The 72,089-nt window shown below is 38.3% G+C and overlaps 2 long non-coding RNA genes across 2 annotated transcripts; one reads left to right on the plus strand and one right to left on the minus strand.

The window, feature by feature from the left end:
* The first annotated feature begins 5,594 nt into the window (after nucleotides 1–5,594).
* On the plus strand, nucleotides 5,595–59,549 carry LOC134205581 (uncharacterized). The gene is made up of 3 exons (XR_009978155.1): nucleotides 5,595–5,937; nucleotides 6,009–6,242; nucleotides 59,271–59,549. It is a non-coding gene; the product is annotated as an uncharacterized LOC134205581 (long non-coding RNA).
* LOC134208901 (uncharacterized) lies at nucleotides 16,015–16,740 on the minus strand. The gene is made up of 3 exons (XR_009978708.1): nucleotides 16,657–16,740; nucleotides 16,425–16,595; nucleotides 16,015–16,344 (listed from the first exon to the last, which is right to left on the minus strand). It is a non-coding gene; the product is annotated as an uncharacterized LOC134208901 (long non-coding RNA).
* Nucleotides 59,550–72,089: the final 12,540 nt, after the last annotated feature.

Genomic DNA, 72,089 nt, shown 5'->3' on the forward strand with positions numbered 1-72,089 from the left:
GCACTATACAACTTTAGTTAAGCGTGTACATTCCACAGAGAAGGAATAGAAAGCGCATAATTATAAATACTATTTATACTTATAGATCAGCGGAACAATTTCTTGACTCTCCGTTAATGTTTTCGTAATAAAACCAAATTGTGTATTGTTCATCAGGAGAAAGCATTTCGCGTTGCGCTATGGAGCCGCTCACAAATTACGTAACATAAAGTTGGGCGAATGCAGACCCTCCTTTTTGGCACATTGTGTATGGACAATTTAAATCCTTTGTCTGGATCATAACGCTTGAGGCTATCCCCTTCATCCCCCTATAGCGCCACGTAAATCATGAACACCCCTCATGAATGCACCGCATGACCGCATTGTAATGTCAAAAACCGGCATCGTGTTGGAAAATACCATTTATAACATATTACGTAATAGCCTTCACAGACTACCAGCTCTATGACTTATTAAAAAGTATAGGTTGATATCAAAGATCACACGCCTCATTTTCTTTTACAATGATATCAAATGACTATATTCGTAATCTGTACAGGCTACAAACAAGGAAGGGATCGTACACTAATTACGTAAGCACTGCCATTTTCTTACGCTCCACATAAGTATAAAAATATTTGTATGGGAAAAATCTTACATGGGGGAGGGGGTATTCAAAAACCCGAAAAATTTGCTTACGTAATTAGTGTACGGCCCCGAATGCAACAAAATAGGACAACATGATTATTTTCCGCGCATCTAGTGAAGTGACCGGCTTCTGACGGTGTTTTCGGTCAAGAATTTATTGGTTTTCAATATGGTGACATAAAAATAGCCATATGTTTTGCTTTTGAAATATACAAATATTCGCAGTTTGATGGGTCGCAATAAATACCGTGTTTAGGGAGGGGGAATATTCAAGGCATGAATTTACTCAAAGCGGAGAAATCATAACATTTGAAAATATAAACCTAATTTTTGCATGAACACTTCACTGAGCGTTCTAAAGTACCAAACCTCATGAAAATATTGAGAACCCAAATTTTCTCATATCCGCACATCTATGATTTTGTTTACTGTCTACATTTGTTTTGTTCGAGAAGCTTCTGGAATTATATTCAGCGGCAAAATTTTACAGCCAGATTATACATGGTACTGTACAGATGAACAGTACATATGTACAAAATGAAACTCGAACGCAAGTTCGGGTACAAGTATACTTTTCGTGCGTATGCGTACAAACACGAAGCAAGGGTACAGATGGAGTATACGAACAGCTGTACTCAGCGTGTTCGATGTTCGTTTGGTAAGACTTCTTATCTTCTAACACTTCTTACATTCTAAACACGGATACGCGACGAGTAGCACGATTGTCGGTGTATTTGCTGCCTGGATTTACTGTGTGCGGGTAGAAGCCAATAAGCGAATCATCGTCGGGGGCGGCATGCACATTAATGGGAGAGGTTCCTTCATCAGTGCTGCCACCTGGTAAAGTTTAGAGAAAAAGTTGAACCATGGAAATTTGACATGGCATGATATAGAAAATGAGAATTAAAATGTCTCTAGAACGTTATGGAAAATTTTTCGTCAAACAATTTTAGTTTGTAGGGTTAGAAATTCAACAATCTTAAGCAATAACAGCTTATTAAAAAAAAAATCGAGATATCATGTCTATTTTGTGTGCTTTTTGAATTCTAACCCCGTAAACCAAGATTTTTTTGAGAAACGTCCTTAATTTTTGATTTATAACAAAAATATGCTTCATTTCCTATACTAGTCTAAGCTAAGCTAAGCTAAGCTAAAAATATACTTCATTTCCTATACCACACCGTGTGAAATTTCAATGATTCCACTTTTTCTCTCGATGACAGCTGGTGGTCTTCTCCTCCTCTATTGCACCTCATCCTGTCATGTCGCAATCTTATCTCGTCTGCTCGGTTTATGACTGCCATCCGGTGTTGAGAGATGTTGGTCCGTACGTTGCTGGTTCATGGTTGTCGATCCGTCCGTTGGTAACTCCTCCCTTCTTAAGCTGCTTTGTCCTCGAAGCATTCGTACTTATCGTCTATCGTTCTGGGAGAAGTTTACGTTGACTCCAGCTGCAGTTTCCTGAGAAATAAGATAAGAAATTTTCCGGCAATGGATAGAGCAATTACCATGGAAACGCTTATTGGTCCGATGATTCCGATCCCCCCGCTTCTGGATGTTAAGTTCACTGTCTCCAATTTTTCGCGTTGCTCCAGCTTGATGTTTTGTAGATATTCCAAAGGCATGTTGTCTATCAGATTCATTTCGTTCACTAGGATTCCTGTTGTTGGAACATATGCATGTTCTTGCATGGTAGTCTCACCGTTTATATAGAGTTGTCCATTAATACTCAGAGTGCAACTCTCGAAATTGATTAGATACGATCCATTAAGAGTGTGTACATGATCGCTGCAATTTGATTGTAGTTTTGCAATTGCGTTGTTAATAAGTATGGTACCTTCGTTTACTATCTTTATTAAACCTTGCGTAGAGTAGATTCTTTGGAATGTACAATTTTAGGTCTTGCCGTTCAATAAGTTATGGATACACTCGGTGGTTTGACTAAGTTGCGTGTCTTAACATGCAAAATGGTTATTTCTGGTCTTACATGGTCGATTTAGTTCGTATGTGTTGATTTGATCGTACAAGAAAAAAATGTGTTGGGTGACAACTCTCTTACCGAATCTGATCAAAGGTTCGACGTAATTATAATCATATTGATGCCTTGTGATCTGAGCTACCTTCAGAATACATACTGCATGAGTCGAATTCATCATCGCTTGGGCTGCTGATTGTGCCATTAGTTCGTCGATAGATGGCAAACTGATGTCTTGGGAGTCCAGATAATTCAAAATACCTGTTAAGTCACTGGTTGTGAATAGCTTGCTATTCGGAATCCCGTGTTTAGCTGTCGTGATGGCTTCTTCGATGATGTCTAATTCCTTTTGCAAAGTATGTATATTGAAGATTGTAGTCAAAAGGTTGATAAAAACTGTGTTTTAGTGGTTGCGTTCTCTTTCCAGTTTCGTGATGGTGTTGATAATTCCGGTGATGTTGTTTAGGCGTTGCTCGATGACGTTGTTGATCAGGATCTGTTTATTATTCTCTTTTGTTAAGTGGTTCAAAGATCGTTCGATGATACGAAAATCTTCAGCGTCTGGACTGCCTCCTATCAGCTTCCTGGCGGTACCGATCATGTCAAACCGTTTAGAGCGACTTAGTTTTATGGATTTAAGTTTCGAGAGTGAGTTATACAGTTGATGTTTTTTTTATTTCTATGAGCTTGTGTTAGGGTAAAAAAGTCTCATTTTTTACAATAATTTCTTGTATGTTTGCAATGGTATTTTCGATTTCTGATAGATCTATTGGGTACACGACTCTTACATATACTAATGGATTTTTAGAGTCCCTTTTAGAAAAGCTATTTACTTTTTCCAATGCATATGTGTTTGGTTTGTAATTTAAGTATATGGGATCCTTTACATTATTGTTCTTGTTTTTGAAAATTTCAATTATTCTATCCAGATTATCTTGTTTTTGTTTTGCAAAATCGGGCTGTGGGAGGTTATCGATATTCACACCGGTATACACATTTTTGGGTGTGTCTTTTATAAAAGAATAGATAGTATTGTTATACTTATGGACAGCTATTTGTACTATGTCGTTTAAACCTAAATTCGGGCTTGTATTCCGGCTACATCTAATGATTTCCCTTAGTGTCGAATGTACTCTTTCTATTTTTCCGTTTGTTTCAGAATGGTGAATGGGGGTTTTGAAAATTTTAATTCCTAGTTTTTTTATTTGTTGTTCTACTACTTCAGAGCAAAAACTTCTCTCGTTATCGATTATTATACTGGCTGGAATATCCCAATCATAAAGAAGTTCTAAAATAGGTCCTTGTATGTGAGCAATAGACTTAAGCAATAGATTTAATTGGTTTTAATTTAAACTTTCCAACTTCTCCGTCTAATCCTCGCACAAACGCGTCTATCGCTTTCTTACTGTGAAGCGCTAGAATTGATTTAGCTGCTTCAGGATGGGAAAATTGTGGATCTGTAGATACGCAATTTGAGATAAGAGACTGTATGTTGTTGATTTCATTATAGAAATCATCCAAGTTACGCCCTTTTTGGCAGCTACTGGACAGTTGGTAGTCCAAAGTTGGTAAATCTCTTTTTTCACCATAGTAGGTGATTAAAGTGCGTTTAATTAAGTTCCAGTTCATATTCACATTTGATGCTACTAAAGCATCATTTGCTTCTCCTTTGATTTTGCCGCGGATGGTTTTGCACACAGTATGAAATTTATTGCGTTGCGCAACGGAAGCATTGTTTCTTGGTGTATACCATTCGATCAGATCTCCAGCATCTTTTAACCAAGCATGCAAATTTTTAGGCTCTCCACTGAATGGTGGTAAGTCCTTGACGAGATCAGGTATCTTTTCGATAGAGTCAGGATCAACTGGTGATCCATTTGCATCAAGAGATTATAAAATTGGATCAGAGTAATCGATTGGCTCTGGTCTTTGGCAAGCAGCTTCGAGAGCAGCGAGCCTCCCACTGAGCTCTTTAATTTGTTGTTCCATTTGCGAGTTTAATTTAAGTTTATCAAATTGCGCTATTAAAGTATCAATTTTGGAACTTTGATACTTTTCGGTTAATCTCACTCGGTCTAATATCGATCACACTGATAGTTCAATCACACTACACTATTTCAACCAATTAAAATAATTGAAAAAACTAAGCTCCTTTATTATATCGTTAATTAACACACTTCGTCACTTTGTTTCTTTTTTGTTTTTTTTTAATATTTGATCGTTTACTTACAATATAAGTCTGAGCATCTCCTGGGGACTCCAAAAGATTGCGGGATTAAAGCCTGTCGTTCCTCGTGGTTCTATCGCGGAAGATGTCGATGGCTGCGGGACGCGTGTCCAGATGTCGAATCCCATTATTTTCTATTACCCAACTCCGCCGGGTATGGTAGAGACTCGTTGGGTTGGGACCAGAAGCGTGTATTCTTCCTTCTCGGTACGGTAGCGTGATCCTTTTCAGCCGGGGCGAGTGGTTAGCCGTCCTGGTCTACTGGTGGCGCTGGTTCGTACGGCTGCGTGATGCGATCCGGATAAGATTCGGAGTGAAGTCAGCAGTTGTGATATCCTCTAACAGATCACTTGTTCCTGGTGATATGATGTTTCTTTCGACTTAGTGTCCACGCAACTCTAAACGTTATGGATCAACTAAGTTTGTCTCTAGATCACTTGAACTTCACTTTTTACTTGCACTACTCCTGGTCCTTATTCGGGCGCCAGTTGAACTTTTATTCCTCGTTCTTTAAGATACAGAGTTGGAATGAATCTTTTTAGTCTACACAGCAAAAAAAATATTAATATGCCGTGACGTAATTTTGTTGAACGTACTTGAAAAGTCTATGTAAAAGTCAATTTGATGTATTTTTAAATCATTTCGATGTTTTATTACACAAATTGAACGTAATATGTGACGGACAAAATATTTTACTTGTTACGCTTAAAGTACGTAATGTTACCTTCGTAAATCGTTATTTTATTACACATAAAATGATGCACATCGTGCCGGTTGTAAATGAAACACCATATTACATATTCATGGGGTATATTACGTAAAAACGATGTAAAATTACTTAACGATACTGCGATTGCGCTCAAGCCCAGTCTGAAACAAACTGACAGCCAGCCATGTTGAATTTTTGCTTGTTCGGTGCAAACATTTTTAACACCCTGTTTATTAACATTTTACCATGGTAATTCAGTGATAAAATAGTGCGCTGTTTGAGAATTAAAATAAACATAATTATGGTGAACTGGTATGACCATCCGTAGTCGCAGATACAGTTTTTCAAACGAAAATCGAGGAGCGGGAACAGCAATGTTTTGATTCGATTGAATCGAAGGTAAGTTTTCAATTGTCGATCATTTTCTTTTAATATCGGTTTGTGCTTACAATCCTACAATCTCATTGCAGGAATTGTACCACGAACGAAATCTGCTGAGCGTCATAAAAAACAACCCAGGAAAAGGTTTCCTGGTTGTTGGTTGATTTTGTAGCGGACCAAAACGATGGGGAAATGGTGCCAACTCCGATTGCTTACAGAAAGTCCTACAAGTCCTGCCGTTTCCGGAAAGTGATAATCCATCGCGAGTCTTGATCTAGCAGTTAAAGATTGGGCCAAACAGAATCGATTGTGATTTGGTCGAGGTAAATATGTAAATGTTTATCCAGGGCTGTATGCCTACACTATTAAATCAAATTGTATTGCAGGGCTGTTCGCAAAAATTTCAAAATTTCAAAATTTTAAAATTTCAAGATTTCTTAATTTCAAAATTTCTTAATTTCAAAATTTTAAAATTTCATTTTTTTTTTAAATTTTGAAATATTTCAATTTAAAATTCCAAAAAAGTTGAATCCATAAATTTCAACATTTCAATTAATAAATTTTAAAATATGAAAATTTTCAAATTCTTCCAGGGATTTCTCCAGACATTCTTACAGAAATTTCCTCTGGATATTTCTCCAGAGTTTTTCCGAATTTACACCCAGCAATTCTTGCGAATATACCGGAAGTGACTAAAGGAATTCTTCCGGAAGTTTATCCGGGAATACCTACTGAAGTTCCTCCGGGAATACGTCAGGAAATTTATACGAAAGTTCCTCCGGAAATACCTCCGGAAATTCCTCCGGCAGTTCCTTCGTAAATTACTTTGGAAATTCCTCCGGCAGTTCCTCCAGCAATTCCTTCGGGACCGGGAGTTCTTCAGGGAATTCTTCCGGAAGTTCCTCCAGGAATTCTTCTGCAAGCTCCTCCGAGAAATCCTCTTGAAGTTCCTCCAGGAATTCCTCCGAAAGTTTCTTCGGGAATTCCTCGGAAAGTTCCTCCGGAAGTTCCTCTGGGGATTTCTCCAGGAAGTCCTCCAGAAGTTCCTCCAGAAGTTCTTCCAGAAGGTCCTCCAGGAATTCCACCGGAAGTTTCTCCAGGAATGCCTCCGGAAAATCCACCAGGATTTCCTCCGGAAGTTTAACCAGGAATTGCTTCAGAAGTTGCTCCAGAAATTTCTACAGAAGTTCCTCAAAAAGACCCTCCAGCAATTTCTACGGATATTACTACACTAGTTTCTACAGAAGATCTTCCACAAATTCCTCCGGAGTTTTATTTAGGAATTCCTCCAGGATTTCTTCCGAAAGTTTCTTTACGAATTCCTCCGGAAGTTCCTTTAGGAATTCCTCCGGAAATCCATCTACGGATTCTTTTTGAAGAACCTGCACGAATTCCTTCAGAAGAACCTGCACGAATTCCTTCAAATGGTCCTCCGGAACGTCTTCCAGGAAATCCTCAAGAAGTTGCTCCGGAAGTTTCTCCAGGAATTCCTTCGGAAGTTCTTCCAGGTGTTCTTCCGGGAGTTTCTCCAGGAATTCCTCCGGATGTTCCTCCAGAAATTCCTCCGGAAGTTTTCCAGGAATTCCTCCGGAAGTTCCTCCAAGAATTTCTCCGGAAGTTCCTCCTGGAATTTCTCCGGAAGTTTTTTCCAGGAATTCCTCCGGAAGTTATACCAGAAATTCCTCCGGAAATTCCTGAGGAAATTCCCGGGGAAGTTCCTTCGGGAATTTCTTCGGATGTTCCGGAGGGAATTTCTCCAGAAGTTCATCCAGTAGCTTTTTCGGAAGATATTCCAGAAATTCCTCCGAAGATTACTCCAGGAATTATTGGCAAAGTTCCTCCTAGATCTTCTTTCAATGATCCTCCAGGATTTCCTCCTGAAGTTCCGCCAGGGATTCCTCCGGAAGGTTATTTAGGAATTCCTCATGAAGTTCCTCCAGGAAATCTTCCGGAAGTTCATTTGGGAATTCCTCCGAAAGTTCCTTTAGGAAATGCTCCGGAAGTTCCTTTAATAATTTTTCCGGAAGTTCTTTTAGTTATTCTTCCGGAAGTTCCTTTAGGAATTCTTGCGGAAGTTCGTTTAGGAATATCTCCGAAAGTCCATCCGCGAATTCCTTTCGAAGTACCTATACCAATTCCTTCAGAAGATCCTCCGGAAGTGCCTCCTGGAACTCCTCCAGAAGTTGCTCCGGAAGTTCTTCCAGGAATTCCTTCGGAAGTTCCTTTAGAAATTCGTCGTGAAGTTCCTCCGGAAGTTGCTCCAGAAATGTCTCTGGAAGCTCATCCAAGAGTTCCTTCGGAAGTTCCCCCAGGAATTCCTCAGGAATTTCCTCCAGGATTTCCTAAGGAATTTCCTCCTGGAGTTCCTTAGGAATTTTTTCCAGGAGTTCCTTAAGAATTTCCTCCAGGAATTCCTCAGCAAGCTCCTTCAGGAATTCCTTCAGAAATTTTTACAAGAATTTCTTTGGAAGTTTCTCCAGGAATTTCTCCGGAAGTTGATCCAGAAATTCTTTCGAAAGTTCTTCAGGAAATTCCTCCGAAAATTGTTCCATGAATTCCTCACGGAGTTCTCCCATGTATTTATCCTACTGTTTCCTCAAGAATTTCTCCGGATGTTCCTCGGGGATTTACTTCCGAAGTTTCCTGAAATTCCCGGGAATTTTTGCGGAAGTTTTTCCATGAATTCATAGATAAACTTTCATACGAATTCCTTGAGAAATATTGGGAGGAGCTCCTAAAGGAATATCCGTACGATGCTCTGAAGGAATATCCGATGTAATGTTTGAAGGAATTTCTGGTGGAATATTCGGAAGAACTCCTGGAGGAATGTCCAGAGGAATTCGTGAAGAAATATTCGAAAGAATTCCCGGAGGGATGTTCGGAAAAAATGCTGGAGGAATATGCGGAGGAGCTGCTGGAGGAATATCCGGACGATTTCCAGAAGGAATATCCGAAATAATGTTTTGAGAAATTCCTGAGGAAATATTCAGAGAAATTCCTGGAATAGTATCTGGCGGAGTTCCTGTAGGAATATTTGGTGAAATTCCTAGAGGAATATCCAGAGGAATGCCTGGAGGAATATCCGGAGGAATTCCCAGCAGAACTTCTGGAGGAACTCCCGGAGGAACTTCCGGAGGAATTCCCGGAGGAACTTCCGGAAGAATTCCCGGAGGAACTTCCGAAGGAATTCCCGGAGGAACTTCCGGAGGAATTCCCGGAGGAACTTCCGGAGGAATTCCCGGAGGAACTTCCGGAGGAATTCCCGGAGGAACTTCCGGAGGAATTCCCGGAGGAACTTCCGGAGGAATTCCCGGAGGAACTTCTGGAGGAATTCCCGGAGGAACTTCCGGAGGAATTCCCGGAGAAACTTCCGGAGGAATTCCCGGAGGAACTTCCGGAGGAATTCCCGGAGGAACTTCCGGAGGAATTCCTGAGGAACTTCCGGAGGAACTTCCGGAGGAATTCCTGAGGAACTTCCGAGGAATTCCGGAGGAACTTCCGGAGGAATTCCTGAGGAACTTCCGGAGGAATTCCTGTAGGAACTTCCGGAGGAATTCCCGGAGGAACTTCCGGAGGAATTCCTGGAGGAACTTCCGGAGGAATTCCCGAGGAACTTCCGGAGGAATTCCCGGAGGAACTTCCGGAGGAATTCCCGGAGGAACTTCCGGAGGAATTTCCGGAGGAACTTCCGGAGGAATTCCCGGAGGAACTTCCGGAGGAATTCCCGGAGGAATTCCCGGAGGAACTCCCGGAGGAATTCCCGGAGGAACTCCCGGAGGAATTCCCGGAGGAACTTCGGAGGAATTCGGAGGAAGTTCCGAGGAATTCCCAGGGGAACTTCCGGAGGAATTCCCGGAGGAACTTCCGGAGGAATTCCCGGAGGAACTTCCGGAGGAATTCCCGGGGGAACTTCCGGAGGAATTCCCGGGGGAACTTCCGGAGGAATTCCCGGGGGAACTTCCGGAGGAATTCCCGGGGGAACTTCCGGAGGAATTCCCGGAGGAACTTCCGGAGGAATTCCCGGAGGAACTTCCGGAGGAATTCCCGGAGGAACTTCCGGAGGAATTCCCTGAGGAACTTCCGGAGGAATTCCCGGAGGAAGTCCCAGAAGATCTTTCGGAGGAACTTCCAGAGGAATTTCCGGTGGAACTTCTGGAGGAATTGCTGGAGGAGCTTCTGCAGGAATTGCTGGAGGAGCTTCTTGAGGAATTGCTGGAAAAACTTCCGGAGAAATTGCATGAAGGAACTTCCGGAGGAAGTCCCAGAAGATCTTTCGGAGGAACTTCCGAAGGAATTCCCAAAGAAGCTTCTGGAGGAATTGCTGGAGGAGCTTCTTGAGGAATTGCTGGAAAAACTTCCGGAGGAATTGCTGGGGGAACTTTCGGAGGAACCTCCGGAGGAATTGCAGGAGGAAGTTTCGGAAAAAATGCTAGAAGAACTTCCGGAGGAATTCCTGGAGAAACCCGTGGAGGAACTTTGGGGGAATTCTTAGAGGGACGGTTTTGCTAACAAAAATATAAAGAACGACTAAAATTCTCAAAATTTTTTTGGGTGACAATATCGGGTCGAAAAAATGATTAAAACGAAAAAATGATTAAACAAGTTTCTTACATCAAGTTTCGATCACTTCGTCAGTAGATGGGACAGGTGATCGCGGGGGTGAACAATTCTTTTTCAGTCCAAAACGTAAACAAACTTTCTAGTTCTGCCATACTAAAATCCAAGAAGACTAAATCATAAAATTGACAGATTGAAACACCTGTTTGCATTTAACTTGATCGGGACTTGATAAAATCGTGGGTAGACATAATCGGGAAGTGACAAAATCGGGTCAATATTGTATAAGTATTTGTGGAAACAATAAAATGCGTCTTAAATATATTAAATTTTAAATGTTGCAACTGAAAATGTATTTTCAAGCATGAAAGAAGAAAATCCGAATACCCCCAACGCAGCTGCCTCAACCAGTTTTTACGTCGTTTTTTACAGTTACGTCGAAAATTAATTACATTGATTTAATTCGAAGGCGAAACATCAAGTACATCAACTTTTTATTACGTCATTCAGATGTAATAAAACATTATATTTACGACGGCGATGATGTGCATCAAATCTGATGTGATATTACTTTTTATTTTTTACTGTGTAGCATCTTAACTTAACACTTCTTATCTTCTAACACTTCTTACATTCTAAACACGGATACGCGACGGGTAGCATGATTGTCGGTGTATTTGCTGCCTGGATTTCCTGTGTGCGGGTAGAAGCCAATAAGCAAATCATCGTCGGGGGCGGCGTGCACATTAATTGCACCTCATCCTGTCGGGTCGCAATATTATCTCGTCTGCTCGGTTTATGACTGCCATCCGGTGTTGAGAGATGTTGGTCCGTACGTTGCTGGTTCATGGTTGTCGATCCGTCCGTTGGTAACTATTATAATAGATTAAAATTGCTGAAATCGGCGAAATCCGCCAAACTGATTTGCAAACTGCTTTCCTCCCAGATATTACTTTTTCTACTGCACACGCGAATCACGATCCACACAGCAAAAAAAAATTTGTAATATCACATCAGATTTGATGCACATCATCGCCGTCGTAAATCGCATGTATTATTACATCTGTTTTGTGTAACAAAAAGTGACGTAATTGGCATTTTTTCGCCAAAATTGAACTGTGTAAAACGTAATATGTTCGACGTAATGATAAAAACGACGTAATAATCTGCCAGCAGAATCCTTGCTTCCGGCAGCTGGGTTAGGGGTGTTCGGGAATTTTCTTTCATGCTTCCAAAATACACTTGTAAAAAATGTTATATTTTATTTCTCATAATTTTGCACGTAAATATACAATATAATACAAATTATTGATTTTCGTTTTAATTTGCGACATTTTGACACATCGATTTTTTGTGAAAAGTTTGAAAAAATAGCAATAACTTTGTTTTTCAAGGTTTTTATTCTAAGGTTTTCAGTTCCTTAACGTTTAGGTTTAGTATTTAAATTCCTTAAAGAGTTTTTTGTCGGAAATTCCTGTAAGAATTGTATATGAGAATTGCCGGAAAGTTTGGCAGGAACTCCCTCGTAAATTCCTTCACGAACCCCTCTAAAAAATCCTCAAAAAGCTCTTTCGGGTATTCGTCCAGAAATACCTGCAGAAGTTCTTCCGGAAACTCATCAAAAGATTGTTCCGGAAATTCCTCCAGGAGTACCTTCAAGAATTATTTCAGGAGTTCCTCCTTAAAATCTTCCAGGTGTTTCTTTGGAAATTCCTCAAGAAGTTTCTCCAGAAGTTATTCCAGAAACTTGTTCCGAAATACCTCGGCAAGTACTTCCAGGAATTACTGCAGAAGTTTCTTCAGAAATTCCTCCAGGAATTTTTCAGGAAATTCTTCCAGGAATTGTTCCAACAATTCCTCCAGGAGTTCCTTCGAAAATTCCTCCAGGAGTTCATTCGACAATTCCTCCTGGACTTCCTCCTGAAATTCCTCCAGGAGATCCTCCGAAAAGTTCTTCAGAAGTTCCTACGGAAATTTCTCTAAAAACTCCTTCGGAATTTTCTCAAGGAGTTTTTCACAATTATTCCAGAAGTTCCTTTAGAAATTCCTCCAAGAATTACCCACGAATTTCTCCTGAAAATTTGACAGGGACTCCACCGGAAATTCCTTCAGGAGCTCTTTTGGATATTTCTCCACAAATACCTGGAGAAGATTTTTTCCGGAAATTCCGCTAGGAGTTCCTCCAGAAGGCCATTCAAGAATTATTCCAGGAGTTCCTCTTGAAAATCTTTCAGGATTTTCTTCGGAAATTCCTAAAGAAGTTCCTCCGGAAACAGCTCCAGTAGCTCCTCTGAATATTCCAAATTACTCCGAAAATTCCTTCAGTAGCTTCTTCGGAAATTCCTTCAAGAGTTCCTTCGGAAACTGTTCCAAGAAATTTGACAGGAACTCTCCCGAAATTTACGTTACGAATTTCTCTAGAAATTTCTCTAGCAGCTATTTCGGGTATTCCTCCAGAAATACCTGCAGAAGTTCTTCCGGAAACTCTTTAAAAGATTGTTCCGGAAATTCCTCCAGGAGTACCTTCAGAGTTCCTCCTGGAAATTTTCTAGAAGTTTCTTTGGAAATTCTTCAAGGAGTTCCTTCAGAAGTTACTTCAGATTTTTTTCCAAAACGTCTCGGCAATTACTTCCAGGAATTCCTCCAGAAGTTTTTCAGGAAATTCTTCAAAGAATTCTTCCAGTAATTCCTCCAAGAGGTTTTACGGAAATTCCTCCTGGATTGCCTTAGAAAAATCCTTCAGGAGTTCATCCGACAATTCACCCTAGACTTCTTCCCAAAATTCCTCCAGCAGATACTACGGAAAATTCTTCAGATGCTACTACGAAAATTTCTCTAAAAACTACTTCGGAATTTCCTTAAGGAGTTCTTCCACAATTCCTCCAGAAGTTCCTACAGAAATTCCTTCGAAAATACCTCAAAGAGGTACTACGAAAAATCCTTCAGTAGCTTCTACGGAAATTCCTTCAAGAGTTTCTTCGGAAATTCCTCCAAAAATTATCCACGAATTTCTCAGGAAAATTCGGCAGGATCTCCCCCGGAAATTCCTTCAAGAATTTCTCCAGAAATTCCTCCAGGAGATCTCCCCCGGAAACTCTTCAAGAGTTTTTTTTGCCTAAAATTCCGCCAGGATTTCCTCCAGAAGGTCCTCCAAGAATTATTCCAGAAGCTCCTCTTGAAAATCTATCAAAAATTTCTTCCTTTGGAAATTCCTGAAGAAGGTTCCTTCTGGAATACCTCAATAAATCCTCCAGAGACTCGTCTACAAATTCCTCCATAAGTTTGTTGGGATGGTTCTCAAAGAATTCACCCAGAAATCCTCCTTCAGAAATTCTTTCAAAATTCCAGAAATTCCTCCGGAAATACCTTCAGGAGTTCTCCAGGAATTTCCTCCAGAAGCTTCAGCAGAAAATTCACTATGCGTTCCTCCGAAAATTCCTCCAGATGTTTGTTCGGAAATTCCTCTAAGTTCCTCCAAAATTCATTAAAGTTTTATTTTTGGAAAGTCCTTCAAGAGTTTCTCCGAAAATTCCTTCCGAAATTCCTCCAGTAATTCTCCATGAATGTCTTCGGAAAATCTTTCAGCAACTCCTACAGGTGCTCCTTTGGAAATTTCTCCAGAGAAACTCACAGGGTTTCCTCCGGAAGCTCAAGAAATATTTTCAGAAATTCTTCCATGAGTTCCTCTAGAAGGTCCTTAAAGAATAACTTTAGCTTCTTCAATAAAAATTCAAAATTTCGCCTTGGAGAATCTTCTTAATTTAGGCATTTGAAATTCAATAATTAAAAATTAAAATTATAATTTTGGATTATAAAAATTAAGAAATCGTTTTTTTCTTTATTATAAATTTAAAAATTGGAATTTCCTAATCCACAAAAAAATAAATAAAAATTAAATTTTTTTTTCTAAGAATTTCAAACTACAAAAATATTATGATTTCCAAGTTACACACTCAGATCGTGATAATCTCAATCGCCTCCGTTTAATTGTGTCGGAGCGTGCTCATTTATAAGATTTTAGGATTTATGGATTTTGAGATTTTAAGATTTTATGATTTTATGATTGTATGATTTTAAGATTTTAGGATTTTAGGATTTTAGGATTTTAAGATTTTAAAATTTTAAGATTTTAAGATTTTAAGATTTTAAGATTTTAAGATTTTAAGATTTTAAGATTTTAAGATTTTAAGATTTTAAGATTTAAAGATTTAAAGATTTAAAGATTTAAAGATTTAAAGATTTAAAGATTTAAAGATTTAAAGATTTTAAGATTTTAAGATTTTAAGATTTTAAGATTTTAAGATTTTAAGATTTTAAGATTTTAAGATTTTAAGATTTTAAGATTTTAAGATTTTAAGATTTTAAGATTTTAAGATTTTAAGATTTTAAGATTTTAAGATTTTAAGATTTTAAGATTTTAAGATTTTAAGATTTTAAGATTTTAAGATTTTAAGATTTTAAGATTTTAAGATTTTTAGATTTTTAGATTTTTAGATTTTTAAATTTAAAGATTTAAAGATTTAAAGATTTAAAGATTTTAAGATTTTATAGATTTTTAGATTTTAGGATTTTTAGATCTTTAGATTTTTAAATTTTTAAATTCTAAAATTTTAAAATTTTAAAATTTTAAAATTTAAAAATTTTAAAATTTTAAAATTTTAAAATTTTAAGATTTTAAGATTTTAAGATTTTAAGATTTTAAGATTGTACGATTTTAAGATTTTAAGATTTTAAGATTTTTAAGATTTTAAGATTTTAAGATTTTAAGATTTTAAGATTTTAAGATTTTAAGATTTTTAAGATTTTAAGATTTTAAGATTGTAAGATTTTAAGATTTTAAGATTTTAAGATTTTAAGATTTTAAGATTTTAAGATTTTAAGATTTTAAGATTTTAAGATTTTAAGATTTTAAGATTTTAAGATTTTAAGATTTTAAGATTTTAAGATTTTAAGATTTTAAGATTTTAAGATTTTAAGATTTTTAAGATTTTTAAGATTTTAAGATTTTATGATTTTATGATTTTAAGATTTTAAGATTTTAAGATTTTAAGATTTTAAGATTTTAAGATTTTAAGATTTAAGGATTTTAAGATTTTAAGATTTTAAGATTTTAAGATTTTAAGATTTTAAGATTTTAAGATTTTAAGATTTTAAGATTTTAAGATTTTAAGATTTTAAGATTTTAAGATTTTAAAGTTTTAAGATTTTAAGATTTTAAGATTTTAAGATTTTAAGATTTTAAGATTTTAAGATTTTAAGATTTTAAGATTTTAAGATTTTAAGATTTTAAGATTTTAAGATTTTAAGATTTTAAGATTTTAAGATTTTAAGATTTTAAGATTTTAAGATTTTAAGATTTTAGGATTTTAAGATTTTAAGATTTTAAGATTTCAAGATTTTAGGATTTTAAGATTTCAAGATTTCAAGATTTCAAGATTTCAAAATTTCCAGATTTAAAGAATTTGAGATTTTAAGATTTTAAGATTTTAAGATTTTAAGATTTTAGGATTTTAAGATTTTAGGATTTTAAGATTTTAAGATTTAAAGATTTTAGGATTTTAAGATTTCAAGATTTCAAGATTTCAAAATTTCCAGATTTAAAGAATTTGAGATTTTAAGATTTTGATATTTTAAGATTTTATGTTTTGAAAAAAAATCAAAATTTCAAATATTCAATTTTGTTTTTTTAACTACATACGTCTTTGAAGACACGGCCAAAAGATGCTGATCAGGCCGTAACTGCATTGTTAGACTTCTCGCATGTTACTATTGCATCGCCACTACTTCCGTTAATCCCATTCCGCCAGATTGCTCTTGTAACGGACTCCATCGGGTAGTAGGTGGAAGCATGATCCTGGCGGTTTTTGCCTGCAACAAATATTAAATATTTTTTTCACCGTTCAGTACCGGTCGGTTTTCATTTTAGTCGATCACAAATTAAAACTTACCAGCGTGGTTTCATTTCTCCTGCTTCCTGCTCTTGGTTGATCTTTGCCGGAACCTCGACTGGCATAAATACTATTTTGGAGAAGTATAGGCACGATCTTGGTAGTTTGGATCTCCAGGGCAGCCTGACGTCTTATTGGCAAGAGATCGATTACCCGGGTACGATGATGAAACTGAAAAACATCCCACAATTACTTTTCGGGCGATCGGAAAAACTATCCATAAGAAACTTACCTGCACAACTTCATTTACAATGTCGATTCCTCGTAGGTATCAACGTAGCATTTTGTGGGTCCATAGCATCCTTCTCGTTATTTGTCTCTCTGTAAAATGATGTGATGCATTGCGCCGGCTGGGTACAAATAAAACTGTATAAAAAACTTACCTACAGCAGATTTTCTACCAATACCAAGTCGGAAACACTGTTTTCATATATCACTCACTTCCTAAAGACTTACTTCTGTTTTTGAAAGCAATTAAACTAATATTATATCCAAAATCATCGTTTTTCGATGCGAGCGAATGAAGTGAAAATTTGACTGACTGCCGGCGGTAGAGCTTGCTTTGTTGACATTTTACAGCATGCTTTGTTAAGCGATATCACTTATGTTGGTGGTAATATTACGCTGATTCCGCGTTATTAATCAGTTTGGCAGGTAATTTAGCGTTGGATCGACGTAGCTGAAAAAATAATTTTCTCGATTGAATGCTGCAGCGAGGAATGTAATAAAGCGCCAATATTGGACAATATTACATAAAATTCGTTATTACGTGCGATTTTCATGTACGTTCCACGAAAATACGTCGCGGCATATTAATATATTTTTTGCTGTGATGTGAAAGGAAGCTTTTTCTTGCTACGTAGGCTTTGCTGTCTACCATTTGTAGTGGCCGAAGGGGCGTTAGACCTGGTCTTCGACACTAACGATCCGCACTCAAGATCTTTTTCAACACACTCTGAAAACTCCATTGAAATGTTTTTTCGCTGTTTTCACTGTTTTAATAACTGCTGGATTCGGCCACTTGTTCACGTGTCGCCATGTAGTGGTACTTTGAGACCCCGTGTCATCAAGAACATTTAACATGTTGATTGATGAACGGTTGGAACAATAATGATTTTATTAGCGATTCTCAAATAGAGTTTTACCTACGGGAGACAGTCGGAGTCAGTGTGATTAGAAAAGGTCATAGAAGCCAGCACAACTTAGTAAGTGGCACTAAAAATGTGTGCATTGCAACTTGAGGTCTCGGCCTAGAATTGCTGAGACTTCAGTGAAACGGCTCAACAGACGGCTTTAAGCATTGATTGTACATCGACCGAAAGTATGAGAAATTATTAAGGGATATGATGACATGTGTCATGCACATGCCACACCATCCCTCTATGGAAATGAATGGCTTCAATTATATCTCACAAAAAATTGGGTACAGAATATTAATAGCAATATAAGGAGGAAAGCTTCTATGATCTATCATTCCTTCCCCCTAGACAATTTTTTTCACAAAATTGTATCAACTTTAGTAATCTAGATACTTGTGCAATCTTTTTTTTGCCGGTGAGCTGAATCACCTAGATTGATATCTTTTTTTTGTTGTATTTGTTCTCTTGTTTTTTTTCTGTTTGTGAAGTTTTCATAATATGTTTGTGTACTACTTGTAATTTAAATTCTAATTCTATTTGATTTAAAACTAAATTGTACAATGGTACTACGTTGTTGTTAAATAATCAATTCAATTCAAATAACGTGTAGTTTTGTTGAATGTTTGGTGTTGTGTTATAACAGGAACAGTAGAATGAAAGCCATTCACGCTATTGCTTAATGATACTTTTGTTTTCTGTTTCATTTAAGACTTCAATTGGTTTTTAAATCAATGTATGAAAAAAATATGTCATTTGTTTGAATTGCAAGCTATTTTATATGTCCTTGTTTTGAAGTAAAGATTTTTTTTAATTTGCTGGCTGTAGTAAGAAACATACGTATTTCATAATCTTTGGGATTAGGAAGATTCTCACGACTTTATTTTTTTCTGTAGAGTTCGCAACGTCTTACGAAATATACAACAGATGTGTCCGACTTCAATAATAGCTAATGAATATACATAGACATTGAAATTAGTTTTATAACACGCCATCAGTGACAAAATTACTATTGCTGAAAATAAATTTTCCTACATTCTATCCGAAGATTGCAGGTTGTCCTGTCACGGTCGCCATGTAACTGCGCCGTATGATGGATTGTCATCAGTAGTCAAAACAACCTTACACCTTCACTGTTGAATGTTGAATCTTGATTGCTTTGCTTTATTTCAAAATAAGTTTTATTCTAAATCAAGTCTACAAAAGTCTACAGAAAATAACTGAGACGAAAGAGTGGGACACAGAGTAAGAGACAGACGCCTGGACTGCGATTGACTACTGATGATTGATATATGCTTGTACTGTAGATAAAGGAATGCAACGTATGCATTAAGGGTTGCGTTCCCACAGCAGGGTACGTTGCCGTCAAGGAGATCTGTAATTCGATCTTCTTGCTGGCAACGACTTGCCGGGCGATGTACTCAGCATGGTGTCATCGTTTTATAGAATGATGCCACTAAAATTGCATGGTAACCAGATATTGGTTTAGTTGGTTCGTGAGAATAGAACCACTTGCAAAAAGAGCTGTTACTGAGATAATTCAGATATGAAAAGATGATGCGATTATATAACGACACTTCGATCGGTTTTACTTATCTTGTCAGGTCGCTTTCCATCACTTCGTTTTATTGAATGCCTTCTGCTGGCCTGGGCAGCGGCATCTGGATGTCAATCTGGAAGTCTCTTTCGGTCCTTTCGTTCTTTGTTGATAATTCTCATTTATAGCACATCAGCACATTGATAGTTCGTTTGTACATAGCTCGACAATTTTTGTTCAGTTCTTGTATGTTAATCACTACACCACTTGTTTGACATTAGGCACATATTTCGACAGATATTAATATTTATAATATTTATACATTTTGCACATTGTTCATTTGTATTTTCTACGCGCCGTCTTCTCCATTTTAGCGTGTGATAGCTTATTGTGAATTTTTAAAGCACCGTACACGACAGTCAGACCAAATAGTCCCACTACAAATCCTGCGATGACTTTTACTTCAAGAGAGTCCATGCTCTGTGTAACACAGGGTTACCAAAAAGGAACGACATTTTTTTTTGTTTGCTTTTCCACGGTTTTCTAATTATTTTCGGTTATACCGTTAACACTTGGAACAGTTCTTCGACTCTTCGCGGCAACTTTACAACACTTTGATTTGTTTCGGTTCGGTTATTTTAAGTTTGTCACGGTCGCCAAATGGCATGATCGGCCTTCGGATATGATTATTGAGAGACCGTGTAGACGGGTTGAAGCCTAAGTACCGAATGTCTTTATTGATGTTCCGAAGATTTAACGAAAGTTGCTTTCCCATGCTGCACGCGCGAAGCGAGTGTGTTTTGGGAACGAGTCTGCCTACATACCGCACATGTGGCTACAATTAAGAAGGTTTCAAAATAAGGAAATGAGGAAATATTAACTGCTGACTGGGAGGTCGCAGCCCTAGTAACATTTTGCCAGCTATATGGTTTACAATATCCAGAGGTTTCATAATAGCTTCGTCGTTCGTGGAAATAGCCCATGTTCTTGTTGATGACCTTTTCTTGGATATGGATCTGATGCGGTTCCAAATTTCTTTAGTTGGTGTGTTTTCGTTGATTGACGATGCAAAATTTTCCCAGGTTTTCCGGTTTTTCTTCTTTAATGATTTTTCTGCATTCGTTTCTGGCAAGTAAGAATTCATAGTGAATTGATTGATATGCTGGATCATCTGGCTTAGATTTTTGTTTTTTTCTTAAAGCTTTTCTTCTTCTCTTAACTGCATCTGCAACGGTTATGTTCCACCAGGGTACAGCTTTTGGGTGGACCCTTGTGGACGTTTTGGGTATAGATTTGGAAGCTTGTTACGGTTGGTTTTATTTTGTTCGTATAATGGTAAAATTCGATCAAGTCTATATCATTTGTGCTATTTTGTGTATGTTTTATTTGTTGATTCTGTGTCTGGACTGAAGTAGGCAATAAAATATTTAGTTGTGATTTGTCCCAAGTTTGTTCCAGACACAGACATCGAATCGTTGATGCCAAATGGTATTGATTGATTCGGTGTGCCCAAATAGGATAAGAATCCTGTACAAAGGCACAGCTATGAATACAGCAAACTGTTTGCTGTAGACAAAATGCGCAATACGCAATACAAATATATTTGCGGGATTTGACTGATGGACCAAAATCTCATATGAAACCTCGTCATTTCTCGTATTGGGCACCACCAAGCCGTCTCTCTCAGGGCACCCGGAGGGAACGTGCATTATTTTAATTTGTTATTTGTTACAAGTTGATAGTTAATCTTTATGTTGTTATACAATAATTGTAACGTGGGGCTTGTTACACTTTTTTTTTTCATGGATACAACATCAAGGTTACTTATGTACTAAAGGATATATATTTGGCATGGCACTGTATACACTTAGGTTCTACCTGTATATAGTCTTATTCTTATCTTAACAGTAGTACGGATATAAGTACGAGATTATAAATGCGTTCTTTAGATAAATCCTCAAACTCTGGTTGGAACTCCGAATTGTACCGGTTGTGGACTCCAAGGAATATAGGAGACCGATTGGTCACCCTTCTTCCTCTTCCTGGTAAAATATTTTATCAAGCCTGAGAGGCAAATCAAGCAGATGATGGTTCCAATTAGGATCCAGAACAGACGAGAGAATGACCACGATCCCCACCAATGGGTGATTACCTTGCTCAGTTCCTTGGATGTGCTCTTAGGATCATACTCAATCTGTAGGCTGTGACCAAGTGGTCCCTCATAAATATTGGGGTGATACAACGGTGCATCGAAGTCCTTCTCAAGGATCTCTCGGTATAATCCTGGGCTTGTCAGAGAGACCAAAGGGTTGATCAGATAACGTCCCACTGTGGTATTGCCATTAGGTCTACCCTAACAGTATTGTTAGCCAAGGTCCAATGTTTCCATATCACCGGTTTTCCCGAAACGGTATCAAAACCAATGATGTTTGGATCCCACCCCAAAAGTGAGTTCTGAGGGCTCCGTAAGAGTGCATACTCAGAGTATCCTACCTCTACTAAGTTTCCATTTTTCCTATAAACAGGCCCGCCGATGGGTACGCTGGGTGCAATATGGGCCAGATCAAGTCGCGAAATCGGGTCTCCAGACATGAGTTTCTCTTTAGACTCGATGCATAATCTGTAGCTTTCCTCCAACAACATCTGCCCTTCGAGATGGTTTATCATCCCACGGAGAGATACATCATGTATCTCACTCAATTCGGGGCAATTAGAGAAATCTTTCATCCATGTTGCCTCTTGGGCATTTTTGGCAGGTATTTTAACCCATTCCCCCGTCTCCAGGCGTATTCCTTGATCTCCGCATACCTTTAATAGACAGGCACCTTTCAATGATGTTGAGTTACGGGATTTTTCGTTTGAGTTCACTTTTTAAAAAGCAAATTTAATTAACTACACATTTATTACCACACTCGCTGTTGTTACAAGAAAGAGGTAGAGCCTCGTGTGCTCTACCGTTTTATAGAATTATACTGCTGATGCAGTGAAATATTATTCCTATCTCCTATCGGTGCCTTACGTGGCGTGATGCGCCACGGTTCGCGCCAAGCTACCTGTTCACTACTATTAATAACCCTACTGTTTTCCTAACGTTGAAACCAAATCATTGGAGTAGAAATCAGATCTGTTGAAGTTTTTGACGAAGACATCAATATTTTGTCTCTGGGAACAAGCAGACCCAATATTGCTTGTATTCATCCATATTGTGTCTAGTGTTGTCACTTTGCATGGAGGTGTAGTACAGGAGCCTCCGATAAAACGGGCATCAATATATTTCTGACTGTATGGGTCGACTGTAATCATCGCCTCCGAAATCTGGAGATTGACTTCTGTCTCAGAATTAGTCGACATCCATCCGCAGTTCTCAGCCGGGAAACCCAATCCCGTATGATGATTTGTTCGGTTTGCCCGGACTGCATCAATGCATTCAGTTAACGTCGGAAGAGTGGGGGTGAGAAAGGATCCTCGGCCTTTCGTTGGAGTCCGTTAATTACATCAATCATTTTGCTTTGAGTTTCCGTAAGTGATTTCAGTTGAGCGATTAACTGCTCTTTCGTAAGTTCAGCAGGAGATGACGCTGGCGAGTTAGCCATAGCGTTCTGCTGGGAGGCTTGATCGTTCATTTTCGTTTCGCTCTCTATATGCGCTATCGAGTTTAGACAAATTTGATCTGCTTAGTTCGTTCACTCGGTATGTGAGCGTGAAAATTTGATCTGCGTAAGTCTATCATTACGCTTCGTGATCACTTTTATGTTTATAATAACCCGTTTAAAGCTCTTGACCCTGTTACTATGATTCGCTTTTTCTAATTGAGCCGCTTTAGTAGTGGTTGGATTAAATAATTTGGGTACTTACAAGATGGTTCCTTTCATCAGGGAGTCCGATGTGCGTTGCGTCGATGTAGTAGGTTCCGAGGGCGGGATTAGTCCTCCAGATGATCACAAATTCCTGATATTCGCTCAGAAACAGCTAAAGCTGGGTCATCGGTGTCTTCCGTCGACTTAGGGCTGTTCCTCTTGCTATAGATGCGTTATAGTTGTCCTAGATGTTCGCTCCAAAAACACTTTTAACACTTCTAGCCACTCAAACTCCGTTAGACTGCGCCAATTATGCCGTGATATTCCGCGGTATAATAAAAAAAAATATTTATTTCACTTTAATTATTAACTATTACACTTTTACTTAAACTTCGGTGGATTACAATTAATTACATATGATATATCTCTGCAACTAGCACTGAATCGAGACTGAGCTTGCATTCCTATTAGCATAGTCTATGGTTAGCAGTGTCTGAAATTCAGATTGCTAAAGTAGTTTCGGTATGCATCGAAATGCATTGAAACACATAGTCTTGTGGTCAGAACCAGAATGTTCTGGGTTTGGAACCTGGGTTCCTTTTTATTTAATTTTCCAATCAATCGGTTACAATTTACATACTGTGCTAGAAAGGGATAGACGCCTGGGACGGCGGTGACAATATTTCGGTTATAGCTTTTGGGTTGAAACTTGATCCTTAGCCAATCAGCAAAACATGTGGCGCACTCGAGTGCCTCGATGCAAACTGCTTACGCATGTTGCACCGAGGCCATCGTTCGCGCTCATGCGGACCTGACCTATTCGGTTGTAACAAAACATAATATGCATTTTATTGCTAGTGCTGATTTACGAGGGAAAGATGTTTTGGGTCGATGCGTATAGCACACTTCCACCCTTGAAATGATGTAATGGAAAGAAAGTGTAATGGAATCATTCATTTGGTTGCCGGTCCCAGATGCCTTTACAATATTTTGAGTTTTACATGAATTTGGGGTTTTTTTTCTAACACTACTTTTCACTTTATATCTAGATTAACTGAATTTTGCACTCCTCAGCATAAAGCTGGGAACTTTCATCTACCTCATCATTTTACTTATTTTTTGAATTTATTATTTTTTGTGTGAGGTTAGGCTCGGTGGGACTCTAGTTAAAGTTATATAAACAAACTAATTTATGCTTTGACTAATCTATTTTTGTGTACATTTGTAGTTTTTCCTGAAAGTATGTGTTGGATTTCACAATTTGGTTCTACAATTTTTATTATTTTATATGGTCCAAGATAAAAGGAATCTAATTTGCTCCTGTTTTCATTTTTTAGATAAACTATGTCATTAATCACAACAGAAATGGGATTGAGGTTGTTATCATATTGCTGTTTTCTTTGATATTTATGGTCTAATAGTTTTTGCTTTACTAATTCGTGAGATTGGCTCAACTTAAATTTCAATTCTGTTGTATAAGACTCGTAGTTATAAACTGGTTCGTTACTGTTTTCTAATACGTCTTGGGGAAGGTTAGCTTTTCTGCCAAATATCAACTCAAATGGGGTGAAACTATGGTCCGTGTGGGGGGTTGTGTTGTACGAGAATTCGTAAAATTTTATCCAATCATCCCAATCTGATTGGTGCGCATTGGTGAATGATCGCAGATACTCATTGAGACATCTGTGATTTCTCTCCAATGAACCAATTGACTGTGGGTGATATGGTGTTGAAAATGTTTGCTTGATTTGGAGTAATTTGCTAATCTGTTCGAGTACTTCATTGTTGTATTCAGTACCTTGATCAGAACGCAATTCGAGGAAATTTCCGAACGTCAAAATAAAATTTTCGACTAACGCTCTAGCTATGGTGTTTGCTTCTTTGTTTGGAATAGGGATTATGGTTATGTACTTTGTGAGATCGCATTGGATTGTAATGCAATAACGGTTATTTTATTTGACTTGGGCAAAGGTCCAACAGTGTCTATGGATATTACTTCAAATGCCTTTGATGGAGTTGTTGTTATAATCATTGATTCTTTTGTATGCTTGATAATCTTATTTCTTTTGCACAATTCGCAGGCCTTAATGAATTGGAGCAATAGACCTTTCATCTCGTGCCATTTGTATTTTTCGCGAAGTCTGAGGTACAAACGATGTTGACCTACATGACCTCCGACGGGTAAGTTATGGTGATTATTTAAAATAGTTTGTATATCATTAGGGTTATTTACGAAGATAGGTTCTTTGTAAATTACTATTTTTAGAGTTTTCAAAATTTTATTTGCAATCATTTTGAATAAGTTCAATGGTACCATGCTAAAAATATAATCGTTTGTCGACAGCGCTAATTTTTCGCGTTTAATTTTTTCATAATTTTTTTCGATTTCTGGAGAGCACACTCGAATGTGTGACTTCCATTTCTAACGTCTTGATGCACTTGTGCAACAATCGTTTTGCAATTATTTTCAATATTATAAATTTCAGAGTATTGTCCACTACGGCTGTGCACAGCTTCATCATTTTCTAGTCTCCGTAGGGCATTCAGTTTCATATGCATAGAGGTGATCAGTCTCCTTATTTTCAATAGTAGTTTTGTCATTCTTGATTTTAGCTAAATTATTTTTACTAGACTTTTGTACATTTCGGGTCATAGACCTTGTATTAACTAATAATATATTACATTTTTTAATTCATCAGACGTAGTAGCTATCCGCGATAATGCGTCAGCTGCCACGTTTTCCTTACCTTTTATATATACAACATCGTAATCGAATCCTTCAAGATCGATACGAATTCGAGTCAATTTTGATGTGGGTTTTTGATTCCGAACAGATACACAAGAGGTCTGTGATCTGTACGTACTGTGAAACGTCTTCCATACAGATAAGCCTCAAAATAATTTATGGCCCAGTGTATGGCTATAAGTTCCTTTAATATAGTAGGTTTATTTTTCTCGGCTGGTGTGAACGTTTTGCTTGCAAAAGCAATAGGTCTATCACCTGCTTCTGAAACTTGAGACAACACGGCTCCGCATCCAATATCGGAAGCGTCTGTAGTTAATATGAATTTTTTGGGAAAAATCAGGGTATTGCAATAATCTTGGTGACATCAAATGCTGTCTTAACAGATCAAATGCGTTTTGACAATTGTCGGTCCATTTAAAAGTAGCATTTTTCTTCAATAGTTGGTTTAGTGGATAAGCAATATCAGCAAATTTTTTCGACAAATCTGCGGTAATAATTGCAAAAAGCAACAAATCGTCGCACTTCATCGGCATTTTCGGTATGGGATAATTTTTAATGGCTTCGAATTTACTGCCATCTGGCAATATGCCTCTATCTGTTATTTTATGACCCAGATAGGTCACTTCGGTTCTCAAAAATTTACATTTAGATAAATTTAATTTTAAGTTGTATCTTCTCAAGCGTTCAAATACTGATGCTAAATTAGATAAATGATGCTTTAAAGAACATCCAATAACAACAATATCATCAATATAGATGAATGCACGTTCAGGTGTTAAACCTGCCATAGCAATAGCCATCATTCTTTGAAAACTATTTGGACTAATATTTAATCCAAATGGTAATCGCTTGAAATGATAGTGTCCAGAGTTGGAAGAAAATGCAGTAAATCTTTTTGAATTATTGTCCAAGGGATCTGATGAAAACCTGACATCAGATCCAACGTGCTAAAATACTTTGCTCTACCAAGTTGATCCAAAATACTTTCAATCCTTGGTAGTGGGAATTTGTCGGGCATAATTTTTTGTTTAATTGTCTAAAATCTACGACTAATCGCCATTTTTTATCAGAATTGTTCGATTTTTTTTCGGTACAAGTAATATTGGGGAATTGTATGACGAAACTGAGGGTTCGATGATTTCGTCATTTAACATTTGTTGGATTTGCTTTTCGATTTCTTCACCTTGGGCATGAATGGTTTTGTAATTTGGTATGTATACCGGAACATTATCAGTAAGACTTATGTTCTGTGTATAAAAGTTATTGGTTGACAGCTTTTCGTCTTCCATGTTAAAAATATCTTCGTACTGAAGAATTAATTTTTCAAGTTCGCATTTAGCATGTGGAGTAAGATGTTGAGTATCCAAATTTTTCAAAATTTTGTTTCGCCGAATGGTTTATCAATTGAGTAATTTTTGTGTGGTATTATTTGAAAATTACTAAGTGGTTCCATGTGTGGTTTGAAATCTGAATATGCAACATAAACTGCTTTATTGGTTGTATTAATGAATTTAAGTATTGGTTCTTTAGCTGATATAATCGTATTTCCACAAAAAACTCCAGGTTGGATTTCTTGTGAATGTACGACCATATCCTCTTGCAAGTTTTGATTTGGAATGTAACGGGTAACTTCATATCGTGGAGGTAAGAAAAATTTGTTTTGAAAATTGTCTTCAATAGGTATTGAAATGGGTAGGTTGTCTATGGTAAATGATAAAATCCATGGTTCATAGTCGATTTTGCATTTATAATTTGATAAGAAATCTCTTCCAATGATTCCATCTGTTGGAATTGGAAAATCATTTTGGACTATATGAAACTTTTGTTGAAGCTGTATACCATCAATTATTATATTAGCGAAGGTACTACCTAAAGAGTGAATTCCTACATCACCTATACCTGATATGATGCACTTTTCTTCGGGATAATAAATTTGACTAGGTTTTACTTTTTGACTTTTGATGACAGATATATCAGATCCTGTGTCAATAATAAAATTACACTGAGTTTCTGATAAATCTATATTCAAAATAACATAATTAGAGGTCGAGGCATTTATGGTAAATGCCGACCAAACTGTGTTCCTAAAAAATTGGTGTTTTGTATTGGTTGCTGTTGTTGTTGTTGGTAGATGGGTTGTGGTACCTGTTGGGATTGTTGCATAACTGGTTGTGCGGTTTGTTGTATTGGTTGCATGAAATACGTGGAAGGGTATGAAGACGATTCATACCTTCCTCGTCCCCTACTCCATTGTCCTCTCTGATTAAAATTTTGTCCTCGGCTGTAATTACCTCGGAAATTCGAAAATCGGGACGATCCATTGTTGATTTGTCTAGGTGGATGGGAATATTGTCTGTAACTTGAAGAAAAATTTCCACGGTCGTTGGTAAATCTACCACGACCACGTCCACGTTGAAAATGATTATTTTTTGCAATGTAAACTTGTGCTTGCATACCGTTTGGTGAACGACTTTTTGTCCTTTATCATTTTCCTGTAGTTTTTGTATGGCATCAACTATTTTTGTAAACGTACCTGCTTTGAGAATAAGTTTTGTGTCATGGTTAGATATTCCACCAATCAAAGCTTCCACACCACTCTTTGTGGCCATCTGGTTAGCTTTGTCGGCTGGTATTTTTCCTCTACATACAAATTTGAAAGTTTTTTGCGTTAAAGTTTGAACTTGTTCACAAAAATCATCTAGGGGATCCTTTTGTTTCAAGGCAATCAATTTTGCCTTTATGTTGTCTGAGTTGATTTTTGGCGCACACTGTTCCTTCAGATTAATAAGAGTTTGATCAAGATCTATTGCTCCTCCAATTGCTTGGCGAGCAACCCCAGTGAGACGTGTTTTAACAAATTTGAAAATTGTTTCTGCTACTTGTTTTTGCGCGGGTGTTGCTGCTTCAAATTCCGTTTCTGTTGTAGATTTGAATAAATCTACCGCGTCTAGGAACGCATTTAAATTATCAGGATTTCCATCATAAGTTTGGACCAGGGCTGTCCCTAACTTAATGTCAACGGTAGGCATTTGATGAGTTTACTTAAACGATTTTGATTGATAATGGATTTAACAGCTAATTTAAAACGATTTGGATTTTTGATTAACTTGGACTCTTTGAGAATTTTTATACAAGATTGGAATGTAGTTTTTAATTCTGCGTATTTCAAACACTCATTGTTCCACTCATTAATTGAAAGAGAACTCTCTAGTTTTGTTAGAATTATTTTATAAGTTTTTAGTAGATTAACTAGCTTCTGAGTTTTTTCTTGAACATTTTCGGTTGACCTAGGACGATTTTTATTCTTGTTTAGATTTTGAAATTCTTTGTTAACACTTTCTACAATAATTATTAATTCTTCTTTGGACATGTCACAAATTTATTAGAGAAAAAAAAATATTTTTCGACTCACCACCTTAATAAATTACCGCCAGTATGCGTCCTCCTGCGTTGATGCTGGCTGCTTCTCGGTGCGTCATCAGGCCCTTGTTTGTAGATATCACCACTGCTCCAGTGATGCTCGGCAGCACCTCACTTGCGAATTCTAGAACGGACTTCGCTTTCATTGGTCTTCGATCGACCACCACTATGTTGTTGACCATCACTTTCTTGATTTTGTATTTATTGTACGCTACTTTTTGCACTTCGACAAATTCTTCTTTGATTAGTAGCTGAAGAAATTGCTTAGACAATCGAGAGTTCGTTATGGATATTGTCCCATTGTCTCGTTTCGCAAATATCTCGTTAATTAGTTTCAACATTTCTGCCATATCGAACACTTTTCTAACATATCACGTTCACTTTGTCTTCTTGACCAGCGCGCGAAATAATCGTGGTACTGTATTCAGGTTACTAAGTCACTGGTCGCCATAACATAGCCTATGGTTAGCAGTGTCTGAAATTCAGATTGCTAAAGTAGTTTCGGTATGCATCGAAATGCATTGAAACACATAGTCTTGTGGTCAGAACCAGAATGTCCTCGGTTTGGAACCTGGGTTCCTTTTTTATTTAATTTTCCAATCAATCGGTTACAATTTACATACTGTGCTAGAAAGGGATAGACGCCTGGGACGGCGGTGACAATATTTCGGTTATAGCTTTTGGGTTTAAACTTGATCCTTAGCCAATCAGCAAAACATGTGGCGCACTCGAGTGCCTCGATGCAAACTGCTTACGCATGTTGCACCGAGGCCATCGTTCGCGCTCATGCGGACCTGACCTATTCGGTTGTAACAAAACATAATATGCATTTTATTGCTAGTGCTGATTTACGAGGGAAAGATGTTTTGGGTCGATGCGTGTATAGCACAAATGCAAGTTGGCATTCTGAGGTCCAATCAAATTTTACATTTTTCCGTAATAGTTTGTTCAAAGGGTAGGCAATCTCTGCAAAATTTTGAATAAATCGTCTGTAATAGTTACAGAACGCGACAAATCGACGAACTTCGTCTGCATCTTTCGGTGTGGGATAATTTTCTATTGCGGAGAATTTCGACCTATCTGGTTGGATGCCTTTTTCAGAAATATGATGACCCAAATACGTAACGTCTGATGCAAAGAAGACACATTTCGAGGGATTAAGTTTCAAGTTATGTTCTCGTAGTTTGGTAAACACGCATTCCAGGTTTTTAAGGTGATGACTGACGGAACAACCCATGACAATGATATCGTCAATGTAAAGAAACGCGCACTCTGGTGGTAGTCCACTGAGCGCAATCGTCATCATCCTCTGGAAGCTGTTAGGTGATATGTTCAATCCGAATGGTAGGCGATTGAACTCGTAATGTCCATCAGGACTGGAGAAGGCTGTATATCGTTTTGACTTATTGTCGAGCTCAATTTGATGAAACCCGGACATTAAATCCAAAGTAGTAAAATATTTTGCTCGTCCAATGTGGTCTAGGATTTCGTCAATGCGTGGAAGTGGAAATTTATCCGGTATTATTTGTTTATTGAGCTGACGAAAATCAACGACTAATCGCCATTTCTTTTCGTCAGTGTTGGATTTTTGGGCACCAAAAGAATTGGTGAATTAAAAGGTGAAATGGATGGTTGAATAATTTTATCATGAAGCATTTTGTTCACTTGGTTATTTATTTCTTGCCTGTGAACCTCCGGTAATCTATAATTTTTATATAAACTGGATTACTTTTCTCCAAATGAATTTTTTGTTTATAAAAGTTATTCGCTGTTAGTGTGTCATTTTTCAATGCGAAGATATCATTAAATTTTGCGCATAAGTCTCCCAGCTTCCGCTTGACTTCTGGCAATGAGCTTTGTAAATTAAGTTCATTCATTAACTGTTGAACCCTATCGTTGTCATTATTTTCATGTTTATCTAGCGGTAATGTGGAGTAATTTCTGATTGGTACAATTTTCAAAACGTCAAAATTATGTGGAATTACTTCGGCTTTATTATTAACATTTACAAATTTTACATATTGTGCCTCAGGACCAACTATGGTATTGGCGCAGAACACTCCTGGTCTGATTTGCTTGGACAGAATTACACTGTCTTCCTTTACGTGGGATAATTTTAACTTTTTGATGACTTGACACCTTGGAGGAATAACTATATTACCATTAAATTTATCTTCTATTGGTACTTCAAATCTTTTTCGACCAATTTCAAATGTTATAAGCCAAGTTTTCAAACAAATATTGCATCCATGCTTGGCTAAGAAATCCTTCCAAGTATACCATCTGTTTGAATCGGGAAATGTTTTGTAACAACTTGGAAGTTATGTGGTATGGAAGTGTTATCAATTATTATGTTCGTGGGCGTGCTTCCGATAGTTTCAATTTTCCCATCGGTCACCCCTTTAATGGTGCACTTTTGTTTAATATATATTTTTGGAATTCATTTAACAAATTTTCTTTAATTATGGACACATATCCGCACCAGTGTCTACAGTTAAATTTACAGGTTTCTCACATATCTAGTCGAAGTTGAACGAAATTGGACTAATCTAAGTCACAGCTAAACACATTTACTCCCGATCTGGACATGTTGTCTCCCCGGTGCTTTGTCTTGCCTCGGCTGTGGGACTGTCCGAAGGCCCTCTGCCGTTTTCCGAAACATACACGTTTCGTTGAGGAGGAGGTCCACCTCGACCTCTGCTCCCACGAGATTGATTATTACCATACCGCCGATGAGTGTTAAAATTTTCGTTTCTGCCATCTCGATTTTCACGGTTTTCACTATTTTGTGGGCGATCATGGTAGCGCTGATTATTTTGGGTGCGATAATTATAGCGTCCACCACGGTAGTTTGAATTATGGAATCGATTGGACTGTTGATTTCCAGATGCTTGCCATCTAGACTGATATTGTCTAGGGTGGCTTCTTGCATACTGTACTGTTACCACATTTGAGCTCTGAGGAGACTCTTCAAGAGTTTTGTTAATTGCTTCTGTAATTGATTTAAACTGGCCCGCTTTAATAATGATGGAAGTTTTTTCGTCTTTCAGTCCTGCAGTTAAGTATTTAATTCCTTCTTTCGTAGCCATTGATTGAGCTACGGCCGTAGGAATTTCTTTCGCTATATACGCCGCTTCAAGTTGCATTGTTAGTTCTTCTACTTCCTTAGTGTATGCAGCGATATTATTTCTCTGATTACAAGAGGACAATTTGGCAATGATAGTCTCGGGAGGAATCGGTGACGACACCTCTTTTAGTTTGGTGATGATTGCATCAATAGTTGCAGGTGCTGCCGGGAAAGCATGTCTTGCTCGCCCTTCCAATTTTGTTAAAACAATGTTAATTACCGTCGGTAATTGATCTGCTTTTGTGGCAATCTGTTTGACGACTTCAAGTGCGTCCAAAAAATTTCTCAGTTTACTAGGTGTGCCATCGTACGTAGGCAAAAGTGCGGTTACAGTCTTGACTGTTTCTATAAGCGTTGCCATTTTTGCAGATTTGGTTAACCGATAACTAATGACAATAAGTTTTCCTAAGCTTTTTAATGTTATATCAGGTTTATCACCCAGGTTAGCTAATTTTTGTTCAATAGTAAGCTGCAATTCCCCAGTTATCGACCTTTCTATTTTTCTAATTTGATCAAATGTTCCAATAGCAATAGTGTTTTCAATGGCGATTAATTCATTATTTATATTATTTCTAAGAGTTTGAACTTCCGCAAGTTTATTCAGTAGTGTACTTCTGCGATATTTCCGATTAGGAGCTTTTCTAAAATTCGTTTGAATAATTTTTAATTGAGCTAAATTACATTCTATTATGTCCATTACACTTGAAATCGCACATGATTTTTAGTTTGGGTATATAATCTAGTAATCAATTCAAGGTTGATCCACTATTTACATTTCAGGATTCACAGTACCTTAATTTACCGCTCGCAGTGTACAGCACATCATCAGCAACGTCGTCTATAGCACTGGGTCATAGCGCACCGATCTCCAAAATCCACGGGTGTTGATGACAATTTGACTCTTCCTTGGCCAATCTTCGTCGTTCATAATCAGCTCTTCCTTCGCCTGTTTCTTGTTGTTGATGATATTTTGGCACATCCCTGTTCAATCTTCGTCGTTGCGTATTAACTCATAATTGGCTCTTCCTTCGCCTGTTTCTTGTTGTTGATAATAATTTAGCTCGTCTTTGGCTACAGCACTTCACCTTTTTCTAATACTCGTCTTCATTGAACTTAACGCACTGCACTATTGTCTATATGTACGTTGGTTTTCGTTAACGTTACACAAAGAGTTTAGTTTTTGACATTGAGAGTTTTTATGTTCGTGCATAATTTCTGCATTACACCACGTTACTAGCGCTCAAATTATTGAGTCGTATTTCTCGTTGCACTCTATCTTGTATTTTTGCGTTTGTGAATTTGCCATGCATTCTTAAGCACAGGTACGCCAACAGCACTACTAGCAGAATCACTGCTGTTCCAGCGACGATACGTATTTCGGTGGTGCTTACTTCATTGTGGGTGATAAATGTGTCACTAAAACCAGCCCATTTCGATTGTTCAATTTTCGTTGGGCAAAGAAACAAGCACTTGCTCGATCCGTTTCACCGTGTGTGCACTGCACTGCCACTTAGGTTTGTTCACCAATAGTAGTTCAACTTTTGCGACTTTGATTCGATTTCACTTTTCAGTGGCTAAGTTAATCTATCACTATTCACACTTTCAGTGATCTCTGTCACGGTATGCCAACTAAAGTTTGGAGTTCGATGATAGCATAACATGTCACGTTCTCTGTTTCAGCTTCAGTGTTCGACTGCTCGTGTATTTCGCTTACCATATATCTCCTAAAGGCTACTTGCTCATGCTTGCCCAAACTCAAGCCACCAGCGATGTTTCCAAAAACAATTTAATTACAACCATATGACCCTGCAGCGTAAGCATAGCTGCGCCCATGCGGAAGGCTAAAAACAGTTGTGCTTATTCAACAGGCAAAAGTGTGTAAACAAGAGAAAGGTTCGAGGCGACCTTGTAATGGAATTTTATGACCTACTGAGAACGGAATGTAAACTATAAATTTAAGGCTTCGTTCTCTAGGATTGAATTTCAAGATGTTAATGTGAAACAGATTTGAATAAGGCGAAAGATGTAAGGGATGCTACACTGTTTTCCTAACGTTGAAACCAAATCATTGGAGTAGAAATCAGATCTGTTGAAGTTTTTGACGAAGGCATCAATATTTTGTCTCTGGGAACAAGCAGACCCAATATTGCTTGTATTCATCCATATTGTGTCTAGTGTTGTCACTTTGCATGGGGGTGTAGTACAGCAGCCTCCGATAAAACGGGCATCAATATATTTCTGACTGTATGGGTCGACTGTAATCATCGCCTCCGAAATCTGGAGATTGACTTCTGTCTCAGAATTAGTCGACATCCATCCGCAGTTCTCAGCCGGGAAACCCAATCCCGTATGATGATTTGTTCGGTATGCCCGGACTAATTTACATACTACAATACACTTAGATTCTACCTGTATATAGTCTTATTCTTATTTTAACAGTAGTACGGATATAAGTACGAGATTATAAATGCGTTCTTTAGATAAATCCTCAAACTCTGGTTGGAACTCCGAATTGTACCGGTTGTGGACTCCAAGGAATATAGGAGACCGATTGGTCACCCTTCTTCCTCTTCCTGGTAAAATATTTTATCAAGCCTGAGAGGCAAATCAAGCAGATGATGGTTCCAATTAGGATCCAGAACAGACGAGAGAATGACCACGATCCCCACCAATGGGTGATTACCTTGCTCAGTTCCTTGGATGTGCTCTTAGGATCATACTCAATCTGTAGGCTGTGACCAAGTGGTCCCTCATAAATATTGGGGTGATACAACGGTGCATCGAAGTCCTTCTCAAGGATCTCTCGGTATAATCCTGGGCTTGTCAGAGAGACCAAAGGGTTGATCAGATAACGTCCCACTGTGGTAATGCCATTAGGTCCATCCCTAACAGTATTGTTAGCCAAGGTCCAATGTTTCCATATCACCGGTTTCCCCGAAACGGTATCAAAACCAATGATGTTTGGATCCGACCCCAAAAGTGAGTTCTGAGGGCTCCGTAAGAGTGCATACTCAGAGTATCCTACCTCTACTAAGTTTCCATTTTTCCTATGAACAGGCCCGCCGATGGGTACGCTGGGTGCAATATGGGCCAGATCATGTCGCGAAATCGGGTCTCCAGACATGAGTTTCTCTTTAGACTCGATGCATAATCTGTAGCTTTCCTCCAACAACATCTGCCCTTCGAGATGGTTCATCATCCCACGGAGAGATACATCATGTATCTCACTCAATTCGGGGCAATTAGAGAAATCTTTCATCCATGTTGCCTCTTGGGCATTTTTGGCAGGTATTTTAACCCATTCCCCCGTCTCCAGGCGTATTCCTTGATCTCCGCATACCTTTAATAGACAGGCACCTTTCAATGATGTTGAGTTACGGGATTTTTCGTTTGAGTTCACTTTTTAAAAAGCAAATTTAATTAACTACACATTTATTACCACACTCGCTGTTGTTACAAGAAAGAGGTAGAGCCTCGTGTGCTCTACCGTTTTATAGAATTATACTGCTGATGCAGTGAAATATTATTCCTATCTCCTATCGGTGCCTTACGTGGCGTGATGCGCCACGGTTCGCGCCAAGCTACCTGTTCACTACTATTAATAACCCTACTGTTTTCCTAACGTTGAAACCAAATCATTGGAGTAGAAATCAGATCTGTTGAAGTTTTTGACGAAGACATCAATATTTTGTCTCTGGGAACAAGCACACCCAATATTGCTTGTATTCATCCATATTGTGTCTAGTGTTGTAACTTTGCATGGGGGTGTAGTACAGGAGCCTCCGATAAAACGGGCATCAATATATTTCTGACTGTATGGGTCGACTGTAATCATCGCCTCCGAAATCTGGAGATTGACTTCTGTCTCAGAATTAGTCGACATCCATCCGCAGTTCTCAGCCGGGAAACCCAATCCCGTATGATGATTTGTTCGGTTTGCCCGGACTGCATCAATGCATTCAGTTAACGTCGGAAGAGTGGGGGTGAGAAAGGATCCTCGGCCTTTCGTTGGAGTCCGTTAATTACATCAATCATTTTGCTTTGAGTTTCCGTAAGTGATTTCAGTTGAGCGATTAACTGCTCTTTCGTAAGTTCAGCAGGAGATGACGCTGGCGAGTTAGCCATAGCGTTCTGCTGGGAGGCTTGATCGTTCATTTTCGTTTCGCTCTCTATATGCGCTATCGAGTTTAGACAAATTTGATCTGCTTAGTTCGTTCACTCGGTATGTGAGCGTGAAAATTTGATCTGCGTAAGTCTATTATTACGCTTCGTGATCACTTTTTATGTTTATAATAACCCGTTTAAAGCTCTTGACCCTGTTACTATGATTCGCTTTTTCTAATTGAGCCGCTTTAGTAGTGGTTGGATTAAATAATTTGGGTACTTACAAGATGGTTCCTTTCATCAGGGAGTCCGATGTGCGTTGCGTCGATGTAGTAGGTTCCGAGGGCGGGATTAGTCCTCCAGATGATCACAAATTCCTGATATTCGCTCAGAAACAGCTAAAGCTGGGTCATCGGTGTCTTCCGTCGACTTAGGGCTGTTCCTCTTGCTATAGATGCGTTATAGTTGTCCTAGATGTTCGCTCCAAAAACACTTTTAACACTTCTAGCCACTCAAACTCCGTTAGACTGCGCCAACTATGCCGTGATATTCCGCGATATAATAAAAAAAATATTTATTTCACTTTAATTATTAACTATTACACTTTTTACTTAAACTTCGGTGGATTACAATTAATTACATATGATATATCTCTGCAACTAGCACTGAATCGAGACTGAGCTTGCATTCCTATCGCTAACCCTTTTAAAAACTATTACCTGCTAAGTAGACAAAAATCAATACTGTCGATGATGATCGGCCACGTTGTCCTCTTCAGGTGTTGAACCCTCGAGCTCCTGCTGTCTCAGCGTATCCGTGGTGTTCCAATTGACGTGTCGAATGTCCGTTACCATGTGGGTTGTGGGTTCGGTACTGTTGCTACGGGTGTAGCGGGTTCGATATTCCATAACTTATATTTGGCATGGCACTGTATACACTTAGATTCTACCTGTATATAGTCTTATTCTTATCTTAACAGTAGTACGGATATAAGTACGAGATTATAAATGCGTTCTTTAGATAAATCCTCAAACTCTGGTTGGAACTCCGAATTGTACCGGTTGTGGACTCCAAGGAATATAGGAGACCGATTGGTCACCCTTCTTCCTCTTCCTGGTAAAATATTTGATCAAGCCTGAGAGGCAAATCAAGCAGATGATGGTTCCAATTAGGATCCAGAACAGACGGGAGAATGACCAAGATCCCCACCAATGGGTGATTACCTTGCTCAGTTCCTTGGATGTGCTCTTAGGATCATACTCAATCTGTAGGCTGTGACCAAGCGGACCCTCATAAATATTGGGGTGATACAACGGTGCATCGAAGTCCTTCTCAAGGATCTCTCGGTATAATCCTGGGCTTGTCAGAGAGACCAAAGGGTTGATCAGATAACGTCCCACTGTGGTAATGCCATTAGGTCCATCCCTAACAGTATTGTTAGCCAAGGTCCAATGTTTCCATATCACCGGTTTCCCCGAAACGGTATCAAAACCAATGATGTTTTGGATCCGACCCCAAAAGTGAGTTCTGAGGGCTCCGTAAGAGTGCATACTCAGAGTATCCTACCTCTACTAAGTTTCCATTTTTCCTATAAACAGGCCCGCCGATGGGTACGCTGGGTGCAATATGGGCCAGATCAAGTCGCGAAATCGGGTCTCCAGACATGAGTTTCTCTTTAGACTCGATGCATAATCTGTAGCTTTCCTCCAACAACATCTGCCCTTCGAGATGGTTCATCATCCCACGGAGAGATACATCATGTATCTCACTCAATTCGGGGTTTACTAAAATATTTGTTATATTATACTATCGTACTCTTGGACTTTTTCTTTACACTCGAGATTGTCTAACTGGAGTGTTCCAGTTAGGGTCTCAATAATAACAACTGAAGAACTAAAGTTGTCGATAGCCAACTGGGGTGAACCAGTCGGGTCGAGCTCTAGAATCAGAATTCTCTCTTTATTGGGGTTCATCTATTATTTATACATTTCAAGGTCTAAGTTTTTACTGTAAAACATACATGAAAGAAAGAGTAATGTAATTTGGAAGTGAGACAACTGGAGTAACAAAAATGCCAAAACATCTTTGCGCCATCAGCCATATCGATTATTATTATGCACTTTGCCTTGGCTGGTCATTTGACAACTTCGAACTACATGCTATCGCCTCCGGACCATTGTTTGTCATGCGCTTGTGGATATATGGTATACTACAATAGTATTTTTTTACGTCAATCGACCTGACATCAAAAAGTTAATTTAAACGACCAAAATGTTTTTTTCTAAACGGTCCATTATTTTCGGAACGTTATCTGCTTCATAAGTAAGATGGCTTACTGCCTTTAACGCCATGCCATCCAATCCTTGTTGTAGCCGCTTCAGATGTTCAATATTGGTGACCTGTCCTTCAAGAGTTGTACTTTCAAAGGCCTTTTTGAATCTTAGGCATTCCTTGGACATACCGTTGAAGTGTAGCAAACTCAACATGACTTGCCTTTCCATTAGTATCTTAAAACAATCTTGTTCTGGTTCCTGTTCAATGCTTAGCTGAGGAATCAATCTCTCAAATTAACTTACGGAAACAGGATCTCTTAACATTTTTATTTACGCTTTTAATTCTTGCCTCTCAGCTTCTTGCTCGGTACATTTTGGGCAAATCCAATGCTGAGTTTTGTTCCAAATTAACGCAACGTTGGTGATACCAGCGGCCGCATTCATCACAGGCGACCATGTTGTCTTTCTTGTCGACAATGACAATTCTTATTTTTCACCAACTCATCAAAAAATCAAAAGTTCCAGGCAACCTATTTTTCTATTAGCAGCTATCCATCTATCGTGGATAATTTTGAGGTTCCAAACATCTTTGATGAACCCACCAATTTGTTGTCTGACTGACAAACGCAGCAAGGTCGATCGAGTTGATTCGATTGAATTACCATTCAATGCCTGGGGTTGATTACTTTATGCCGTTGTAAGTTCCTAAACCAAGCACAAATCTCCCAAATTGAGGTGAACCTGCCCCTGGAGCCGACTTACTCGTCTATTCAACTTGCTTGCTTTTAATTTGACTTCTAAATATGGAGCCACCAAATGGATTGATATTCCTCTCTGGAGCCTAACCAAATGGTTACGGCTAAACCATACTATTCCTGAAAATGATAGATCTTGATCTTAACTGGATTATTCTCTGCGTGGAAGACCGTATCTCGATCGCGTAGCCGTATCTCGATTGCCGTATATCGATTGATTATTGCAATTTCCTTTCTTAAGGACATAGTTGGAAGAGTACCACGATGGCAGTCAATATGGCACCGGACCTTCCATGGGTCAATACCACACCTCCCGCACTCCTCTCCCACCAACATTCGAATGCATCGAACAGCACCGAACAACAGCATATTTATTTACTTCCCGTGATAATGAACATGTTTCTTCAAAGAGTCTCATACATTTCGGCACGGATTATAGAATATATCAGCAGTTTCGTGCCAATTTAATACCCGTTCGCGATTTGGTGAGCTTATCTTAACTTTTTTATTTACGATTTTAATTCTTGCCTCTCAGCTTCTTGCTCGGTACATTTTGGGCAGATCCAATACTGAGTTTTGGTCGAGAGATGTCTCAAATTAACGCAACGTTGGTGATACCAGCGATCACATTCATCACAGGCGACCATGTTGTCTTTCTTGTCGTCTTCAGTACACAGTCGACAATGACCATTCTTATTTTTCACCAACTCATAAAAAAATCAATGCATGGGATTGATTACCCTATGCCGTTGTAAGTTTCTATACCAAGCACAAATGTCCCAAATTGAGGTGAATCTGCCCCTGGAGCGGAAGTTCTGATATCAAGAAACTTACTCGTCTATTCAACTTGCTTGCTCCAAATTTGACTTCTAAATATGGAGCCACCAAATGGATTGATATTCCTCTCTGGAGCCTAACCAAATGTTTTGGGCTAAACCTTACTATTCCTGAAAATGATAGAACTTGATCTTAACTGGATTCTTCTTGGCATGCAAGACCGTATCTCGATCGCGTAGCTGAATCTCGATTGCCGTATCTCGATTTATTATTGCAATTTCCTTTCTTAAGGGCATAGTTGGAAGAGTACCACGATGGCAGTCAATATGGCACCGGACCTTCCATGGGTCAATACCACACTCTCCCACCAACATTCGAATGCATCGAACAGCACCGAACAAAAGTTTGATATTCAAATTACTAACCACAGCATATTTATTTACTTCCCGTGATAATGAACATGTTTCTTCAAAGAGTCTTATGCATTTCGGCACGAATTATAGCATAAATCAGCAGTTTCGTGCCAATTAAATACCCGTTCGCGATTTGGTGGGCTTATCACTGCAGTCCACTTCTTCTCAAAGGGCATTGAAAAAATAAAGTTTTCACACACTTCTCCGCACATGAGCAGCCCGAAATGTTCACCTTAACGCTGGACACCCTTTGGAAAAAGCGCCATGCGCGCCTTCACAATTCACACAATTTATGGATTACCGCAAAAGTCGTGGTATTAGTATCCACATTTACTACATTTCTTCGCACTCTTCCCAATATGCCCTAACATAAGACACGCAAAACACCTCAACGGAGATAGGTACCATGACCTTGTGTCTAGATTTGCATAGCTCAGTTTCACTTCTTTACAGGGGGTTGTACCTTTCATGGTCAGAACGAAGATACCCGCAGGGGTTTTATCTTCTTCTCGCCCTTTCACAATTTGTTTCACTTCACTTATTCCTTGGCTACATAAACTTTTTAATAGATCGGTGTCGCTTTCATGGTTCACATCTGAACAGAAAACCACTATCTTGCATAAGTTGAGTGTTTTATGTTCATACACGGTAACTGTTACTCCGTCACAGAGCTTTTCAGTTTTTCCTAGGTTTTTTGCTTGGTTCTCATTTTTCACAGTGATAAAAATTCTACCGTCTTTGTTTTTTTTTTTGCATGACCACTTCTCGAGTGCGGGTGATCGTACTATGGCAGTTTCGTACTGCAGGTGCCTAACTGTCTCCCGGGGTGAGTGGACTTAGTTTCTGTTTCAATGAATTCCGATGGTGGGAACCATCGCTAATTTATTAATAACTGCAATGTTGGTTTCGATATTGAAATCTATTGTTAATCATTTCCTTAATAATAGTAATTGATAATTTATCACGCTATGAGCGTTCGCTCCTGACAGTCGCGTTTTTAACATTCGCTTAGCTCCAGCACCTTCTTCGCTAGTGCAGATTTGGGATCCTGACAGGATCCACTTCCGATCTTTTGCGAAGAATTTGAGGCCTCTCCTCTCTGGAGCCACTAAAATATCAATTTTAAAAACTGAATTTCTGTTTTAAGTATTTTCGAATAGTTTTAACCTTCCATAATACATTGAGCTGAGAATTCCTTGCGATTTCTTACGAGGGCATCTCTACGTCCTCACGAGATCGTAGCTTAATGCTATTATTATCGACAATCCCTTGAATGCCTAATTCCCTACAAATGCACGTTACACTTCAACACAAGAACATGCATCAATTCTCCTTTGAGAACTCCTTGCGATCTGAATGATCGCACAATTGCCCACGATGGCGTCCCTAATGTCTACTATGGCTCGTCAATGTTGAAGAGAATTGAAAAGGTGATTAGGTTTATGATCACCTTACCTTTTTACTTTAAACGTGCACCCTTTAATACCTTTAATTTATCTGAATTCACGCAGCACGCTAAATGCACTTGACACTTATTGAGTTCGTTTTCTAAAGATCTAAATCTCCTCTCTGGAGCCACCAGCTCTATTCGATATCAAAATTGAATTCTTCTAAATCAAGTCTCATTCTTGTTAATTAAGAAATCGGATCTTTCATTGATGATAGATGAACGGGTGGGTTGTGCTTTGTTTTAACTGTCAATTTACGTCCGTAAAGGTATGGTTTGATATAAGAAATTGCCCAATGGATCGCAGTGAGCTCTTGTTCCACTGTGGATTTATTACTTTCTCCTTTTGTGATTTTTTTACTAGCATACGCTATAGGTAGTCTAATGCCACCATGTTCTTATTCTAGTACAGCACCACATGCTATTTTCGATGCGTCTGTACTCAGGATAAATGATTTCTTGAAATCTGGGAATTGAAGTATTCTAAAAATTTCATTTTTAAGAGTTTCGAAGTTTTCGCATTCAGTTGACTAATTGAAAGTGGATCTCTTTTGGAGTAATGCGGTTATTGAAGCTGCTTTGTCCGAAAAATATGGGATAAATCGAAAGGGTCACTAGGCCGAAATGGTTGTATTGCCGAAAGAGTCATTTGGCCAAAAGGAACTTTTGGCCGAAAGTGTCATTTGGCCGAAAGATCCTGAGTTGCTTGGTGATCGATCTTGTGCCAGGCACTGAATTCTAACGAACGATAAACGGAAAGGGTTTTACCATAAACGCGGTGCTCGAACCGTTCTCGTTTATGTGGGAAAATCCTGACCTCATGACAATCAATGGTTCAGCAGAACCACAGTTGAGGATAAACCTGTAAGAATTGAGTCCCTGAGGAAGGTCCCAAACGTACCGAAACGTTGGACAAGATTAAATAACAGTATTTTGATTTTGTCAAGACTGAAAAGAAAAGGTCATTAGGCTGGAAAGGTTGTTTGGCCGAAAGGGTCGTTTAGCCGAAAGGGTCATTTGGCCTATAGGGTCATTTGGCCGAAAGGGTCATTAGGCCGAAAGGGTCATTGGGCAGAAAGGGTCATTAGGCCGAAAGGGTCGTTTGGCCGAAAGGGTCATTTGGCCTAAAGGATCTTTTGGCCGAAAGTGTCATTTGGCCGAAAGATTCTTTTGACCGAAAGGGTCATTAGGCGAAAAGAGTCATTTGGCCGAAAGGGTCATTAGGCCGAAAGGGTCATTAGGCCGAAAAAGGTCATTTGGCCGAAAGGGTCATTAGGCCGAAAGGGTCATTTGGCCGAAAGGGTTGTTTGGCCGGAAGGGTAATTTGGCCGAAAGGGTCAGTGGCCGAAAGGGTCATTTGGCCGAAAGGGTCGTTTAGTCGAAAGGGTCGTTTGGCCGAAAGGGTCATTAGGCCGAAGGGGTAATTTGGCCGAAAGGGTCGTTTGGCCCTGGGAGCTGCAGATAGAGTCAAAACGATTGTCAAAAAATCTCCAAAGCAAGCTGTCAAAAAGTATCCATCGCATCGAGAGAGTTTGTGAGCATTCTGAGCGCAGCCGAGAGAGTACACGTATAACGCCCGAAAGGGTCATTAGGCCGAAAGGGTAATTTGGCCGAAAAAGTCATTAGGCCGGAAGGGTCATTTGGCCGGATGGGTCATTTGGCCGAAAAGGTCATTAGGCCGAAAAGGTCATTAGGCCAAAAAGGTCATTAGGCCGATAAAATCGTTTGGCCGAAAGGGTCGTTTGGCCGAAAGGGTCATTTAGCCGAAAGGGTCATTTGGCCGAATAGCTGCGATTGGTTTAGTTCGTTGGGTTAATCTTCCCTTTTTTCACACTTGTTGAAGATTGGCTTTTGACTTAGCCATTTTTCATGTTTGATTCCGAGAATAGCGTTTATATGCTTGGTAGGGAGTAATTGCCAGCTGCACTAGTACGATGCACAAAATTAGTGTGAGTTTCATTTCGTGATTTTGATGCCTTGCCGTGTGCATCTCTTGATTGTTCATAATGGTGATATCGTGATCACCTTTGTGATCGACCTATCAGCATTGATTTGTTATTTACTGAACATAAGTGCCACATGTGCCCTTGAGTCTTAAGTTCCCACAGCAAGCAGGTGCAACGATTTGTTGGTGGGCACTTGGACAGCGCATAACCAGATGTTGCTAAGCTGATTCGAAAGAATTCGGAAAAAGATATGTCATGGATTTTTGTATGTCTGTTGCTCGGTGATTAAGTCACTTTGTGCCTAATTGAGGTTTGCTTGCATTCCTCTTTGAGAATTTCTTCCGCGAATCGGGAAAACATTTACGACGTTGGTTTGCTTCTCGGCTTCGTTTTCGGAAACCTTTTCTACTACCTTGGACAAAGCAGTAAATTGTCCAGCTTTAAGCAATAGCTTAGTTTCATCATTTTTTACTCCATTAGTTAGTCCCAAGTAACATTTTTAGTTTTATAACGCTCTTCAAGACCATTAATTACTCTACAAGAGTGCCTTAAGACCATTATAAAACCAAAATGTTACTGGGGAGTGGCTAATTTAGTCGCTGTATCGAGTGGAACATTTTCATTAAGGTATGCCCGTTCAAGTTCGAGGGTGAGTTTTTCTGTCGCTTGAGTTAATTTGTCAAATGAATCTCTCTGTTTCAGAGCGTTTAGTTTGGCCAAAATTGAATTGGGTGTAGAAGTGGTACTACATTTATCTTTAACTTTGGTACTACATTTAATTTATCTGTTTATTATATCATCGATATCTAAAGGATCATCTGTAACAGCAGCGCGTGCTTTTCCTTCCAGCCGTGAAAGAATGGTTTGGATGGCTGCTGCGCTATTTTCAGCATTCATCAATGCTTTACATGCAACCAGAGATGATATGACATTGTTTTGTCGATCTGGATTTCCATCATATGATGGTACCAGCGACGTAATGACTTTAATTATTTCGATAGTGCTCGCCATTCTGTCCTGGCGTATCCTATATTCAATTCTTTTACACCATAAAACCACTTGAGCTACTGATTTTAGATTTCGAGATTTAGCAAATCGGAGTTTTGGAATTATTGTATTGTAAATTTCGCTATACAACTGTCTTGCTAGTTTGGAATAGTATTCTAATTGAGCAAATGTTAATTTGTCTTCTAAGGTCTCTAAGGTTATTTTTAAAAATATCCTCTTAGGATTTTTCTTTAAATTCGTGTTTGAATTTCGTAGCAAAATTATTTGATTTTCTATAAACTCTATATCTTCATCCATAAAATTTATAAGTTGATGTTTACTTTCAAGAAAAAATCATTGTACATAATCACAAGTATTTTTATGGTCCATGTATTACTAACACATTTTTTTTGTTTGTTTGATGCTATTCACCCATCAGTTTTTCCTTTATTGTTTCTGCTGTTGCTGCTGCATCCAGGTATTGATAACTGGAACGGTTGACCGACGCACTGCACTTTAGGAAATAAGACCTATGATCTGACCACCTAGCTTCTGTCGAATCGCATCGTTTTGCGACATGATTCCCATTGTTGTAGATAGTATTAGGTGTCCCATTGAATTTGGCAGCATCTTCCTAGCGCACGTCTCAATATGGTTCTTCTTGACGTTCATAAATGTCGGCGGTATTTCTATTTTGATTATTGCTTCCACTGGTCTCACTTCGTAGTATGTTTTGCACTTTTGGTTTATTATAAGTAAACTGTTTGCCTCCAATGCTTCTAGCAATGCTTTTAAACACTTTCTATTGACATCGACGAAAATTAACACTTTGTTCGTTTTGGCTGTTTGTAGTCTTTTGAATATGGTCCTAAGGGCACTTTCTGACGTAGTTTTCACTAAATATAGTCTTTGTCTATTTTATGGTATGTTTCATGTAGTTTGAACGACATGAAGATACAATACTACTTACACTTATCTTCTTAGGTTAGCGTTTACTTCGTTTTGCGTTTTTCTTCGATACGGGGCAGTTTCTGTTGAACTGTTTCTTCCATTTTGGTTTGAACTTTCTCTTAAATTGTTCACTATTTTGCCTTTCTCGTTTACTGTTTTGGTTTACCACTGTTTTCAGACGTTTGTGTAAACTACGTGTAACTGAACTGCTGCCGTTGCAACACGCGCTGACTGGTTCTTATTGTGACTGTTGAAAATTTTTAACAGTCCATACACTAAAATTACTACTGCAATGATCGTCACCGCTACTGTTTGCAACGTGTCATGTGCACTGGTAGTAATATTGTTCGAAATTTCTTCGGAACCAAACCAACCCAAGGTGAACACTTTCTTTTGCACTATTTTCGGGTCAGTTTATATAATACACTCGAACTATTTCGCACTATTCGTAATTATAATTGACATCAACTATTCACTCATCACAATTATTAGATTATACTGATAACTGAACGATTTCGCGAGCGCGCATTTATTTCGCGGGCGGTCGCGTATTTTCGATTGAATTCGCGCACTACACTACTATTCACTACAACTTGGCGCACTTACTGGACCTACCAGGTTGTGTAATGTGAAAACTTTCGTTTCGACTGTGTGCAAGGCGAATGGTCTTTGGATTTGTCTATCATTCGTGATTTCAGATTAACAGTGGTTCGCAAACGCATGCCCTTTGTTAGACGTCAAGACCAATCATGATAGTTTCCTATTACCTGACAGTGGAGGGCAAAGAAATGTGCACCTGCGAAATTCTTGCCATTATTGCATTGCTGAAGAAAACAGTACGCGAATGGCAAACAGAAATCAAATTTAACCATCCTGCAATCGGTAGCTCATCCGAGGCTTTGTTCCGGATAATCGGTCATAAAACCTAATTGTCCGAAATTTTCCGTCTTTTCTCTAGCTCTAATGGATATTGCTTTTTGCATTGAAAATTTTCGATTCGTCACTGCAATCAGTGACATTTTGTCTTCAACGACTGCTTCAGCGGTAGAGCATTTGCACATTTTATTCACTCATACATCTGTAAAAGTGTCAAAATTAGCATTTGACATTTGACGCTGCACTCACACAAACCAATCGAAATCAGTTGTCAAAAATTAGGGATACCGACTTGACAACTATCTCCTTGTCGCCGAGTCTGGCGCTGAGTGCTCGACGTGGAAACCGGTGGGAATAAAATTTTGGTATTTATGCGCAATAACAGTTGTGTGTCTGAGACTGTGCCATAGTTTATTATGTTTATTTTTCTACTCGTTTTGGGTTCGACTAACCATACCCTCATAAATTACTCCGTAGTTTGAGTCTTTACGTCTGTTAACTATGAAACTGCACTTTCGAATATCTTCGGATGATTTCGGATGAAGTTGCAATTTCAACAAGAGTTGAATAAATCTCAGAGCTAGTTACCGTCAATTTGGCCCTATGCTTTCCACGTGTTCTAACAGTTTTGATGGAAGGCAACTGTGATAGTTATACGGAAGAAGAACTTACTCACTTTTCTGGCTTAATATGATTGACTTCTTGTCTTCAAGAGGAGTGAAATCAAACTGTGTTTTCCAAAGAGTTTTAAACTATATATACATGATTTTTGGGAAAATCTTAACATACACCTATTAATTATCGTTCTCATCATCACCAAGGTTGTCTCGAACTGGAGTGGCTTCTCTCCCAGTCAACACAAAATCGTATATAATGCAACATAAGATGCTAAAGTGGAGGCGATATACATACATGTTGTGTGGGGAAGTTGGATTTTATTTAAGATATCTAACACGGTGAAAGAATCTTAACGTTTTTGCATCGTAGTATGCAGTAATGCAAAGTTGGAAATTCAAAATGAAAGTACTGTGAGCTTACAAATTTTTTTTGATAAATTATAGTCTGACAGGGAAATAATTTGTATAAAAATATAAGGGAAATAATTGGTTTTGTAACATTGAAAAAAAAGGAAACAAAAATAACAGATAGAAATTGGTTAGGAAATGTATAATAATTTACGGGATACATTTATAATGAGTGTCAAATGTTGTATTTTATTGATTGTTTTTTTATAGTTATAAGCCAGATAATTGGAATCATGGCCTTTTGATTTTTATTATTTTAAATAAAGTGCTGTGCAAATATGACATTCAATTCATATTGTACTTTATGTATACGATGTACACGCAAAAAAAGCGTTCATGAATTCGTGAACTAACTAGTTCACGGTGTATTTTTTCGGGAACAATAGTCACGGATTCGGGAACATAGTCACGTTTTCTGGAACGTTCTGGAAAACGTGACTGGTGTTCCCGAATCCATGAATTAAATCACGGTGTATTTTTGCAGGTTCACGAATTCGGGAACGTTTTTTTTTTGCGTGTATAGTAGGATAATGAAAAAAGGAAATGATTTGATTTGGTTAAACTTAGTAAATAAAAAAAACGTTTTTTTTTTAATGAAAATGATGAATTCCTGATTATTTTGAACACTTTTGAACCAAACAAAAATTGAAATGTTTTCAATCAGTATTTCAGTATACCCTTCATGGCAGTATATATAAATAGGAGATCCTTAAGAGTTTACTCATAAAATTTGACTGAGTTGAAGAAAAATGTCAGCTTGAAGCAATAAACTGAACGTATTGTTAAATTTATATAAAGTTTTGGTTAATAATAAAAAGAAGAATAGAATGTTTAGATTGAATGGGAGTAAATGAAACTTAAAAGTTCCTAATTATGCGATGCAACAAAAAAAATTAACGTGAAACTTAAATGCATAGTTCATTCAAATGATAAATTTTAATGTATAAAAAATTAGATAGGCACCACTGGTTTTGAAAGGAAACATGAAGTAATGTAAAGGTGAAAATTAAAATTAGTGGTTTGATGGGTTTACACATTTTGAAAACAAATAAAAATGTAGGATAAGAACATATTTCTGAATGCAAAGTATTCCACTTTTAGTGGCCATTTGTGTCGCAACATCGTTTGGAATTCTGTTACGAATGTAAACAGATTTAAGTTCTTGGGTGAGTTTTTCGACTTTGGAGCAGAAGTCTTCCACAGAAGAAGACTGCCTAACATTCTTAACTTTGGCCAATATATTATGGGCTATTGCTTTTGACGAGCAATTTGCCTTTAGAGCATCTATCAGCTCATCCAATGTTGCATTTTCAGGAACTGCCTGTCTTGCAGCTCCCGATAACCTTGTCTTAATAAATCTAACGGCAGTATTCTTAGCTTGCCTCCGCATTTGCACCGTCGACCATGTCGATGAATAATGCAACAGAGTCCACAAAAGTGTTCACAAAACAACAAAACAAAAAGTTCTACAGGATTTCCATCGAACATTGAAATATGGTTTGTCATCGCGACTGATTACTTCCAACGTTCGATGGTTAATTGTAAAAAAATGTTTTACTGACGATGCAGGATTTGAGCTAACTGCATCGGAGGGTTTTGCTGTTGTGTTTGATGATTGTTTGTTATTCCCCCATCTAGTGGCTGCGGCTGGGGGGCTTGGAAGTTTCCCTGACTGTAATAAATTTGTCGACCAGGTGGTCGGGTACGGTTTTGAAAATTATTTCCACTTCGCCAATTGTTATAGCCATTAAATCTGTGAAATTGACTGTTGCTATTGTGTTCATTGTAGCGGGTATTATTGTTGTAGTTATTGTACGAAAATCGCCCACGAGGTCGATTTCCGCGACTAACGAAACCTCGTCCTCGACCTCGATGATTGCTGTGACCTCTTATCTGAAAAATTTGAGGTCGAGGTGTTGTTTGATCTACACCTTCATTCTCTTGCAGCTTTTGGACTGCATCATTTAGGATAAGTTTTGAATCGTTATGCTACATGCTACATCAGGAGGTAATCTTTCGTTGATGTAGGCAGATCGTAAGTCATTCGTTAATTTTTGCGCAAAAATTTTTTGATGTTGTATTTTGCATAACAACTTTAAGTTTAGCTACAATACCATCAGATGTAATTTTTGAAGCACATCGTGATTTAATTTCATCAACAATTTGTTGAAGGTCATTCAATTCACCGATAGCTTGACGCGCTTCCCCAGTCAATCTTGTTTTCACAAACCTAACGACTGTAACTTGTGCAGCTGCTTTTTGTGCTGCAGTCGCGTTTTCAAATTCTGCCTCGACGGTGTCCGCAAAAAGTGCGACCGCATCGAGGAAAGCTTTCAATTGGTTTGGGGAACCGTCATAGGTGTTAACCAAGGCGGTTCCCAATTTTATATCTACTGTTGGCATAACCACAATTTTTCTTAAAGCTTTATTTTTTAGTTTATTGATGTATACTATTACCAACACTGCTGTTTCGAAAGTGAGTGATAGTTGTTTGGATGATAGTTTTAGAGCAATTATTTCCTTAATTTCATGAAATTCGAATCTAGCTCCTTTGATGTAAAAATTAAGTATTTTATCGGGGATGCAATACTCGTAGTCGATTAATATACGTTCTAGCTCCCTATAAAGATCTTTACTATATGATAATTTTTCTAATAAAGTTTGTTTTCTATAACTCCTATGCGGGGATTTTTTTAAATTATTTAACACTCTTGATAATTCTTGAATTATACTTTGGATCTTGAGATCAACTTCACTAGGATCCATTAAAAACACACACAGGTCACTTTTACCTTATTAACCTCGGGGGCTCCATCCTGCGATCCTCCTGTGTTGTCCGTTCCGGTGTGGTGTCACCCTCGTTGTAGCGCTCCGTATTTGATTTTTGGCTCCGTATTTCCAGGTTCAAACGCCGTTTATTATCATTTTTATCACTGTTCCCTAATTCAATTTGCGAATAGTTTCTGCACTTTTCTTGAGCACCATTTTAGCGAAATAACGAGAAATAGTGTATTTTTTTTTCTAACGGTAATTTGTCACTTTAGTCACTAAACACTCAAACTTCTGTTAAGCTGTTCATGCTTTTAGCCATTCCGAAAGCTCACTTGCGTTCAAACTTCTGTTAAGTTGTTCATGCTTTTAGCCAATCTGAAGGCTCGTTTACGTTCACGTTTTTTGATGATGAAATACAGCGTTATCAACAGCTGTGTAATCACTATGCCCAAAATTAAATAAATTAAAGTTTCGTGTTGTGCCAATACCTCACTATGCCACTCTTGATTATTTATGATTCTAATTTGAGGATCCGCATTATGCGTAACCGCTGATTTAGAACTGGTTTTGCTTTTTGTCATTGACCTTGTCTGTATCGGTAAAACAGAGATAGTTTTGAGTTCATCTGAATCAACAATTACACGTGAAAGTGCATCGGCGCCTACATTTAGTTTTCCTTCGACGTGTTCAATGTTGAAATCATATTCTTCCAAATCAACTCGAATTCTAGTCAATCTAGACGAGGGGTTTTTCATTGTAAATAGGTATACGAGAGGACGGTGATCTGTTTTAACAGTAAACCGCCTTCCATATAAATAAGATCGAAAATAGGTAACTGCCCAGTGGATTGCAATAAGTTCTTGTTCTATGGTGGACTTATTTTGTTCGCCTTTAGTAAAAGACTTACTTGCGTATGCCACAGGGAGATAGACGTCTCCGTAGGGTTGCGTTAATACTGCACCGCATGCTACTTTAGATGCATCTGTACTCAAAATAAAGGGTTTTTTGTAGTCTGGGAATTTTAAAATTTGTGGGGAAACCAATTTGTGCTTTAGAATTTCAAAAGAATTATGACAATCATTTGTCCATTCAAATTTCACTTTTTTACGTAATAAATTATTCAAAGGGTGTGCCAATTCTGCAAAATAGGGAATGAAACGCCTATAATAATTACAAAATGCGACAAATCGTCTAACGTCGTCTGCATTTTTAGGTGTAGGAAAATTGACAATCGCTGAAAATTTGGATTCATCAGGTTTTATTCCTTCATTTGATATATGGTGACCAAGATATGTCACATCAGAACAGAAAAAATTACATTTAGCTGGATTCAGCTTTAAGTTTCGTTGACGAAGTTTATCAAAAACAAGTTCTAAATTTTGTATGTATACTATTACCAACTGTCACGGTCGCCATGAAATATGGTTTAACCATCGAACGTTGGAAGTAATCAGTCGCGATGACAAACCATATTTCAACATACCAACGAGTGAAGTGCCCGTTTTAATGTCTACTTTGGCCATATTTGGTTTATTTATTTTCCTTTTTAACTTGTTCACAAAAATGATCGCATATACTAATGAAGAGATACTAATTTCATGAACGCCTGCCCATTCCAGCTTTGAATGAATAAGTGTGTGAATATTGCTATAAATTTCTCTCGCGCACTTTGTTTGGAAATTAAGCTCTGAAGGAGAAAATTCCGTTTCGTATTCGACAAGCGTATCAAAAATTTCTTCGTATAATGTTCTTGCGGTTTCAAGTTTAGACGTTAAAGTTATTTTTTTATACCTTCTGTTGGGAGCTTTATAGAGTGTTTTTAATACATGATTAAGATCCCGTATCCTTTCTTCAATTTTAAATTTTTGTTCCGTTAGGCCCATTTACAAAATGTTACGAAAATGAATGTTTACATTGAAAACTAAATCATTACACTTATCTTAATAAGTAAAATGTACTATACCTTTCCACTACTGCTTCCCATACTTCTGTTACTTCTGTAGTGTCGATTACGAACGGACGTCATCGTTTATCGAGATTATTCAGTCACCCCGTCGCCGCGCCAAACCATGTGCTGGTTGCTGCTACTCCTCGGTGGGAAGATTCATTTTCACGTTTTACTAGCAACCATATGCTGGTTGCTGGTTGCATGTTAAAGAAGCCATGCTGTGCGTCTGTTATTCGGTTTTTTACTTGTTTTAATAATTTTCGTTTACTATGGCCTCAAGAAGTTCTGGAATGTCTGATTTATTTTTCCAGATTTGAAAATGGGTATCAAAAAAGAGTTTTACCATATATTTGGGAATTTTCCTGATTCTAGTGACATATTAAATAGCCAAAATAATGGAGTGGTTAGGGCCTGCAAAATGTCATGGACATGAAGTTGATTCACTCCAATATCATTTGAAAAGTCTGAGAAAAATGCAAAATAGTCACGGTCACGATCATTTTCAGAAAATGTTGAATAGGTTTCCTGGAAAAAATCTGCAAAAAGATTACAGTTCTTTTCCGAGCTATCCTCCGTGTTTTCGTCAAGATGCATAATTGATGGAAAGTTATTAGATTTCAGTTTAGTTTTTACGTAACTAAAGAAGTTTTTTGGACAGGACTTTATTTCGCTCTCAGTTTTTGAATTGTAATCTTCCAAAGCGTTACTGATAGCGTAATTCAATTGATCGCATACGTCCAAGTAATATACTAAATTTTCATTACTGTTATGACTTTTGTAAATTTTGTGTGCCTTTTGCTTGCGATTTCTTAAATTCTTGATTTGCCGATTATACCATATTGGGTCTTTATTATTGTTATGACGTCGTTTTCGTTTCAGTGGAGTTTCTTGTGAGACTATGTCAGATAATAATCTGTAAAAAGTGTTAACAGATGCTTCGACATTTTCTTCATTTTTTAAAACTATTTGCCAGTTTACACTACTTAACCTACCTCGAATATTTTCATAGTTCGCTAAATTGTATTCAAAGACATCCTCATGCTCACAATCGTTGGGTCTTTGCTGTTCATGTATGAATAACGAGTATTCGATTGCAGTGTGGAACGCTTCATTTTTCTACAATGGATTGATAGATTCTGTTACACAGAAATCTTCATAGATATTTGTCAGCAAGAGGTCCAAATAGCAATTTTGATTGTTTTATTTATATGATTAATTTGGTTCAATCCTAAACTTGCAGACTTGTCAAAAATTAATTGCAAAGTTTCGTTATCCCCAACGACTGGCATCCTACTGCATTCGTTTTCTGAGTCTAGAATAAAGTCAGCATTGCGTTGGTTAAAGTCACCATAGATGTGAACTTTAACCTCCGGTGGATGCTCTGATAGTATTTGTTCAGCGCATTAAAAAAAAGATTCATAGTTGTGCTTACAAGCATGATTAGGTGTGAAATATACCGATGCGAATATATGCATGCCTCCAGCTATATGGGTTTTTACCCAGACGTGCTCAAATTCATTGAATTTATTTGTTGTGATGATTTCTGAATTAAAGTTTGCTGAAATAGCTATTAGAACACCACCACCGGACTTTTTATGAGACGTGAGAAACTCCTGTCATCGTTATATACATTAAAGTTACTTCCAAAAATTTCTTCACTCCTAACGCTTTCATCCCAGCTTGTTTCAGTTGCCAGGATAATCGAAAAGGATGAGCTTAATAAATTTTTAAATATATCCTTTATTTTGGCTGGGCTTTTCATTCTATTGAAATTCTGACAATAAATTAGAACTTCAGTCGAATTCTGTTCTGGCGAAGAAGTTTTTGGAAGTATGACAATCGACGAAATATTTACCTCTTCTGATTTTTCATGTAGCGTGTTATCTTCACTTGTTAATGTTACTTCCGGAGAGTGCGACATTGCCGATAAAAATTTGATGGGCTGTAGAATTTATATACGGCCTCCCTAGTGCGTTGAGTGCGTTCACTGGAAAGGAACGAACGGTGTGATTGAAGGTCTGCCAAGGCGTCGTTGCGAGATATTCCTAGATCCTCGTGTACATCCAGGAAAATTTGACGCAATAGTTGTAAGTCTGTTGGTAGCCCTTCAAATGGCTGTAGCTGTAGGTGGCTGGTCGTGCAAGTATGACAGGAACATCCGCACAATGTCCATAATTTTTGGGTCCCGTAGTCGTGCTTTAAAAAAACGTCGATCACCAGACGCAGATTGCTCTGCGAGTCTTACTATAGGTGGTCGCATTGGGTCCAGCAGAGGAGGGTGCTCGGTGTTCATTTGAAGACGGCTTTCACTGCTGCAAGAAAGTTGTGCTGGCTGTTTCTGTTGTTGTTGGCTTTGTGACTGTTGATAGTTTTCTGGTTGATGTTGTTCTTTTTGAATAGGTGGTTCTGCTCGATATGGGCTGATAGTTTCACCCTTTCTAAAATTAATTAGTTTTGAAACCGATAGACCAGAAATAGGATGGTCGGTGATAGAGGGTGGACCGTCAAATTTAACTTTAGCAATAGCAAGTAGTTCCTTGTCTTTATCCATGTGTCCTTGAGTATGATCTTTGACAGTTGCAGGTGGTTTGTGGCTAATACCAACGGATTGTTGTTTTCTTCGTTTCCTTCGTTGTCTAGCCTTATCAACGGCTTTTTCTTGGAGCTTTTGCCTATTCAGCTTCTTGTCGTATGTCGACCAGTCTTGCCTCCAATGCCATTTATTTCCCAGCATCCGCCAACCAGCGGAGGAAAGGTCTTTTTTCGATTGAGCTTCGTTGCTCAATTTAGAGAATTTGGCTCGACGCTCAGCAAACAGGTCCATGATTGCATTATTGGTCACGCCTTGCTGGGACTGTTGATTTTGTTGTTGTTGTAGATGTTCTGATGCCTTTTGCTGTTTATTGTTGTTGATGTTGTTGGTGTTGATGCAGTTCTTGTTGTTGTGGAGGCAGCTCAGTAGTCGAAAGGCCATATAGCTCGTCTGCCAAAGTGTTGTGTAAAGGAGGTGAATTTATTTCTGCACTGTTACTTAAGTTGGAAACAGAAACATGTTTCACTTCATCCAATAATTCATCCAATTTTTTTGATTCAGTGAGGACTAGGGAAGATGGCACCAGGTCGCTTCTGAGGTCATTTATTAGTTGTGGAATAAGGCCCATTGAAATTGTTGTTGTTTCCATCACCTCCACTGCTGCTGTAGCTGATTTAACCGCCTTTTCTACTAGGAGGTCGTCCGGAGGAGGTGTGTCCAAAAATGCTGATAGCTTGTTCTTAATCTCTGTAGCGTATGCTCTGTTGTTGTTGGTGACATTGATCACGCCCCGCTCAATGTTGGTAAGCACTGTTTCGACGTGAGCTATCGCCTCATCGTGTGTGTTGTTTAACGTCTCAAAATTTGTGAGCACCTTATGATTTGCCACTAATGTGTGTTCAATGTTCCAAGAGATGTTTTTCAGAGACAGCATAAAAGTGCATAACACTTCTTCGTGATTCCTTTGGACGCCTATGAATGCTGCATGAAAGGTGCGTTTGCAGGATCCGTAGCAGCGCCATAAAAAGTGATTGTCGCTTTGCGCACAATTTCTTATTCCACACTTCATGGCACAATTAAACGCGAAATCAGTGCGGGTCAGGTCAAAATATTTAAAAGATAAACAGGGCGGGGTAAAGTTGAACGCAAGGAGAAACGCACGGGTATGTAAAATAAAAAATATTTATCCCGTCAAGTTTGAATGTTTAAAAATTGTTGAGACGCCGCGATACTAGAGGAGTGGCTACACGACGGGAAAAAAATTAAATACTTGCGGAGCCCAACGACACACAACCGCCTTCGTCAACCACTCGTGATGGAGTTCCAATGGATTTTTTTAGGATTACCAATGGAAAATCTTCGGGATTTTCAAAGAAAATTGTTAAAAACTACTACGGGAAAATATTTGATTCTGTCACCGAAAATTTTTCGAGTTTCCATGGATTTTTTTTTGCAATTTCTTTTGCAGTTTTGATAGAAAATTCAGCAAAATCCTCACGACACATTCAACCGAAATTTCCACCTTAAATCATTTGGAAGTTCTTGGGAACCCCACGAAAAGTTCTTCTTATTCAAAGTCCCCTTAATAAATATTAAAAAAAAAAGTTCTACTTATTTTTTACGTTCTATGAAATATCAACGGTAATCAGAATGGAATGTTTACTTAGAGTTCTTAGGAGTATCAATGGGAGTTTTAGGGTTATCAATCGAAAAATTCTACGAAATTTCCACAAAATATTCTTTGGAAGATTTCTTAAGAATTTACACTTGATAGTCTTCGAAATCCGCTCTGGAAATTCTTCAGACTTCCACGAATTTGAACCGGCGTGGAAAGTTATAGATCTGTGTCGTGACAGATATAATACAGCAGCGCGCTGATGCAAAAATGTCAGCGCACACCTCTAGAAGGAATTGAATCCACCGGAAAGTTTGAGATCTAGTTTCAGCTCCGCTAATAAATTTACAGTGTCGACAAATGCATCCAATGTTGATGGTGAACCATCATATGGTTGCACTAGTGGCGTAGCCGTTTTTAGGTCGAAATCTTGCGTTTGGGGTGCCATTCTTTTAACCAATATAGCTGTCCTAACAACTGTTTTGAAGGATACTCTATTTTTCCTAACAGGCGTGCTTTCGAGTATTTTAATGCAGTTTTGATATGTTAATTTCAATGTTTCGTATCGCGTTACTTGTTTAATCCAACTATTTTCATCAATTTTGATTCTAAGGACTTCAACACGGTTTTAAAATTTAAAACGCTATCTTTTAATTGTTGCTTTTTTAAATTAATATCTAGTAGAGTACGTAGCGTATCTTTGCTTTCTTAAGATTCACATGAATGTTGTGTATAATAGTTTCGCACTCGTCTAAATTATTCATACCTCCGATACCATGATTCATCTCGGGTGTCCATCTGTACGAGTCTGCTGCGCCTCTGATCTCTGATGATAGAACTTTTCTGGTCGCCGTTTCGTTCATCATGTCCCGTTGCTGGATTTTTAGTGGAAGACTTGGATTCCTCTAAATTGGTCTGCAATCATCACTAAGTAAATTGTCAATGCTAGTGTTACTAGTGCTGCGGCAAACACGGTAAAAACAGAAATTCTCGTCATTTTGTTCACACACGTTTTCTGATTTTCAAACTTTGAAATAACTTGGGATAGCTGTAATTAACTCACAGGTTTTCGGTGCTGTTTTTTTATTAGTGCAGTTCACGTTTATCCTTGCTTTTGTAAATTCTAAGCAGTGTCAAATTTTTTTTTATTTTAGACACAATGCACAAAAATATTGCTTCTGGCGTTAGATCGATCTATTTTCCAGATTGTATTCCAATCATCACTTTTACTTTTCCGGATAAATCACGGCACATAAAAAAATACTTTTTGGAAACTTTTTCGGTTTTACCGCGCTGCCACCAATGTAGGAGTTTTTTTTTCAATTGACTAACTGCCCCTTTTTGAATCGTAACTGTAGACTGGTTTATTTTCTAAAATCCAACTTACCATTACTCTGCTTGGGTTGCTCATACACATGCATAAGCAACCCTGTGTTTGTTCCGTTTACAAAGCTCACAGCTTCCAATATAATTATTATTGATTCATGTTTTTCCAGTAGAAATCTGGTCTCAGTTTTTCATAAAGACGGTTTATTCCCAAATGTCCTCCTAGGAGAATGTTATGGTACTGATAAAGATTCTGATCTATTCCACTATTTATTTCAATATTTTTAGGATTTTCGAATAATAATATAGTAATATTTCTAATAATTTTCTTACCTATTTCCTTAAATAAGTTTACGTCGACTTATTTAAAAATCATGTCATTTGTTGCTATAGCGAAATGTTTGGCCTTTTTCGAGCTAAATTTAATAGCTTTTCTTGCATTTCTTCACGTAATATGATTTTTTGATTGATTGAGTTATTTTGGTTATAGTCATTGACCTGGTAATTATGTACATTTTTTTCAATCCGCATATATCAAGGTTCACTATTGATAGTGCGTCCGTTACAACGTTTCTCTTCCCTTTTATGTATTGTACTGTGAAATCATATTCTTCCAAGTTTAATCGCAATCGTGTAAGCTTAGATGATGGGTCCTTCATATAAAAATGAATTGCTTCAGATACATAGCTGGAACGAGTGGTGCACAATCGGTTTGTGTACCTCTGTTTTATAGGACGGGGATTACCGAGACGTTTGTTAGCTGTCGGGTAACCTTCCAGTGATCGTGTCTTGGCAATGCTTTTATCAATTTATATAATAGATGATCCTGCATCGAAAGGAATTCATTCCTCAAAGAAAATGTATCGGATTCGACGCAAGTACCTGAACAACTCAGGCGTGTAAGACAAGTTCCAAGTAACGCACCAAACTGCATAATTAAATGCTATACATCAGATAGGCCAGAATTTCCGTAACTGGCTAGACACTATTACCAACTTAATTTTAATTATTTGTTGCATTACTAACATCACCAGTATTTTTTATTGGTAAATCTTCAACTAGAACGACAAATCCTGGGATAGAATCCAGAGCTATAAAGCGATCCATTTTCATTCATTCATTCTGAATAGTCTACAGATTTTTAAACTTAGAGATTAACGATTCAATTATGAGAATAAAATTCTGATACAATCGCTCAAATTATAGTATTTTATTTACACTTTTTTAGGCTTTTCTTGAATTTAGTCATAAGAATTTTGATTTATAATCGTTGCTTTGTTTTTTCGTTCTCTAAATTCTTTTTAATAAATTGTGATATTCATTTTCTTTCCATAGAATAAAATAAATCTGAACATCACTGTCCAAGCTGCTACAATGGGCGAATTCCTTTCTCTGCTTAAGCTATCGGGATGGGGTGGGGTTCCAAATATACTTATCAAGTAACTTATGAAGAGAATCATTGAAACAAATAGTTTATTCCAATTGCTTAGAACTACCTATACACAAAGAATGAACGTGTTGCTGATCGCGAATTTTCTATAGTGAATACTGTCATGAAAACATTGTATTTTAAAGAGTATTAATTAGGATAAGATATATGTCAATAAAACAATGAATAATTGATATAAAAATTGTTAACTTCTTGTTATTGAAATAGAGATATCACATAAGCAAGTTTTGCATTACAAATCCTCCATGCAAAGGGTCTCCAGTTAAGTCTCACTGGGGCAAGTTGAAAGGCAGAGTAAGAAAATTATTTTGAGCTTTTTAGTGGAATGTCTCCACTTGTCATAAGACGAGTTTTTACCTTCCCATTTAATTCCACCACTTGATTGTACCTTGACAGATACGTATTTCGACCTCAACACTAAGGTCGTCTTCAGTGTCTCATACTTGACTCGACCTAAGTCGACTTAATCAGTTGCTCGGCATCTGTCGTATACGACGCATGCGACTACAGATGTGCTCTGCCGGAATTATTAGTTTTTTGTTTCAATTGTTTGCCGATAGCTTTGTTCTGCACCAGTGCATATCGCCGGGTCGTTTTCTTCTCTGCTTTACATGAGCATACGCAACGTCATGAGTGAGGTGTTTATTAATACGGTTGAATTCCGTTTCGCAATCGATTCACCTCGGCCGTCGTGGTTAGAGATAGCCGAATTCGTGAAACAATTGGACTGTGATGTGTCGCATGTGGAAGCTGTCTATAAACTGACGGCCAACAGAAGCATTGGGGGAGGTTCCTTCATCAGTGCTGTCACCTGGAAATGTTTAGAGAAAAAGTAGAACCATGGAAATTTGACATGGCATGATATAGAAAATAAGAATTAAAATGTCTCTAGAACGTTATAGAAATTTTTTTGTCAAACAATTTTAGAAATTCAACAATCTTAAGCATTATGTGCTCATTCGAAAAAAATATAAAAATCGTGATATCATATATATTGTGTGTGCTTTTAAAATTCTAACCCCATAAACTAAGATTTCTTTGAGAAACGTCCTTAATTTTTGTTTTATAACAAAAATATACTTCATTTCCTATACCGCACAGTGCGAAATATCAATGATTCTACTTTTTCTCTCGATGACAGCTGATGGTCTTCTCCTCCCCTTTTGCATCAAGTTTATTTCCGAGGCAGTTATGTTAGAATCGCTTCGAAGAAATGCGGAACCGAGGAAGTTTAAATATGCCAATGGGAAAACTGTGGAGGTGTGCATGATGAAAGCGGGTCGCAATTCTCGTTACGTTCGGGTGTTTGACCTGCCACCGGAGATAACATACAACGAACTGACAGTGGTTCTCAACCAGTTCGGAAAAGTTCATCGTACAATTAGAGAAAAGTTTCCTCCCCATCTGGGTTTGGACCATGTCTACACTGGTGTTAGGGGTGTATATATGGAAATTGCTAAGGAAATCCCTCCGTCGATTGAAGTCAACTTCCGAAAAGTAAAAGTTTTCCATGACGGTTTGAGGAACACATGTTTTTTATGTCAAGCTACAGGGCATCGTCAAAACACTTGCCCTTCGAGGAAAAATCGGGACCCACAACACGGAATCACCATTCTACCATCGGAAATTGCAGAAGAAGCGAAAACATCGGAAATTGTAGAAAAAGCGGAAGTAGCGGAAGTAATCGAAGGGGAAATCATTGAAGTAGAGGAAGAAATTGTTGGAGACCATCAAGAGGAAGAAAATCAGATGCAGGAAATAAGAGAGATGCCAGAAAAGCAGAGATCGGATATTGACGACGAGTATATCGAAAGAACGTTCGGAATTCCAAACTGTTCGCAGCTGGTCAATGACTTCAAGGTAGTCATGAAGGAAAAAACACGAAAGCTAGAGGCGAGCCAGCGTCGGGCACAATTTGCTTCTTCTTGATCCACCGAGCGAGCACCACCGAGAAAGAGCTCTCGAAAGACCGCTAGATGATGCTTTTTTATTGTTAAATTAACCACTTTGTGTTATTTAAATTGTTTTTGGCTCCGTTAAGTTTTGAGAAAACGCCTGAGCCTTAATAAACAAAATTATAAAAAAAAGGTCGACTTAATCTCTAAGTTTACTCGACTTAAGTCGAGTTAAGTACGAGACACTGAAGACGACCTGTTGAGGTCGAAATACGTATCTGTCAAGGTACAATCAAATGGTGGAGTTAAATGGGAAGGTACAAACTCGTCTTATGACAAGTGATGCAGTGTAAGTTGAAACGGAAGCTGTAATTTAGATTGGAAATAACCGAATGTCCTGATTATTTTTTCAACAAACTACTCACCTAAACGCACCTTCTGACTCTCATTCCCGGAATATTGCAGCTACTAGAAGCAATCTCTGCCATTGTTCATTTTTCGCCCTTTATAAAATCTAAAACAACTTTATGACGTGTCAATTAAAGAGGTCTCAAAATGATGTTTGAAATAGTTTTTTCATCAATTTTCCAATGCATACAGAGCGATTTCCACACTTTGCTGGTTGACAGAGCTAGGTTGGGCGGCGCAGAGCTCTATTACTCCAGCGGGCGTAGATTAAATTGGTAGCAGTGCCATTCGCTTACCGATTGTTTCAACCGGATAACTGATGGCTACCAAAGCAATCGATGGAACATGCCGAAAAGTGAAATTGGAGGTTCCCGCGAGTCTGCCGGAGGTAGGCTCGCTCTCTTTAGTTGCGACCGTGGATGTAGTTACATTGTGTGAACCCAAGTTTTTTTGCGAGTGCGAGTGCGAGTGGAGAAGAATTTACACGTGCTTCTGGCAGGTAATCTACGGATCAAGCAGATCGTTGTCCGGTCAAGTGCCTCGACGCGTGGTATAGTTTATCTTCCGGCGAATGTTCGCCGCCTTCTCATGTGGGGAAGCAAGCCAAAGTATCAACTCGACTCGACTCGACAAAGTATCAACTCGAGTATCAAAGTATCAATTAGAACCGGCAACTAACCTGCACAAAATTGGGCCTTCAAGTCCGTCGTGCGTCCTGTCGCCGTCCGACCGCCCCGCACAATCCGTCATCCTTTCGGCGACCCCCCGCCGGCTTTCCATTTCCTGGCATTCCGGTATCCCGCCCGGCCAACGTTTAATCGATCATCTGGCATTTCACCCAGCTGACGCCTCATCACTCGTCCGGCATTTCACCCGGCCGAGGCTCCATCGCTCGTCCGGCATTCCGCCCGGTCGACGCCCCACCATTCATCCGGCATTCCGCCCTGCCGACGCATCATTGTTCCGGCGACATTTCATCGCTTTGCTGGCAGTCGCCCGGTCGGACGTCCGTCGTCCTGCCACCACTCCAAAGTTTCGTCACCCTGTACAAAATCGTGAGTAATTAAAGAGTTTATAAAGCTAACCTCCCGAACTCCAGTTACTAGCAAGGTCCGAAAACCTTCCCATAAGCTCTACCGACCCTGGGACTCGAAGACTAAAAGAGGCCTTGCGTGCCCACCCCATAGGTGGCCGTTGGCTATAGACCACCTACCGAGGGTATAGGACTTTGCCCTTTCCGGGTTCAGTTGAGTAGTTCCTCGAGGGCAAGAGGCCGTAAATGAAACGGTATCAATTTCAAACCCTTCGGGGCAAATAGAAATGCGTGATGCAGGGCAAGTTGGAATAACGATTCAAAACGTCACCCTCGCAATAAAAAATATTTTTTTCCTGATTTCAACATGGTCCGTAAATACATTCGAAAAACATAAATTTATAAAAAGTTCCAAACTTCTGAAAATAAATTTTAAAAACTTTCGGCCATGAATACAACCCTTCTACAATCTCCATTAAAGCATAGAATGAAAAGGGGTCATGTTTTAACTACATGGTATAGTTTTGATATTCGTAATCTATTATTCCTCATAGTGAGTACTGGCTCTCAAAAAATTAACCAAGTGAACTTTTCGTTAGCTGCTCTTTCACTTTCCCAGCTCCCTCTTTCTACAATTGAGAATTTTATGAAGGATACGCTGATTAATTAATGTGAATTTATGAAGAAGTCAGAAACTAATTATTCAAGCGCACAATTCAAGTGAACCAAATAATGAACCATCCTGAAAAGTAATCCGACTGGTCTCCAGTGTCCAGTAAGAGGTAATCAATCAGATAAATTTTGAGTGTAGTGCGTTCTCTAGAATTTGGACCCTGGAAATTACGCTTGTGACTTTATTGTATACTGCCTTTTTACGCATATGAGTTCCATGTCAGTTTCCTTCGACTTGAGTAATGTGTTAATTAGTTTTATCTTTTTTCTATGGTTATGACTTGTTTTACATGGAGAAATACAAAAAAAATCTAGTAAATTGGAAAAAATTGTAATCTTCCCACAAATTTGACATAATATTCTTTATCTGTATTTATTGCAATGGGACAATTAAATGGACTATATTTAAGTTTATTTTTTGTGTAAAAGAGTTTCAAAATCTGGAATGTGACTTTTATGCAAATAAATATCAAGATGAGACGACACAAGTGGGATTTGATTTTCAAATTTTTAGAATAAAGCCTACCATTTTATAAGTTTTTTTTTAACAGGAGACAATTCCAAGCTAATATCTCAAAGAAAATCAAAATCGACAAAAATTTACATGGGACTTTTATGTGAATCCTTGCACCTTCACAACCAACCTTAAGATAAGTCTCACTGAGTATATATCTTTTATTTTTAATAAGGCAAAATAGTGTATGTCTCTGTATATAGTGCAGTGTTTTAACTTGCCCCGATACGTGGGGCAAGTTGATACGATGCATATAAAAAATAATTTCGGTATACAAAATATTTATAAAAAAAAGTTTGGTAAGGTTGCTTATTTTTTTTTTTTGTATAATCGTTGACCCGAACTAGCAAACACCGCAAACGGATTCAAAATTTATCAAAGGGTGATGTTTTTACAGCACTTAACCGATTCAATCCGGATTTTTTTTTTCGTCGTATTTCGACATACATTTTGGACATTCTGCTTCAAAAACGTATGCAAACCATGAAAAAGTAGAAATATGGGGTAAAATATTTTTTTGAGATCTTCTAGGGCTTCCAAACCTTCCTTGAGTTCAGATCTTGATGATCTACATAAACAACAAAGCGTTTTACGGGGCCTCAATCCTTATTTGAAGTTGGCATTGCTACTTGAGACATAATTAAACTATTTTTTTATCAAATCGCAGTGTTACCAAAACATAAACGGTACTCCAAACTATTCTTGAGTTTAGATCTTGGAGGTCTACAAGATCAACAGAGCAGTTCATAGGTTCCCGAGCTTGTGTAATAGTTGGAGGAGCCCCATGGAACATTATTACAGTAGTATATACAAAATATAAGACTCCCAGAATATCTACGGTACTCCAAACAATTCTTGAGTTCAGATCTTGGAGGTTTACAAGACAAACAAAGTGATTGATAGGTTCCTGAGCTTGTGTGTTAGTTGTAAAAACCCCATGGGACGTGATTATGTCAATATATAAAAACATTCAAATTCCCAGAGTATCTACGGTACTCAAAACCTTTCTTGAGTTCAGATCTTGAAGTTCTACAACACCAACAGAGTGATTCATAGGGTCCTGAGCTTGTACGTTAGTTGGAGCAACCCCTTGGAGCATCATTACACCAGAATATGCAAATCACAGCATTCCCAGAGTTCCTGGGGTAATCCAAGTCATTATTGAGTTCAGATACTGGAGGTCTTCAAGACCAACAGAGTGATTCATTGATTTCCGAGCTTGTGTGTTAGCTGGAGAAGCCTCATGGAACATCATTACACCAGTATATACAAAATACAATATTCCCAGAGTATCTACGGTACTCTAAATCATTCTTGAATTCAAATCTTGGGGGTCTACAAGACCAACAGAGTGATTCAAAGGCAACTCAGCTTATGTGTTAGTTGTAAAAACCCCATGAGATATCATTACACCAGTATATGAAAATTGAAACATTTCAAGAATATCTACGGTACTCCAAACGATTTTTGAGTTCAGATATTGGTGGTCTACGAGGCCAACAGAGTGAATCATAGGATCCTGAGCGTGTGTGTCAGTTGTAGAAACCCCATGGGACATCAAATCATAACATTCCCGGAATATTTACGGCGCCATACATGAGTTCAGATATTGGAGGTCTAAAAGAGCAACATATTGATTCATGGATTCTGAAGCCTGTTTGTTAGTTGGAGAACCGTCATGGAACATCATTACACCATTATATAAAAATCTTGTTAGTTGGAATTGCTCAAATGGACATCATTACGTACACAATACGTAAGTACGAAAAAAAAACATGTTATTGTCACAAACATCGCATCCACAATTTTTTCGTTCCTTTTATCATCTACAGTCAAACCTCCATGAGTCGATATTGAAGGGACCATCGACTCATGGAAATATTGATATGTGGAATAGGAAATCTATAGAAAGCTGTTTGAAGGGACCATCACAGTAACCCAGAAAACATTTTTTAATATGGCATATTTTGCTTCCATGAGTCGATATCGAGTCATAGAACATCGACTCATGGAGGTTTGACTGTATAGTGTTATAGAATAAAGCTTGGTACCACGGCGTCTCTTGATGACCGGCTGGACTATACATGTGAATTATTGCTACTCCATAATTGATCAGAATTAGAGTAAGTTGCACCCTGAAGCCGTTGGTACTCTCATACTTACTTGTTTCATACTTATTTTACATATTATATATTTAATACGATATGTTTACCCAAGTGTTTACCATTTCTATACGTATTGAAACAACCAAGGGGTATCATGAGATGACAGTCTAACCAATAAATGAGGATTGCGTCCCAAGAACTGATAAAGCTCGCAATACATTCAATCGGCAATATAATTGGTTTTCTAACAGGTAACAGGTCATTGTATTTTTTTTTCGAGAAATGCTCTCATTATTGATGAAATTTGTGTAAGGTGGTTATTCACAAAGTGCGTGACGAATAATAAAAAAAAAACTAGAGGTTCATTACAAGAAGTGGCGAAGGGGAGAGGGGTGTTGAAAATAGTAATTGTACGTACTATATCGATCTGCATGTCCTTCACCATACAATTTTTTGGCGGTAAATTCATGCTAGACCATCGTACATCTTCTTGTTGATCGATTTGAATATAAAGAATTGAACTCATGGACAATTAGTATTGTCGTACATGTCCAACGAATTCTACAATGTGTCTATAATGGTGTAACGAAGTCCAGTAGAGCTATTCCAACTCATAAAAATAGATGGGATGACGTAGATCTTCATGTTGATCGATTTGAGTATTGAGATCTGTACTCATGGACAGTTTGGATTGTCGTCGATGTCCAACGAGTTCTGTAATGTATCTATAATGGTGTATCGAAGCCCCGTGGAGCTATTTCCACTCATAGAAATAGTGGAGACCTCAAAGATCTTCGTGTTGATCGATTTAAATATTGGGATCTGAGCTCAAAGACAGTTTGGAGTGTCGTAGATGTCGAGTGAATTCTGTGGCGTGTCTCTAATAGTGTAACCAAATCCCGTGGAGCTATTACAACTCATAAAAATAGTTGAGACATCGAAGATCTCTATGTGGATCGTTTTGAATATTCTGATCTGTACTCATGGATAGTTTGGAGTATAATAGATGTTCAACGAATTCTGTTATGTATTTATAATGGTTTAATGAAGTCTCATGGAGCTATTCCAACTCATAAAAATAGTAGGGACATCAATGATCGATTTGTAAATAGGGATCTGAGCTTGTTTGGAGTTTGGAGTGTCGTACATGTTCAACGAATTCTGTGGTGTATATCTTACTGTGTACCGAAGTTCCATGGAGCTATTCCATCTCGTAAAAATAGTTTAGACATCGGAGATCTTCATGTTGATCGTTTTGAATATTAGGATCTGCGCGCAAAGACAGTTTGGAGTGTCGTAGATGTCAAACGAACTCTGTGATGTGTCTATAATGGTGTCACGAAATCCCGTGGAGCTATTCCAACTCAAAAAACTAGTGGGGACATCGAAGATCTTCATGTTGATCGATTTGAATATTAAGACCTGTACTCAAGGATAATTTGGAGTGCCATAGATGTCTAACGAACTCTGGTGTGCCTGTAATGGTGTTACGAGGTATCGCGGAGCTATTCCACCTCATAAAACTAGTGGGGACATCGAGGATCTCTATGTTGATCGATTTGAATATTAGGATCTGATCTCAAGGAGAGTTTGGAGTGTCGTAGATATCGAAAGAATTCTGTGGTGTGTCTGTAATGATGTTACGAGGTATCCTGTAGCTATTCCAACTCATAAAACTAGTGGGGACATCGAAGATCTGCATGTTGATCGGTTTGAATATTAGGACCTGTACTCAAGGATAGTTTGGAGTGTCGTAGGTATCGAACGAATTCTGTGGAGTGTCTGTTATGGTGTTACGAGGTATCCTGGAGCTATTCCAACTCATAAAACTAGTGGGGACATCGAAGATCTGCATGTTGATCGATTTGAATATTAGGATCTGTACTCAAGGATAGTTTGGAGTGTCGTAGGTGTCGAACGAATACTGTGGAGTGTCTGTAATGGTGTAATGAAGAACCGTGGAGCTGTCCCAACTCATAAAACTAGTGGGGACATCGTAAATCTTTTTGTTGACCGATTTGGATATTAAGATCTGAGTTCAAGAACTGTTTGGAGTATCTTAGGTATTGAAAAAGATCTGTTATACCGCAGGACAGGTGCGGGATATTATCATAAAGCATTTCAATTTCAATTATTTAATCAGAATGTGGTAAAAAATGGTGTTGATTCCTTAGAACATCAAAATTAGAACTCAAGGATAGCTTGGATGCTCTAGATCATCCTAGTAACCATAACCTGACCTGGGCAATATTTTTCCTGGATGAAACAGTTAATTTTGAACATTTTTGCTGAAGAAAGCAAGGCTCTATCTCTTAAAACTGATTTTCGACAACTGATTTTCGTCTTGGGTCATATATGACCCATCCATACTGAATCGGTTAAAGCTCAACTTTGAAAATACCGTTTCATCTGGCCTCGGTGTACCTTAACCATATGAGTGTACCTTAACCATATGAATCTACCAAAACCTGTATAAGAACCAGGCATATGTGAAATTGTTAGATTCTTATACAAGTATTGTATAAGAATCTAACAATTTTGTAAGCTTTTCTAGCAATATTTGTTTGAGAGCTTACATTTTTTGTATAAGAATCTAACAATTTCGCATATGCCCAGTTCATATACAGGTTTTGGTAGATTCTTATACAGAATTGTTAGAAAATCTAACAACCGCCGGTTGGGTATACCAATATGTTACCCAGCGGTAAAAATATTGAAATTCGTTTTAGTAGAACCCTTATTGAGAGAGAGAGAGTTCGTGGGGCAGTACCAGGCGGGATTTATGGGTGAACGCTCCACCACAGACCAGGTGTTCGCCATACGTCAGGTATTGCAGAAATGCCGCGAATACAACGTGCCCACACATCATCTATTTATCGACTTCAAAGCCGCATATGATACAATCGATCGGGACCAGCTATGGCAGCTAATGCACGAAAACGGATTTCCGGATAAACTGATACGGTTGATCAAGGCGACGATGGATCGGGTGATGTGCGTAGTTCGAGTTTCAGGGGCATTCTCGAGTCCCTACGAAACCCGTAGAGGGTTACGGCAAGGTGATGGTCTTTCGTGTCTGCTATTCAACATCGCTTTGGAGGGAGTAATACGAAGGGCAGGGATTGACACGAGTGGTACGATTTTCACGAAGTCCGTCCAGTTATTTGGTTTCGCAGACGACATTGATATCATGGCACGTAACTTTGAGAGGATGGAGGAAGCCTACATCAGACTGAAAAGCGGAGCTAAACGGATTGGACTAGTCATCAACACTTCGAAGACGAAGTACATGATAGGAAGAGGCTCAAGAGAGGTCAATGTGAGCCACCCACCACGAGTTTCTATCGGTGGTGACGAAATCGAGGTGGTTGAAGAATTCGTGTACTTGGGCTCACTGGTGACCGCCGATAACGATACCAGCAGAGACATTCGGAGACGCATAGTGGCTGGAAATCGTACGTACTTTGGACTTCGCAAGACGCTCCGATCGAATAGAGTTCGCCGCCGTACCAAACTGACTATCTACAAAACGCTTATAAGACCGGTAGTCCTCTACGGACACGAGACCTGGACGATGCTCGTGGAGGACCAACGCGCACTGGGAGTTTTCGAAAGGAAAGTGTTGCGTACCATCTATGGTGGGGTGCAGATGGCGGACGGTACGTGGAGGAGGCGAATGAACCACGAGTTGCATCAGCTGTTGGGAGAACCATCCATCGTTCACACCGCGAAAATCGGACGACTGCGGTGGGCCGGGCACGTAGCCAGAATGTCGGACAGTTATCCGGTGAAAATGGTTCTCGACAACGATCCGACGGGAACAAGAAGGCGAGGTGCACAGCGGGCAAGGTGGATCGATCAGGTGGAGGACGACTTGCGGACCCTCCGCAGACTGCGTGGTTGGCGAAGTGCAGCCATGGACCGAGCTGAATGGAGAAATCTTTTATGTGCAGCACAGGCCACTCCGGCCTTAGTCTGATGATAAATAAAAAGAACCCTTATTGCAAGCCATCTGACCCTTACCCCACCGGTGGAGCTAGAGTGAAATTTTGTAGACACACTTTTTGGAACTTAGCATTAGACACATTCCAGCGTAACGCGACACCATGAGGAGCCGACTTTCCGCTAGAAATTATGCCTGCATTCGAAAATTTGCTTCGAAGACATATAATTAAACAGGTGTAAAAGTATCCTCACTAAATTTCCTTTCTGATGGAATATTCATTTTGAGATTTATAGCTTTAAATATGATAAATAGAACGCTCTGCATTTCGTAACGCGACTCCATCGCTGAATTGCACTTTTTCGTTTTTTAGCTCTGGTATACGGTTTGGAGTCTTGATTTATTCTAAACATTTCTCGTATACACCAACAGAAATAAGGCTGTCATGGGTAAAAACGGAAATTTTGAGGAAAATTACTAAAATGATATCAACACCGCCGTGCGCGTTACGCTGATCGACGTACAGGGGCCTGTAGCATAATCGAAATTTTACTAATAATATTAGTAGAGTAGCTTGTAACTTGTATTTTTCCGTTGCATAATGAATCTACAAGTATCAATTTACAAGTCTAATATTACAAGAAAGCGCACTAATAATATTAGCAGAATTTACAAGTAACTGTTGCATAAAGAAAATACAAGTACAAATTACTAGCGTTGGCTTGTAGTTTCTTTTACAAGTATGAATGGTGCTGTAATTTAATTTACAAGTAGCTTTTATTTTATTATTTCAGCTGTTCAAAGTAAATATACATCGTTTAATTGTTTTCAACGACTTAACAGAGAAAGAAACTATTATTAAAATTGTTTTAAATTACCATACAGTGAAATACTATGCACTAACAATAAATTTCTCGTTCCAATACAAAACAGAGAAATGTGAAATTTTTCAAATAACTCTGGAGAAAGCAGAAATACTTTAAGTGCGTGGGGCGCTAACTCAAAAGTGGTTTGTTTTCGTTTAAAACCGTACTTTGATCTGACTGACTCTTCTAACACTACGTAGTTTACCTTAATCCACGTAAAAACATATTACCCATAGCAAAGTTTAGTAACTTTAGTTTACCTAAAGTTGACTTCATTCAACTCAAATGTGAGTTGATGTTGTAACATGTGCATCCCAAACGTTATTCAAATTCTCATCTATCATACACTTCGAGCAGACCACACCAGTGGAATCATGCTGAGAAGGTTAATTTCAAAGCCACATTGAACCTTCAGTTCAATGGCTTACATTCTAGGCGACAAACAGAAGTGTCGCATTACAAATTTATTGAAGCATGCTGTTACCAACTGTACAGCTATGCAGTTTTGAGGGACTCTGTCTCTCCCGCTTTCGCATGGACAACGATCGCTGATTGGTGATCGTTGTACATAGCATTTTATGTATCGGTGCTTCAAGTGTCTCCAGTTAGGTTACTTGTAAAATATATTTGGAACAAATAAAGATTCCTTACAGAACCGTCAAAGGGAGTGTTTGATATTTTCTTTGAAAAAGAAAAGAAAAATATTACATGGCTGACCAGTGACTTTGTGAACGAACTTGTGATCAAATAGTGATGGAAAAAATAACCAAGTTCGGTCTAACTATCTTGGTGCTTTCCGGTGTCGTGTGCGGAGTAAAGTGGATAATTGAAATTGTCTGTGCATTCATCGATGAAACAAAGGAATTAAATCAAATGGCGTTTTATGCAATTCGCTAGAAAGTGATTGTGTCTTAGAAAAACTGTGAGAAACAAATTTTAATCGAAGAATAAAATGGGAAATGAAAAATCGAGCCCAGTGTAAATGAGCAAGGTGATGGTGATCTAACCATAATAAATAATCAAGAGACTCACACGGAGCTTCACCAGGCTCACGAATTTAAACTGTGGTTAATTGTGATCATGGTAGCAATTATGCTAACCATACAAATTTACAAAATAATTGCAAAACACGAACAGAAAAAGGTGATGCAGAAAGCGAAATCCGTCGCTGCGCTCGATATAGTGTAATACAAGAACATTCAATTCAGCAATCGTAAGTGAATAATACAATCAGTTTTAAACTACATTTGAACAATTAGTGATTTTAA

This window comes from Armigeres subalbatus, chromosome 1 (genome assembly GCF_024139115.2).
Source record: "Armigeres subalbatus isolate Guangzhou_Male chromosome 1, GZ_Asu_2, whole genome shotgun sequence".
Lineage (NCBI taxonomy): Eukaryota > Metazoa > Arthropoda > Insecta > Diptera > Culicidae > Armigeres > Armigeres subalbatus.